Source organism: Hevea brasiliensis, chromosome 9, assembly GCF_030052815.1.
Source record: "Hevea brasiliensis isolate MT/VB/25A 57/8 chromosome 9, ASM3005281v1, whole genome shotgun sequence".
In the NCBI taxonomy this organism is placed as follows: Eukaryota; Viridiplantae; Streptophyta; class Magnoliopsida; order Malpighiales; family Euphorbiaceae; genus Hevea; species Hevea brasiliensis.
The window spans coordinates 58,849,888-58,921,976 of NC_079501.1; positions in this window are offsets into that span (position 1 = coordinate 58,849,888).

The window sequence follows — 72,089 nt, forward strand, 5'->3', positions numbered from 1 at the left end:
AGGTAGACAGATGGACAGAGCAGCAACGTAGGCTGCTTGTGCTACATTTTGAGATTTCGCCAGGTATATTAAGCATACCATATTTTTGTAGTTTTTATTGTAATGTATGTGCTCTGTATGTATATATTGTACTGGTCTTGAGCAGTTGTAAACTAAAATTGTAAATTATTTTGGCCTATAAAAATATTGTGACATATTTCTCTTATCTCAGCTTTTGGGAACACGAGAAAATTGATGTTGAATTGAGTTGACAAATGTTGAGAAATTTATTGTGTTAAACTATTATTAGAGTTTGGGATTGAAGAGATATATTGGAAGTGCTTTTTATAGGTTTTTGAAAAACTGTTTTATTCAAAATACAGATGGTACTCTGCCTAAATTTTTACAGAAATTATTAATACTCAAATTTGTTATTTGGTTTCACTTCAGTTAAAAATATTTTAACACCTGTCAAAAGTGCTCACCACTGTAAAAAGAAATAAAAAAAGGTTTAAAATCCCTTGTAGTGTATTTAATGGGTTATCAGTAGACGAAGTTTGGTAATTCATTAGGTATACTACGGGATCATGTTATACCATACAGAGGGGTAGGGTGTGACAACCAATGAACCTAGGGCTTAATTTTCCCTTTTTCCCGAATCTCAACACTTTCTTCCACTGTGATACTTTGAGAAATACCTTCTCGCCAACTTCATACTCAATGTCCTTTCTTTTCAAGTCGAGATAAGATTTACATGGATGCGAGGCAACTTTTAAATTGGCCTTTATCAGTTTCACCTTTTCCTCTGTCTGTTTTACTAGGTCTGGCCCCACTAGCTTATCTTCACCTAATTCAGTCCAACATACAGGTGTTCTGCATTTTCTCCCCTACAGTGCTTCATAGGGTGCCATTTGTATGCTAGCTTGATAGCTATTGTTGTATGCAAATTCTGCCAGTGGAAGGTACCTATCCCAACTTCCCTTAAGCTCAATAATACAACTCTTCAGCATATCCTCGAGGACCTATCACATATGTTCGGTTATTATTATCATTATCAGTTCAATTTATTGTCTACAATAACTCAATGAGTTTCAAAATTTACCTGGATTATTCTTTTTAACTATCCATTCATCTGAGGATGAAAAGCCATACTAAAATGGAGTTGTGTACCTAAGGATTCTTGCAATTTCTTCCAACATCTAGATGCAAACCTCGGGTCTCTATCAGATATAATGGAAAGTGGAATTCCATGTAGTCTAACTATCTCATTAATGTATAATTCTGCTAGCTTTTCCAGTAAGTAATCAGTTCTGACTAGCAGATAATGTGCTGATTTGGTCAACCTATCCACAATCACCCAGACTGCATCATGCTTCTTCTGAGTGAGAGGTAGACCACTGACAAAGTCCAAAGTGACTCGGTCCCATTTCCATTCAGGTATGTTTATTGGCTATAACAAACCTAATGGAACTTGATGTTCTGCTTTGACTTGCTGACATGTTAAGCATTTAGTTACATAGTCAGCTATGTCCTTCTTCATACTCGACCACCAGTATTGAAGTTTCTGCTCATGGTACATTTTTGTGCTTCCTGGGTGCATAGCATACACACTGTTATGTGCTTCTCTTAGAATACTGGTTTTCAACTCTTTATCATCTGGTACACACATTCTTTCTTTATAGTACAGGCACCCATTTTCTTTCACCTCATATTCAGTTTCCTTTCCCTCAGTGATTTTGCCCACAACAGCCATTAATTTGTCATCTGTCTTCTGCCCATCCTGTATCTGTTGTAACAGATTTGGCTTCACTTGCAACTCAGCCAAAATAACTCCGTCATGAGTTAAGGACAGTTGGGCATTCAGAGATCTTAATGCTATAATAGATTTTTTGCTTAAGGCATTAGCGACTACGTTTGCCTTCCCAGGGTGGTAGTCAATCATACAATCATAATCTTTCAGGAATTCAATCCATCGCCTCTGTATCAAATTAAGTTCCTTCTGGGTTGGTAGATATTTCAAACTCTTATGGTCTGTGTATATGTAGCATTTTTCTCCATACAAGTAATGCCTCCATATCTTCAATGCAAAGATAATTGCTGCTAACTCCAAATCATGAGTAGGGTAATTCTTTTCATGTGGCCTTAACTGCCTGGAAGCATATACGACCAGTTTCCCTTCTTGCATGAGTACACACCCTAACCCATTATATGAGGCATTACTGTAGACTATGAAGTCTTTTCTAGACATTGGCTGTGTTAACACTGGTACCTTTGTCAACATAGCCTTCATTCCAGTCAAATTTCATATTCTTGTGTAGTAATTTGGTCATTGGAGCAGCTATCAGGGAAAATCCCTTTACAAATCTTCTATAATATCCAGTTAACCCCAAGAAACTTCTGATCTTAGTTGTATTTCTGGGAGGCTTCCATTCCATCACTGCTTCAATCTTCTTAGGATCCACTCTAATCTCTTCAGCTGATACTACATATCCAAGGAATACAATCTCATTCAACCAGAACTCACACTTGGATAATTTAGCATACAATTTCTTCTCTTTTAGAGTCTGCAGAACAATTCTCAAATGCTCATCATGTTCTACTTTATCCTTGGAATACACCAGGATGTCATCAATGAAGACCACTAGGAACCGATCTAAGTATGGATGGAAGATATGGTTCCTAAGGTCCATGAATGCTGCTGGAGTGTTTTTTAACCCAAATGGCATCACCAGGAATTCATAATGCTCATACCGAGTTCTGAATGCAGTCTTAGGCACATCTGCATCCCTAACCCTTAGCTGATGATACTCTGATCTGAGATCAATCTTAGAAAACACATCGGTTCCCTTCAACTGATCAAACAGATCGTTAATTCTAGGTAACGGATACTTGTTCTTTACTGTTATTTTATTTAACTGCCGGTAGTCAACACATAACCTCAGTGTCCCATCTTTCTTCTTTACAAATAGTACCGAAGCTCCCCACAGTGACACACTAGGGCGTATGAACCCCTTGTCTAGCAATTCTTGCAGCTGGATTTTTAACTCTTTTAATTTAGCAGGTGCCATCCTATACGGAGCAATTGAAATCAGAGCTATACCCAGTATAATCTCAAGAGCAAATTTAACTTCCCTTTCTGGTGGCAAACTAGGCAATTCCTTAGGAAATACCTCAGTGAAATCCCTTACTGTGGGTATATCAGACAAGTAAAATTTACCCTGCCTAGTGTCAACCACGTGTGCCAGATAGGCTTCACACCCTTTTCTCATCCATCTCCTTGCAACAATAGCTGAGATGACATTGGACAAGAAATCCGTCCTTTCAACCACAACTATTATTTCTTTATTCTCAGCAGTTTTCAGAGAGATTCTCTTCAATTTACAATCTACCATTGCATGATGATGGGATAACCAGTCCATTCACAAAATCATGTCAAACCCATGGAAAGGCAGTTCTATTAAGTCTACCGAGAACTCTTTCCCTTTAATCTTCAATGGACAGCCCATATATACCTTGTTTACTACCACACTGTGGCCTAGCAGATTTGTGACCAGGATGTCTTGGTCACTTTCCTCTACTGGTATTCCCTTTTCTACGGGCAGCTTGATATAAATATATGAATGAGTAGATCCAGGATCCACTAATGCATGCACAAAAGTATTATAGAGGAGGAACGTACCCTTGATGACATCTGGAGCATCCTGTTCCTCCTGTGCCCTTATAGCATAGGCTCTGGCTAGTTTTCGACATTCTACTCTCTCCATAGACACTAATACAGGTTTCTGTGAAGTACCGGCTGCCTCAGCCTTACCCGGCTTTCTACCCCTTGGAGCTGGAGGGGCAGGCCTATCAGTTAATACCGGAGTAGATGTAGCAGTTCTGCGCAGACAATCTCAGATTAGGTGGTCTGTAGACCCACACCATAAACATTCACCTATCATCCTCCAACATTCCCCCTTATGCCATTTTTGCCAATGTGGGCAAGCAACAGATACTGTTGGGGCTGGTCCCCTGAACCCTGTCCCTAGAGAGCTAGCTAATGAAGGTGTGGATTGGCCTCTCCTTTGGTGCAAACTGAGAGTTGGGCCTCTGTGACTGACCCTGACTTGGTGCTCTACTGAAACTCTAAGTAAGCGAACCTCTGAATTTCTTACTAGGGGCAGAAGATGTACTGGTCTGACCCTGACCTCTTTTCTACTGTTTGTTTCTTCTATTATGCTCATTTATTCTAACTTTTTCAACCTTCAGTGTGGCTTTCACTAACTTGGCAAACTCTGTAATCCCCAAGGCTATAATCATTACTTTAATGTTATCATTGAGTCCTTCCTAAAATCTCTTATATCTCTCGGCCTCATTAGGGACTATTTCCCGCCCATAGCGGCCCAGTCTGACAAATTCTCTTTCATATTCAGCCACTGTTAGCTATATCTGGCGTAGGGTAATAAATTCCCTTCTCTTCTCTTCTAGGTATACACTGCCCACATACTTCTTTCTGAACTCAGTGAGAAAGAAATCCCAAGTTATTTGTTCTGGTGGCACCTCACTAGTCACTGTATCCCACCATTGGTATGCATTATCTTGTAGTAGTGATACATCAGCTTCCAAATTCTGCTCTGGATTACAATAAAGTTGTTTCAAGACTCTTCCAGTTCTGTCCAACCAGTTTTTAGCTGTGACAAAATCATCTTCCCTTTTGCCTAGAAAATCCACTGCTCTGAACTTCCTGAGTTTCTCCATATGAGATTTTTGATGTGGAGGTAGGGGTGGTGGTGGCATAACTCCTGCCATCTATCTAAAGAACTCAGCCATTTGCTGAAATGTGGCTGTTGCATCTGGTATTGGTGGAGCAGGTTCCCTCCTGTCTCCTGGTTCAGTCATAGAAGGAGCATGACTCTCCACCTCCTCATCGACCGCTCTCTGTGATGTGGAGTCCATATTCTGATCAAAATAACAAATCAAAAGATATGCATTAGAGTCATCTTAACATTTACAATGCAATGCATGATATGCAAACTATTTAGGTCCAGAAATGCCTAAATCGTGCTCTGATACCACTAAATGTAACACCCCTCACCCGTCTACAGTGTAGCCAAGCAAAGCGTGCTACACGGTGTGCCAGAGCACCTAGTCTGTGATTATCTCATTTTCTAAACTCAATTTGATTTAAGAAATCTTTATGTGATATTCATAACATACTGGTTCTATATTCAAATTTTAATAAAATCAGTATTTCAAAAATAGTAATAAAAATCCGGCAAGGTACCGTCTTTATTTCGGACAAACTGTCATTCTAAACCTGTTAAAAACAGTTCAATATGATAATCTCAATCTTCTAACTAATTTTTCAGTCTCAAAATTTCATAGTTTCAAAATACAACCATCATAATTTATATTCATCCAAACACTCTCCATAGGAGTTTAATATGTACAATTTATCACAAACCTTAAAGTTTTAGAATATACAAATTACATAACAAAATGTCAAAATACAACTGATAATCATTACACAAGATCCTAAGTCCTACCATGTATGAAGTGTAGTGTAGATGACTCTAGACTCCTGTGCAGATCTGATGTCTCACCCGATCGTAGGTCTGTTGGGCTCCCCAGTTGTGTTTCCAATACCTACGCCTAGCAAAAGCAATGCGCTAAGCAATTCTGCTTAGTGGTGCAAATATAAAGAAATATATACTAAAATAAAATAAATGAATTGTTTATGAATTTATGACATTGATATTCTTTGTAGTTGTTGATTCTACTTTTATTTGCTAACCTTTCATTTTTGCTAATTTTGGTGGTACTGTATGTCAATAAACTGAATTTAGCTATTTGAATTTACTAATGCTTAAATTAACTGCCCGTGTAGCCTATACATTGACCAGACTAGATAAATGGATATACTGGCACTGGGTACATAGTACCTCGGGCCGTCACACCATCGATCAAAAAGTATCTCTCAATGTGCAAACAGTGTGGCTAAAAAGCCATATAGTCAATCAGGCGATAAGCCAAGTATAATAATACAATCCGTATAGCCGTAGGCTATTAAAATCACAGTGCGGCATAAATAAACTGTGAAAACACAGTATGGCATAAAGCCATTTACAGAACAGCTGTCAGAATCCTATTGGCATGCCAACCTATCCAAATTAGTTAACTAGGCAAACTAGGGCACATTACAAATTAATTGTTTAATTCTTCATTTTTTTTTTTTGAGTTTACTAGTTATCATGTAATTCACAAGTCAATGTAAATGTTGAACTTTTTAGATAATATGGATAAGTTGATTCTAGCATCAACATGTCACAATTTGTAATTCAATATGCTGCCAATATAGTAAAATTTACCCTTTTCACAAGTTGGCATTCATTGCCAAATTACTTCAAGATTCATTGTATGTAAATGTCAAATTTTCAGTTTTAGTGTGCTAGATTGGTCTAGCTTAATGTCATATTTTTCTTGGTTTTTAGCTTCTGGTCAAAGAAGCAAAATTGTAGCTCTATGTCTTATTGAACTTTTGGTACAAATTTCAGGTCATTCTGAGTTGTATAGACCAAGATATGGTCAATTTACTAAAGGTGGACAGATTGCATCTTTAGTGCAAAATTTAATCATTTTTAGGTCAAATTCAGTTTTGGCAGTTTTGGTATCCGAAATTGGGCAAGCAATTTGACTTGGTTCTGGTCATTTCTGGGCTTTGGTGTCTTCACAAGAATTGTAGCTCTTTGTCTAAGCTTTCCATGGTAAAAATTTCAGGTCATTTGGACATATTTTGAGTGAGTTATGGTCATCTTAGTGACTACTGTTCATATAGTTAAAAATCTGGGCTTGCACTTACTAATTCTGGATTAGGTCATTTTTAAGGTTGGTTTCTAGGCAGAATTTGTAACACCCCTAAGTTCGGTAGTGCGTTCTACTATTTCGGTGACCAGTGCTGTCCGGACAGCTAGGATGCCTAGAACTACACTTCGTTATGAGTGAGGAGACATAAAATAATGAAATACAAGAAAAGAAAATACAAGAAAAACAAAGGAAAAATAATAGCAAAGAAATGTAAACAAGTTAAACGAGTCGAGAACCCTAGCGATGGGTGATCGCGCCGGGAAGTCACGACGTGGACCGTTGACTAGCCCTGGACTGCGGGGAACCCTGGAAAATATTTTTAGGACTTAAATAGACCCTTATGGAAGTATAAATATCATTAGAAATATCAAAGAAAAATTAAATAATTAGTACAAAGAAAAGTGAGAAATCGAAAAACAGACAAAACCCGGTGTTACCGAAAAATCGGGAATGCAACCCGAACAGGGGCATTGTGGTCATTTGACATCTCGAATTGTCTTTTGACCTAAATGTCCATTAAAAATAAGTAATATTACACTTAGAAAATAAAATGAAAAATTAATTTGGTGGTACCTAAAGTAAATAGCAACAATTAAGGGTTTAATGTGGAATAAGTGGGAGTTAAACTTATTATATGATTTATTTGAGTGAGTGGGCCACTAAAGGATTAATTAAAAGCTAAATGGGACAGGTGTACACCCATTATCCCATTTGCATTTCATCTTCCTCACTTAGATTCAACCATGCCGAATTGAGAAGGAAGAAAATCCTCCATTGCCGTTTCACTTAGAGCTTGATCCTTTCCTCCATTTCACCTCTAATCACTTAGATTGCTTCATAAAAAATTGTCCCCACATCACAAGGAAGAGCTTGATACCAAAATCAAGAAGTTTGGTGAAGGTTTAACAAGCCCCAACCATAGGTAAGTTTGTATTTTTGAACTTTGCTTTGTTAAAGTTTGTATACTTGTTATGGGTGTTTGAATTGTGAAGAAAATTTTCAAGTTTGAGGAGTTCTTGATATATCAATTTTGGGCAGCCATGGAGTTGTATATTTGATGATTTATTTTACATATGTTTGATGGGAATTCACGTTGAATAGGGTGAATTGATGTCCTAGTAGTTAATTCCACATGTAAATGGTGATTATGCACTTGGAATGGAAATTGATGAATTATGGACACTTTGGCATGGTGAAGCTTTTCGGCAGCCTTGAGGCTTCTTTGATAAATGTATGTGTTCATGAAGATATGGGCATAATTGTGACATTGAGGATTGATGAGTGTGTATGTAAATTGGTTGTGTAAAGTATGTGTAAGAATTAGAAATGTCCATGTGTATGTATTGTTTTATTTGGACTTTATGAATTGGAGTTTTATTTGGTGTATTGAGGATGTTTGTAATCTGCCCAAAGTGACTTTAAAGTGAAGTGGTATATGGTTTTGGTAATGTACCAAAACAGAATTGGGTTGAGGAGTGGATTTATGGTAAGGTAAATGTGTAATTGCTACATGTTTAAGCAAGGTAATTAAGGACAGTGTGCATTTTAGCTTATAACTTTAAATGTGTAACTCCAATTGGTATGAGACCAATTGGAGGTGAAACTAGGCACAAAATGTGCCAACTTTCTTTGAGAAAGCATACCAAAATTCTGCTTGCAAGGTATCTTGAAAAATGACCAATTCGGATTAAGTGCAATTGAGACCTGAAAACTGACCATTTGGGCAGCAGTTAGTGTTTAGCCCATAACTCACTCAAAACAGGTCCAATTGACCTGAAATTTTAACCATGAATAGTTAAGACCCATACCTACAAGTCTCATGAAGACACCAAAGCCCAGAAATGACCATAAGCAAGTCAAACAACTTGCACAAGTTCGGGTCCAAAAACTGGCCGAACCAAAGTTGACCAAATTTGACCTAAAATGACCTAATTTGATGCCATTTGACCAGCAATAGTAAAATGACCATAACTTGGTCTACATAACTCGGAATGACCTGAAATTTTGGCTCGCGTTCCATAAGACATAGATCTACAAGTTTGTAGTTTTGACCAAAACCCAAAAATCGAGGGAACTAGGTCGTCCGGCTAGGTCAAACTAGTATACCGGAATCCAGCAAGTTGCAATAAAATGCACCAAACAAGGAAATGAAATTGGTAACGTGTACCAACCCTAAAACACTATCGAATGTGACATATTAGTGACACTAAAACCTAATTTACCTAGAACGCATCGAGGGTCGGTATATTAGGTGATTAAGCAAATAATAGCTTTCAGTGAATTACTTATCGAATATTATCGTTAGAGACAATTTAATTTTGTACTGAAACACTTCAAATTGTGTTTCTCAGTTACCAAAGACTCAGGAAAAGGGAAGGAAACACTGAGTCCAGACCAGGACACAATTATCAAAGGTTTGTGCACAACAACTATTTCTTTTGAATTTTTCAATTGAAATGAATTATGACTATTTGTACATTATTATTTTAAATTGTGAAAATGTGTTTGAATGGATATTTATTGCTTGAAAAGCATTGTAAATGGTTTGAAACTGTGTAAAATTGTTTGAATGATATTGATGGATACTTATTGATTGAAAAACATTGGAAATGGTTTGAAACCACAGCTATCATGTATATTGATTGTATTCCTCGCTAGCTTGTCTAGTGGGATGAATTGAATTCCCTCTCTGGCTGAAGTGTTGAGGTGTGTGCCTGTTGAGGACGAATTGGATGAGTACTCATATTTTTGCTAGCTAGCTATGTTATTCCTCATTAGTCATTGACTTTTGGGACGAATTGAATACCTCATTAGCCATCGGCTTTTGGGACGAATTGAACTTTGGAACATGATTAAGCTGTGTGTGATTTATTGATATGTATTGTGAGATTGTGAAATGAATTTAAACTCTTATTGACATATACTGTCTTTTGAATTCAACCATGATCTGACTTATTGAAATTTATTATGATATTGAGAAATGGAGTTTAAATTCTTGTGGACAATTACTGTCTTGAAATTACTATGGTTTTAAGTATCCACTATTTATATGATTTATGAATTGTGATTTAAAGATGTATTTGGTTAATGTTGTGCACCACTGAGACATTGTCTCAGCGATAGCTTTTTATTGCTGTCGCAGGTAGACAGACAGACAGGGCAGCAGACTAGGCTGCTATTACCTCCAGCGAGAGATTACCGGGTATAATGAGTATACCAACATTTTGCATTTTGTACTGTAATGTATGACCACTGTATGTACATATTGTTTTTGGTTTTGAGCAGTTGTAAATTCAAATTGTACCTTGAAGTTGTAAAATAATTATGAGTTATTTTGGCTTGTAAAAGTTGTATTATACTTCTCTTATCTCAGACTTTGAAAAATCACTGTGGATTTGAGTTGAGAAAAATGTTATGTTGAGAAATATGTTGAAGTTGAGATTTGGAAAAATATTGAAGTGCTTTTTACAGGTTTTCTGAAGAACTGTTTTATCCAAAATACAGATGGCACTCTGCCAAAATTTTTACAGAAATTTCAAATAATTCAAATGTGTTAGTTCTATCACTTCAGTTCACAAAAGTTTTTAACGCCTGTAAATAGTGCTCACCACTGTAAAAGAAGTAAGAAAAGTTTTTAAAATCCTTTGTAGTGTATTTAATGGGTTATTAGTAGATGGAGTTGTAATTCATTAGATATACTACGGGATCATGTTATGCCTTACAGAGGGGTAGGGTGTGACAGAATTTTGGCAGCATTTCTACATGAAAGTTGGCCTATTTTGTGTCTTGTTTCACCTCCCATTGGCCTTATACCAATTGGGCTTAGCAATTGTCACTTATGGTTCAATTTACCTACTGCCTTCACAACACAAAATCTGCACACAAAGAACACTTCCAAATGACACTTCTCTTCCTCCCAAAACTACAAATATACATTCATAACACTTCTATACTATTCATCATATCTCAATCATGTCCATTTGGACAAAATATACAAGTGCTCCATGTACATTATACAACCCTAATTTGCAAAGTTAAATTCAACATAATATATACATGAAAACACTTGATTATAACATATACCTCCCAACCATTACTTCACATACACTGCCCTCAATTCATCTTGTAACACCCTCACTATAGTAATTCCGTACATTCTATTGTTCCGGTGACCGGTGTTGGTCCAGACAGCTAGAACGTCTGGAAAAATATTTAGACTAGAGTGAGGAGTCATAAATAACTCAAATAATAATAAGAAAAATTTAGGAAAAATTTTAGAAATAAAGTACAACCAAGTTAAATGAGCCAGTGCCCTAGCGATGGGTAACCCAGTGGGAAGTTGCGGTTTTCGCAACTAGAAGCCCTAAACCCAGGAGAAATTTCGTGAAATAATTTTTGAGACTCCAAAGAAGAGTCATTAAGGATTATATGGCAATAGAATGCTAAGAAAATGTATAGAAAAATTTTTCAATCGGTATAGACAATTTTAGTCTGTTAAGCCAAACGGAGGGCATTTTGGTCATTTCGTCTTCAGAGATGATTTTTGGCCAACTTGTCCGGTTAAGTAAATAATTATTATGATCTAAAATATTAATAAATATTGCTAAAAATTGAATTGGAAATGAGTAGAAAAGAAAAAGGAAAGAAAAATAAAAGAAATTAGGAATTATGACATCATATGATGTCATTAAACACTCTCCACCCAATCACAACTTGACAAGCATTTAAAGAGGATAAAAACTAAATAAATAGGGATAAAAATAAAAAGAAATCAGATTGTCTTCTTCAATTTCCCAGCAGCCTCCCTTTCCTCACCTCCATTGAAGAAGCTTTCATCTCTCTCTTTTCCAAACCTTGATTTTTCACCACTAAACCCTAAGTTCTTTTCATTAAAAATTGTCCCTACCTCTTGGGAAGGTGTTTGGCAGCCAAGAAAATCAAGAAAAGTGAAGTTTAAGCTTGGGAAAAATTCTGCTCAAAGAGGTTAGTGCTATATCTCTCCATTTTTCCCTCTAAATTTGAAGTTAGGTGTATGGAATTATTAAGAAATTCATGAAATTAAAAGCAAATCTCCATGTATGGACCAACTAAAATTTTTGTTAGCTTTATGGGGGGAAGTAGTTCTGATTATTTTGATGGATTAAAGTGGATTAGAGGTGGTGTTTGAAGTGTATATGTAGAGTGATAATGAACTAGTATGTTTAATTGATGTATGTGCAAGAATGGACACTTTGGAAATTAGGGTTCGTGAAAAATTAGAGTTTTGCTTATGTAATGATATGTTAACCTTGTAATGGTCAATTAGTAACCATTTGAATGTGCATGAGAAGGAATTGATGTGAGTAAGGATAATGGAGTTGAGCTTAGGTATGTTGCCCTTGGTGACCTGCAGGACTGGGTGTGAGTCTAGTAGGTTTGGGCAGCTATAACTGGAGTTGTATAGGTTCAATTGGTGCAAGGCCAATTGGACATAAAACTAGACACATAATGGCACAACTTTGGTGAAGAAACTCTGCCTAGAAAACCAAACCAAGTTGACCTAAAAATTACCCTAATCCCAGTGACCAATAGGCTGTCCTTAGAAAATGACCAAATGAATAATATTTGTTCAAATGGTCATAACTCAGTGTAGGCAAGTTCAATTGATCTGAAATTTTACCAGAAGAAATCTGAGACATAGAGCTACAACTTTCATGAAGAACACAAATCCAAATTCTGATCATAACATAGTCAAATTGCCAACCAAACTTAGGTCACCAAATCTGGCAGAACCAAATTGCCCAGAAATTCTGGGTATAGGTCAATCCAGCCAGTTATGGTAAAATGACCATAACTTGAACTACAAAACTCCAAATGAAGTGATTCAAAAAAAGAAATGTAAATAGACATAATAAGGAACAACTTTCATGAAGATAATGTTGTCAAATTCCTACTGTACAAATGACCAATGGAACAGTAATCTTAGTACTTGAAATCTGAAAATTGTAAAGTAACCAATACTAAGCTTTGAAATGGTATTGGCAACCAATACCAACAACTTTAGAATGCAAAATGTGGTATCTTGGTGAACTTAGGTTCAATAAATTTATTATGTATTAAACAGTCAATAATTTGAGTGAATAGTAATGTGAATAGTAATATAAAGACACAAAGTGTAAGAACTATATTGTTAAAGGGAAATTAAGGCCATAAATTTGAAATCCATGAATTGTTCATGGCTTGCTTGAGACATGAAAAGTAGGCCACCTAATTGATGTGAATAGGTAGTTAGGGCTTATATGCCCATCACAAATAGAATTCATAAAATGAATAAATGACAAAGGAAAAATGTTTGAATACAATGGTATATGTGAACCATTGTTTTGAGTTATGATCAATATGATAACATAATGAATGAATAAATGAACCATATTAATGTATGAAAGAGACATTAGTTCTCATTATTATAGAAAGGAAAAGTACTTTGAGTACAATGGTATAAAAGGATAATTGATGTGAATTGTGATCATATAAATGATCAAATGAATGTATAAATTATAATTGAAATTTATCATGAAATAATGAAGTCATAAAACACAATATATTAATATTTAATGATATTATGTGCCCTTGTATTGCCTAGACATGTGTGTCAGATTGGATAGTTTGGCATACCAATAGGGTATTGTTTTAGCAGTACTGCGAAAGGCTTTATGCCTGTATTCATGGCTTTATGCCCACATGTATGGCTTTATGCCTGACTCATGGCTTAATGCCTCGATTATGTGTTATCATGGCTTTTTAGCCATATTGACTGCATACGTGGTTAACGTTCTGCGTCCCATGGTATGACGGCTCGAGGCACTGCGGTGTCCAGTGCCAACGACCCGTTATCCAGTTTAGTCAGCCTGTCGTAGGTTACTTGGACAGTCTAATTTATTAAAATAAGTTATGAATATTAGCAATTAAAAATGCTAGAAAGTAAATAAGTGAGAAAAATCCGAAAGGTATTAAACTAGTATTAAGAATTTAATTATTATGAAATGATCCATAATACATAGAAAATACTAAGAGAGTAAATAAAAAACTAGCAAAATAAGTATAACGTAAGTAATTATTAGAAATGCATCCTCCATAATAATATAAACATAAAATAAATATTTAGATTTATTTGTACATTATATAAATGATTATTATAAACTTATGAAAGAAGTGATTCTAGAGAGCAACATAAATGACGAAAAATATATTGTATAGAAAATTTCATATGAACCCAGTAAAATTCTTGAGTATAGAAAATATGCTCTAATTATTTTTATTTATTATATTATTTTCTTATTATATTATTGCACCACTAAGCAGCAATACTTAGCGCGATAAATTTGTTTCTTCGCGCAGGTACTGAAGTTAAAGCCCAGCGAATACCAAACAGAGATTTTGGAGTTCGGATCTGTAGAGTGTTCAAGGTTGTCACCTCCTCAGCATTGCATGTAGATAGGGCCCATATAGATCATATTATGTATTTTGTACATTATAATTAGTTATTATTTGTAATGTAAACTATGAATTGTATGTTGAAATATAGATTATGAAACTATAATTAATTTGTAAATCATGTAAATTAATGAAACTTGAGAATTTATATATATAAATTGTGCATGAATGGAAATGCATGGAAATGAATATGAAATTGAGATATATGAATGAGATGTGAATTATGAGATGGTTATGAAAATAATTGATGAGATTTTTATTGTAAAATATGATTGAAAATTTTAAACAGGTGAATAGTAAATCACATCAATATTTAATAAAATAGGAGAAATTCCACTGGTTTCTCCATAGAAAAATAATTGATATTAAATTAAACGAATTCAAAATTACTAAAATAATAAAGTAAGATAAGATAGGGTGCTCTGGCACCGAATGTAGCACGCTTTGCTCGGCTACACTACAGTTGGGTGAGGGGTGTTACACATCTTCACCATAATTCATCAAGAAAATTCATGAAACCAAACACTAATTCATGAATTTAAAGGCTACCAAAAGTGGCAGTTTACTAAGGTATACAAATTGCTTTCCAAACCCTTATTTCAAGTACACAATGTACATATACATGGAAACTAAATTGCTATAACTTTAAAATGACTAAATCAACATTATTTTCCATCCATTAGAGGTAAGAAAAACTCAAGCAACATAGGTTCTCATGGCTGCCAAAATTGAACAATACCATAACTCAACAAATTCTTCCATTCTCTTCACCATTCAACTCTCCTCAACCTAAACATGAAGTTTACTAAAGCAAGGGAGGGGATTTGGACACTTACTTCTTTTGGAGCTTGTAAAAACTCACTAAATCCCTTTCTTTTTGCTGCCAATGGCTTCCTCAAGTTGAATGCATAAGCTTTATTGAAGACACTAGTGAGAAAGGATGGCTAGAACATGATTGCATGGTGGTCCTTCCATGGTTGGCTATGGAGTTCTTCCATGGTGAGCTTTGGCTGGTTTTGTGGAAGGTTGAAGATGATTTAAATTCTGCCCAATTTAACTTTAATATGTCCCATATTTTAAGGTTAGTGGAGCACTAAAAAATAATTTAATGTTTAATGATGTAAAGTTTCACAGTTTACATTTTATGCCTCATTTCTCTTACTAGTAATATAATATACCTCATTTTAATTTTTCATGACATTTTCAAAGTGTAATATCATTTATTTTTAATGGACATTGAGGTCAAAAGGCAACTCTAAGTGTCAAATGACCAAAATGCCCCTCTTCAGGTTGTATTCCTGATTTTTGGTAACACTGATTTTTGTCTGTTTCTCAATTTTTTATTTTTCTTTGTACTAATTTATTAATTTTTCTTTGATATTTCTAGTGTCAATTACATTTCAACAAAGCTTTAATTATGTCCCTAAATATAATTTCGAAGGTTCCCCACAGTCCTGGGGTCGGCAATTGCCTTCGCTATAACTTCCCGGTGCAGTCACCCATCGCTATGGCGCCGGCTCATTTAACTTAGTTTCATTTCCTCTATTTTATTTTTCTTTAATTTTTCTTGTATTTTCTTTTTATTTATTTCATCATTATATGTTTGTTCACTATCACCGAAGTGTAGTTCCAGACATTCTGACTTGTCCGGATAGATATTAGGTCATCGGAGCAACAGAACGTACAAAATACGTACAGTGGGGATGTTACAGTGAATCCAAAACCAAATTCAAAATCATATTGTTCAAATATTTCATGCAAAGCACTAAGCATTTTTCATTCCAAATTTTCATTTGTAAAATAGGTAACACAACATTTCTCAAAGCCATAATAAGCACAAATTGTTCACCATACATATTCAAATAAAATTTTCAAGTAGCAAATAAGAAGTCAAAAATTATTATGCACAAACCTTTTATATTAGCCTTGACTTAGTCCACACTTCTCTCTTCCTTAGAGGGCTACTTTTCAACTGAAACACATAATTTAAAGTGTTTCAATACTCATTCCCCATTATTTCTTACAATAATTCTAATAATTAAATTTTACATTTAAAATTTACTTATAAGGTCTTCTAAGTTGAGTTCTTTGTATTTAAGATTATGAGATTACTATTCATTTGACCAATTAGGTAAAATGTTGACTTTCTCATACTTAATAGGTATACTAGTTCTACACCTACATACCACATTTTGGGTTACAATTGTGTTGGCATTGATTGCCAATTGAAATTCAAAATCTCCTAAGAGAAATTGTAAATTTTCAGTTTTTGCCTCTAAGGTTTACTATTCCATTGGACCAATCTACAGTGAAAATTTGGCCAACTTTCCTTCATCAAAGTCATTCCTTAATGTGTCTAGTTTAATTCCATTTTTGAATCACTCCATTTGGAGTTTTGTAGCTCAAGTTATGGCACTTTTACCATAACTGGCAGGATTGGTCAAATTTCAGAATTTTGGGCAACTTTTTGGTTCTAGAAGTTTTGATAACCTAAATTTGGTTGGCAATTTGACTATGTTTATAATACCCCTATTTGTATAGCCTGGTATATTTCACTATTTCGGTGATCGGTGTCAATCCGGATAATTAAGAGGATTAGAACCACGTCTAAGACAATTAGATAAGCCCTAAACACAAATAATTAGTGATTGTCAATTATTTAAGTATAAATAAGAAAAACAGAACACAAGAAGTTAAATGAGCCGAGAGTCACAGCGATGGGTGACCTTCTCGGGAAGGACTGCAAGGTCGATTTAAACTCAAATTTACAACAGTAAAATGTGACGCCGCAGTCCTTAGAACTATTGCAAACACAGTGGAAAAGAGAAAATCACAGAAAAGAATGGTTAAGCGGGTCAAATAATTAGGTCAGGACTCCGGAAGAAAATATTGAATTACTTACAAACCGGATCGAACCGGTGAGGGGCAATTTGGTTAATTCACCCCTAAAGCTAACTCCTGACCTAATTGTCCAATAAAATCGGAGAAAAGAAAAATTTGGGATCAAGAATTAAATTAAAGAACTAAAGAAAAATAAATAAAAAGAAAAGAGAAAAAGAAAAAGTTGATAAAGTTTATTACATCATGCATGAAATCATGCATGATGCAATAAACTTAATAATTAAAAATTTAAAATTATAGGATAATTGTGAATTTTTTTAAGATTAAAAATACATAAAAAGAAAAGAAAAGAAAAGAAAATGTATGTTGCACAGCAGATGGCGACAATGTTTTAACAAATGGCTGGGGTTATGCCTGCTCAAGCTCCACCCCAAACTTCTGTGGTGTAACCTCAAGCTCCAGTCAGACAGTATGATAAGCTGTTGAAGTATGGGGCTATGAAATTTAAGGGTACAGTAAACCCACTAGAGGCAGAGCAATGGTTGGAAAGAATGGACAGAGTATTTAAGAAATTGCACTGCCAAGATGAACTGAAATATCTTTGCTACAAGGGGATGCTTATGATTGGTGGAAGACCATCCCCCACAGCTTGGCTGAACCACCAGTACTGACCTGTGATGACTTCATTAGAGAGTTTAGACAGAAATATGTCCCAGATGCATATGTGGATCAGAAACTATAAGAATTTTTGAGTTTGAAGCAAGGCAACAGAACAGTGGCAGAATATGATAGGGAGTTCTCCCGCTTAAGCCATTATGCTAGGAGTCTCCTTTCTACCAGCAAGGAAAGGTGCAAGAGATATGAGACTGGTTTGAAGCCCAGTTTGAGGATGTAAGTAGTGGGATTCAGACACAACAACTTCTCTGAGCTCATCTCTCAGGCACTAGAATTAGAAAGAATTGAATTAGAAGCGGCACCAGTAAAAGAGAAATAAGAGAAGACGGAGAAAACAGAGAAAGATAAAGGTGAAAAATCAATTGAACAAAGAAATTTGGGGGACCTAGCAGAGGTCGAGGTGGAAGGTTTGGAAGGGCAGATTTTCTAGACAAAGACCCGCTAGATCTGGTCAACAGTCGACCAAGGGTTCATATCCTGCCCGTCCCTGTGAGACTTGTGGGAAGGTTCATGGGGGAGAATGCTATTGGGCAACGAGAGCTTGCTTTAACTATGGAGGCAAGGGCTATCTTGCTATGGACTGCACCAGTACCCCTAGATTTGGTCCAGCTCCTACAACTGCAGAAGGGTCTGTTCAGAGTCCTGCTATCAGAGGTTCACAACCGGTTGGCAAAGGAAGAGGCAATGCTTCGGGCAGTCAGGGTACTATTGGTCAGTCAGCACAAGGAAGTGCTTCAGCCAAGGTTTATACAATGAGACAGCGAGAAGAGGCTGAGACTTCTGATGTTGTAGCCGGTACATTCTCTATTTCTGATCAAGAAGTATTTGTGTTGTTTGATCTGGGTTCAACCCACTCATATGTTAGTGCTAGCATAGTCAGTTCACTTGCTGTTCCGTGTGTCAAAATGGGTTTTGAAGTGCTGGTAACTAGTCTATTAGGACAAGAGGTTTGGGTCAACAGAATCTATAGAGACTGTCCTTTGGTAATCCAAGGACATGTTTTTCCGTCAGATTTGATTGAAATGCCCTTTAGAGATTATGATATTGTCTTGGGCATGGATTAGTTAGCTAGGCATCATGCCATGATTGACTGTAGATTGAAGACAGTCACTTTTGGTCTCCCTTTGTACGGTGATGTGGTAATACATGGGGAGAGGCAGTTACTGCCATCAAATATCATTTCGGCTGCACTAGCTAGAAGAATGATCAGAAAGGGGTGTGAAGCATACTTGGCACATGTGATAGACACCCAAGTGGGGAGTCCAACACTGAAGGACATCCTTACAGTATGTGATTTTCGGATGTGTTTCCTGATGAATTGCCAAGATTACCTCTAGAAAGAGAAGTGCAATTTGAGATTGATGTTATGCCTGGTGTGGACCCAATTTCCATAACACCATATAGAATGGCACCACCAGAATTGAAAGAGTTGAAAGTGCAGTTGTAAGAGCTGCTTGACAAGGGCTTTATCCACCCTAGTGTGTCACTTTGGGGAGCGCCAGTGTTGTTTATCAAGAAGAAAGATGGCACTCTCCGCTTATGTATCGATTATCGGCAGTTGAATAAGGTGACAATAAAGAACAGATACCCATTGCCCCACATTGATGACTTGTTTGATCAGTTGAGGGGTGTAGCTATGTTCTCTAAAATTGACCTGAGATCAGGTTATTATCAGCTGAAAGTACAAGAGCAGAGTATTCTTAAAACTGCCTTTAGAACCTACTGTAACACCCCTCACCCGACTACAGTGTAGCCGAGCAAAGTGTGCTACATTCGGTGCCGGAGCACCCTATCTTATCTTACTTTATTCCTTTCATATTTTGATCTCGTTATATTTTAATATTAATTATTTTTCGACGGAGAAACCAGCGGAGTTTCTCCTATTTTATTACCAGTTGACGTATTTTACTATTTACCTGTTTGAAATTCAATTCAACAATATTTCTAAAATAAAATCTTATCCATGCTAATCATAATTATCTCATTAATCATTCTCATAATTTTCTCATATTTCAAATCTCATCCATACATTTCAATTTCATAATCATTTCCATACATTTCCATTCATACTCAATTCATATGAGAACATTCTTAATTTACATAAGCAAAATTTTCAAATTTCCTTAATTTACATAATATACAAATTAATTATAATTTGCTAATTTATATTACAATATAAGAAATAAATAACATACACAAAATACATGATATGCTTAATGTGAGCCCTATCTACATGCATTGCTGAGGAAGTGACAACCTTGAATACTTCAGATACTTCTGCAGATCAAAACTCCCAAAATTCCCAGTCAAACGTCCAGTGGGTTCTAGCTTCGGTACCTGCGCGAGGAAACAATTCCATCGCGCTAAGCATTGCTGCTTAGTGGTGCAATAATATAACAAGGAAATAATATACAAATAAAGATAGAAATAAAACATCATTCAAATAATTAAGATCTATTTATACTTCACATGCGATTTCTAAAATTTAATATGTTTTATCCTAATTTAGTCTTCTTTGGAAATGTTTATTTTGCCAATGTACAGTAATACTGTACAAAGAAAAATGATCTGAAAATAATAAATTTATGCTTACATTATTATATAAGTCACATTTGCAATATTTATTTATGTTATAATTTTTTTTTGCTAATCTTATAGCGTTTTCTCTATACTTGCTAGGTTGTCTCAGATTATCTCATAATAAGTAAATCTTAATATCTGTCCAGTTCATTTCGATTCTTTTTAATAAATAACTATTCTAATTTATTTTAGGTCATCTTACTCATTTATTTAATTTCTAATATTTTTAATTACTAATATTCTTAACTTATCTCAATAAATTACACTGCCCAAGTAACCTACGACAGGCTGACTAAACTGGATAACGGGTCGTTGGCACTGGACACCGCGGTGCCTCGGGCCGTCATACCATGGGACGCAGAACGTCAACCACGTATGCAGTCAGTATGGCTAAAAAGCCATGATAACACATAATCGGGCATAAAAGCCATGAATGTTGGCATAAAGCCATGAATACGGGCATAAAGCCATGAATACAGGCATAAAGCCTTTCGCAGTACTGTTAAAACAATACCCTATTGGCATGCCAAACTATCCAATCTGACACACATGTCTAGGCAACACAAGGGCACATAATATCATTAAACATTAATATATTGTGTTTTAAGACTTCATTATTTCATAACAAATTTCAATTATAATTCATACATTCATTTGATCATTTATATGATCACAATTCACATCAATTATCCTTCCATACCATTGTACTCAAAATACTTCTCCTTTCTACAATAATGAGAACTAATGTCTCATTCATACATTTAATATGGTTCATCTATTCATTTATTATGTTATTCATATTGATCACAATTCTAAACAATGGTTCACATGTACCATTGTATTCAAAACATTTTTCCTTTCTCATTTATACATTCAAGAATCTACTCATGTAATTACAATTTTTATATTTCAAGTTGAGTTATTAATATTTTATGAATTCCATTTGTGATGGGCATATAAGCCCTAACTATTTATTCACATCAATTAGGTGACTTATTTTTCATGTTTCAAGTAATCCATAAATATTTCATGGATTTCAAAATTTATGACCTTAATTTCTTTTTAACAATTTTGACTAGGATGCATAGTCCACATTTGTCATACAATTCTAAGCATTTAAGCTTAGAGTTGGTTCTAGTTCTTCATCTTAATTTACTAATCATTTTGATTACTATTCACCTTACTAGTCAACCAAAATATTGACTTTTTCTTACTTAATGGATATATTAATTCTAATTACACCAAGATCCCACATTTTGAGTTTTACATTTGCTAGTATTAATTGCCAATTGCAATTTAAAGTCCCCTAGATGCATTTCTAATTTTAAATTTTGAATTTCAAGTTTTGGTGTCACTATTCACCTCATTGGTCAACAAAAATGTTGACTTTTGGATAGAAAATATGTACATTGGTTTTGGCACTCCCAACATACCACATTTGGCATTCAAAACTTGTTGGCATTAAGCATTTATACCATTTCAAAGTTTAAACCAAGGGAAGCAGAATTTTCAGTTTTTGTAGCTCAAATTTACTGTTCTATTGGGCACTGTTGCAGTGGGAATTTGAAAAAATTGTAAACATGAAAGTTGTTCCTTATTTTGTCTAGTTAAATTTCCTTTTTTGAATCACTCCATTTGGAGTTTTGTAGCTCCAGATATGGTCCAAAAACCACAGCTGGCCGGATTGGAAAAACTGCAGAATTACTAAATCTACAGTAACATGAACAGTGAATGTGACTGCCATTTGGGTTAGGTTCTGGTCATAATTTGGGGTAGGTTTCTTCATGAAAGTTGTTTGTCTATGTCTTATCTTGTTGCTGTAAACATTTCAGGTCAATTGACCATTTCTACAGTGAGTTTTCATTTGGTAATTCTGCAGAATTGGCTTGCAGGGTACCCGGATTGGGGCCAACTTTTGGTCCACTTGCTTAGGTCTTTTGGGCATGGTTTCTTCAGAAAAAATGTGCCATTATAAGTCTAGTTTCATGTCCAATTAGCCAAACACCAATTGGACCAACACAGCCAAAGAAATGGCTGTCCAAGTGGGCTGGAATCTCAGCCACTCTGCTGCTGTCCTTAGGCAGCCTACACATTCACTTTGCCATGCTATATTTCAGTCCAAATTGTGGTCAAATTACCTAAAATGGTCACTAATTGACCATTAAAATGTTCTCTAACAATTTCCTAAGCCAAGTCAATTTTTCACTTCTCAAAACCCTAGTTTTCCCTTATGATTCACACATACACCTAATTAAGCACTTCCATTCATTATATATGTGTATATACACCTTAAACATAATCTCTAATTCATTCTAAGTCCATTAAAACCATAAAAAACACTCCATCATTGTTCCTTCCTTAAGGCTGCCGAAATTCAAGGTAAGCATAAACACAAATTTGGTTCATTTAATTCACAAATTCATGTTGATTTCAAGTCCCTAACATGGAAAATAAGGGTTTTAAGTAAATAGGTGCACTAACCTCTTGTAGGGTAGATTTTTCCAAGCTCAAACTTCACTTTCTTTCCTTTTCTAGGCTGCCAAACACTTTCCCAAGATGAGTGGACAAGTTTTAATGAAGAGAATTTAAGGTTTAGTGGTGAGAATTCAAGGTTTGGAAGAGAGAAAATGAAATGAATTTTAATGGAGGAAGAAAAGGTTCACGTATGGAAATTGGGAAGAAGAAGAAAGCTGCATTTTTCTCTCATTTTCTGCCCATTTTATTGATTTTAAATTGGTTACAGCCATGTGTCACCATATAATTGGGTGAAGGTACACTAATGACATCATGTGATGTCATAAATTCCCATTTAATTCATTTTTTTTCTCTTCTTTTCTACTCATTTTCAATTCAATTTTTAGTAATATTTATTCATATTTTATGTCATAATAATTATTTACTCAACTGGACAAGTCGGCCAAAAATCGTCTCTGAAGGCGAAATGACCAAAATGCCCTCCGTTCGGCTTAACGGGTCAAAATTGTCTGTACCGATTGGAAAATTTTTTAAATATTTTCTTAGCATTCTAATGCCATAGGAACCTCAATGACCCTTCTCTGGAGTCCCAAAAATTATTTTATGAATTTTTCCCCGGGTCTAGGGCTCCTAGTTGCGAGAACCGCAACTTCCCTCTGGGTTACCCATCGCTTGGGCACCGGCTCACTTGACTTAGTTGTATTTTATTTCTAAAATTTTTACTAAATTTTTCTTATTAATATTTGAGTTAATTATGGTTCCTGACTTTAGTTTAAATATTTTTTCGAATGTTCTAGCTGTTCGGATCGACACCGGTCACCGGAACAGTAGAATGTACGGAGTTGTTATCGGGAGGGTGTTACAACTCTTCCCCTCTAATTTAAATTTCGTCCTCGAAATTTACTAGGTTTTTTGGATTCTGAGATAATTCTTTTACCTTTCTACTGCTCCCTCTGTCTACTTCTTTTATATATATGGTACTATTTAGTTTTTTTTTTTTTTTAAATCTATCATTATACACTTAGGCATATCAGAAGGGAAGGATACTTTACCTTAAATTCACATTTGGGGCTTCTTGCTCCTCTCTGGCTTGGTGACCTTTGGAAGTGGTGTTACTGTTATACTTGGTCCTTCCACGACGTCTGTTTGGATCCGTGGTAAATTCCTCTTAGGACAATCTTTCAGACGATGTTCTATGGCCCCACATCTATAACAGGCTCCAGTCAATCCCCTACATTCACCTTTATGCCACTTGTTACAATGGCCACATTTTCTTGCTAGTCCTGTCGCACTCACTAGTAGTGTTTCTGGTTGATCTCTTCTGGGTATAGGCCTGGGCCTAGATCTCCTACTTTGATCATATGTCTGACTTAACTGTTCTCTCGGCCTCTTATTACTCGACTGTCCAAATTTCCTCTTTTGCTGATCACCACTCCTCTTTTGTTCCTCTTCATGAAAACAGCTAATATATTTCTTTCTAAACTCTATCAGAAAGAATTCCCAAGTTACATCAGCTGGTGGCACTACCTTGGTTACAACATCCCACCATCGATATGCAGCTTCTTGTAACAATGAAACTGCACACTTCAAACTTTGTTCTGGTGTGCAATGGAGCTGCTGCAGGACTCTTTCAGTCCTTTCTAACCAATACTCAGCCGCTGAAGAATCGTCTTCCTTTCTACCATTGAAATCTACAGCTCCATACTTCCTAATTTTTCCTAGAGGTGATTTTTGCTGAGACAGTGGTGGAATAACCCCAGTCATCTGTTGAAAGAATCCAGTCATCTGCTCAAACAAGGCCTGTTAGGGTTGTACAGGCACCTCTTGCACTAGTGGCGCAGGATCTCCCTGATTTCCAATATCACTTCCAGTCGGAATACGGCTTACTACTTCTTCTTCTACTGCCCTCTGCGATTCTGAGTCCATACCTTAACCTAAAATAACCAAGAAAATAGATCTGCATTAGTGTCACCTCAACTCATGTGAAGGCAATGCATGTCATGCACACAATCTTATTCTATCTATCTATGCCTAGGAACGCCTAAACCGCGCTCTGATACCAATAAATGTAACACCCCTCACCCGACTACAGTGTAGCCGAGCAAAGTGTGCTACATTCGGTGCCGGAGCACCCTATCTTATCTTACTTTATTCCTTTCATATTTTGATCTCGTTATATTTTAATATTAATTATTTTTCGACGGAGAAACTAGCGGAGTTTCTCCTATTTTATTACCAGTTGACGTATTTTACTATTTACCTGTTTGAAATTCAATTCAATAATATTTCTAAAATAAAATCTTATCCATGCTAATCATAATTATCTCATTAATCATTCTCATAATTTTCTCATATTTCAAATCTCATCCATACATTTCAATTTCATAATCATTTCCATTCATACTCAATTCATATGAGAACATTCTTAATTTTCATAAGCAAAATTTTCAAATTTCCTTAATTTACATAATATACAAATTAATTATAATTTGCTAATTTATATTACAATATAAGAAATAAATAACATACACAAAATACATGATATGCTTAATGTGAGCCATATCTACATGCATTGCTGAGGAGGTGACAACCTTGAATACTTCAGATACTTCTGCAGATCAAAACTCCCAAAATTCCCAGTCAAACGTCCAGTGGGTTCTAGCTTCGGTACCTGCGCGAGGAAACAATTCCATCGCGCTAAGCATTGCTGCTTAGTGGTGCAATAATATAACAAGGAAATAATATACAAATAAAGATAGAAATAAACATCATTCAAATAATTAAGATCTATTTATACTTCACATGCGGTTTCTAAAATTTAATATGTTTTATCCTAATTTAGTCTTCTTTGGAAATGTTTATTTTGCCAATGTACAGTAATACTGTACAAAGAAAAATGATCTGAAAATAATAAATTTATGCTTATATTATTATATAAGTCACATTTGCAATATTTATTTATGTTATAATTTTTTCTTTTTTGCTAATCTTATAGCGTTTTCTCTATACTTGCTAGGTTGTCTCAGATTATCTCATAATAAGTAAATCTTAATATCTGTCCAGTTCATTTCGATTCTTTTTAATAAATAACTATTCTAATTTATTTTAGGTCATCTTACTCATTTATTTAATTTCTAATATTTTTAATTACTAATATTCTTAACTTATCTCAATAAATTACACTGCCCAAGTAACCTACGACAGGCTGACTAAACTGGATAACGGGTTATTGGCACTGGACACCGCGGTGCCTCGGGCCGTCATACCATGGGATGCAGAACGTCAACCACATATGCAGTCAGTATGGCTAAAAAGCCATGATAACACATAATCGGGCATAAAAGCCATGAATGTTGGCATAAAGCCATGAATACGGGCATAAAGCCATGAATACAGGCATAAAGCCTTTCGCAGTACTGCTAAAACAATACCCTATTGGCATGCCAAACTATCCAATCTGACACACATGTCTAGGCAACACAAGGGCACATAATATCATTAAACATTAATATATTGTGTTTTAAGACTTCATTATTTCATAATAAATTTCAATTATAATTCATACATTCATTTGATCATTTATATGATCACAATTCACATCAATTATCCTTCCATACTATTGTACTCAAAATACTTCTCCTTTCTACAATAATGAGAACTAATGTCTCATTCATACATTTAATATGGTTCATCTATTAATTTATTATGTTATTCATATTGATCACAATTCTAAACAATGGTTCACATGTACCATTGTATTCAAAACATTTTTCCTTTCTCATTTATACATTCAAGAATCTACTCATGTAATTACAATTTTTATATTTCAAGTTGAGTTATTAATATTTTATGAATTCCATTTGTGATGGGCATATAAGCCCTAACTATTTATTCACATCAATTAGGTGACTTATTTTTCATGTTTCAAGTAATCCATAAATATTTCATGGATTTCAAAATTTATGACCTTAATTTCTTTTTAAAAATTTTGACTAGGATGCATAGTCCACATTTGTCATACAATTCTAAGCATTTAAGCTTAGAGTTGGTTCTAGTTCTTCATCTTAATTTACTAATCATTTTGATTACTATTCACCTTACTAGTCAACCAAAATGTTGACTTTTTCTTACTTAATGGATATATTAATTCTAATTACACCAAGATCCCACATTTTGAGTTTTACATTTGCTAGTATTAATTGCCAATTGCAATTTAAAGTCCCCTAGATGCATTTCTAATTTTAAATTTTGAATTTCAAGTTTTGGTGTCACTATTCACCTCATTGGTCAACAAAAATGTTGACTTTTGGATAGAAAATATGTACATTGGTTTTGGCATTCCCAACATACCACATTTGGCATTCAAAACTTGTTGGCATTAAGCATTTATACCATTTCAAAGTTTAAACCAAGGGAAGCAGAATTTTCAGTTTTTGTAGCTCAAATTTACTGTTCCATTGGGCACTGTTGCAGTGGGAATTTGAAGAAATGATAAACATGAAAGTTGTTCCTTATTTTGTCTAGTTGAATTTCCTTTTTTGAATCGCTCCATTTGGAGTTTTTTAGCTCCAGATATGGTCCAAAAACCACAGCTGGCCGGATTGGAAAAACTGCAGAATTACCAAATCTACAGTAACATGAACAGTGATTGTGACTGCCATTTGGGTTAGGTTCTGGTCATAATTTGGGGTAGGTTTCTTCATGAAAGTTGTTTGTCTATGTCTTATCTTATTGCTGTAAACATTTCAGGTCAATTGACCATTTCTACAGTGAGTTATGGCCAAATGAACAGTTACTGTTCATTTGGTCATTCTGCAGAATTGGCTTGCAGGGTACCCGGATTGGGGCCAACTTTTGGTCCACTTGATTAGGTCTTTTGGGCATGGTTTCTTCAGAAAAAATGTGCCATTATAAGTCTAGTTTCATGTCCAATTGGCCAAACACCAATTGAACCAACACAGCCAAAGATATGGCTGTCCAAGTGGGCTGGAATCTCAGCCACTCTGCTGCTGTCCTTAGGCAGCCTACACATTCACTTTGCCATGCTATATTTCAGTCCAAATTGTGGTCAACTTACCTAAAATGGTCACTAATTGACCATTAAAATGTTCTCTAACAATTTCCTAAGCCAAGTCAATTTTTCACTTCTCAAAACCCTAGTTTTCCCTTATGATTCACACATACACCTAATTAAGCACTTCCATTCATTATATATGTGTATATACACCTTAAACATAATCTCTAATTCATTCTAAGTCCATTAAAACCATAAAAAACACTCCATCATTGTTCCTTCCTTAGGGCTGCCGAAATTCAAGGTAAGCATACACACAAATTTGGTTCATTTAATTCACAAATTCATGTTGATTTCAAGTCCCTAACATGGAAAATAAGGGTTTTAAGTAAATAGGTGCACTAACCTCTTGTAGGGCAGATTTTTCCAAGCTCAAACTTCACTTTCTTTCCTTTTCTAGGCTGCCAAACACTTTCCCAAGATGAGTGGACAAGTTTTAATGAAGAGAATTTAAGGTTTAGTGGTGAGAATTCAAGGTTTGGAAGAGAGAAAATGAAATGAATTTTAATGGAGGAAGAAAAGGTTCACGTATGGAAATTGGGAAGAAGAAGAAAGCTGCATTTTTCTCTCATTTTCTGCCCATTTTATTGATTTTAAATGGGTTATAGCCATGTGTCACCATATAATTGGGTGAAGGTACACTAATGACATCATGTGATGTCATAAATTCCCATTTAATTCATTTTTTTCTCTTCTTTTCTACTCATTTTCAATTCAATTTTTAGTAATATTTATTCACATTTTATGTCATAATAATTATTTACTCATCTGGACAAGTCGGCCAAAAATCGTCTCTGAAGGCGAAATGACCAAAATGCCCTCCGTTCGGCTTAACGGGTCAAAATTGTCTGTAACGATTGAAAAATTTTTCTAAATATTTTCTTGGCATTCTAATGCCATAGGAACCTCAATGACCCTTCTCTGGAGTCCCAAAAATTATTTTATGAATTTTTCCTTGGGTCTAGGACTCCTAGTTGCGAGAACCGCAACTTCCCTCTGGGTTACCCATCGCTTGGGCACCGGCTCACTTTACTTAGTTGTATTTTATTTCTAAAATTTTTACTAAATTTTTCTTATTAATATTTGAGTTAATTATGGTTCCTGACTTTAGTTTAAATATTTTTCCGAATGTTCTAGCTGTCCGGATCGACACCGGTCACTGGAACAGTAGAATGTACAGAGTTGTTATCGGGAGGGTGTCAAAAGCAACGCGCTAAGCAATAATGCTTAGTGGTGCCAATAATATAATAAAAAGAAATAACAGAAAATAAATATGTAGTAAATGTATTAATGTCTCATTGTAAATAAATTTTCTTTGAGTATTTGTAGTCGTACTTATTTTGTACTGGTTATATTCGTTATTTCATTACATTTATCCACTTTCATTTTTTTGTTGCCCAAGTAACCTATACTGGACGATCGGATCGATAAACGGGTAAACCGCACCGGGTATCAAGTACCTCGCCATCACACCATCGGTCACATATGTATCTCCGGCAGTAATGTAGCGGCTAACAAGCTGTAATAACATTAGGCACAAGGCCAAATCTCAACACAATGTCAGAATGGCTAAAAGCCATGAAATCACAGAATGGCATAATGCCATGTGCAGTACTGCTAACTGAACCCTATTGGCATACCAAACTATTCAAACCAATCTTGTTAGGTATACTAGAGCATTTGATACTTTTGAATTTTACAATTTTTGAATTTCAAGTTTTGGTGTTACTATTCCCTTCATTAGTCAACAAAAATGTTGACTTTTGCATAGAAAATAGGTACATTGGTTTTAACACTCCCAACATACCACATTTTGCATTTAAAATTTGTTGGTATTGGTTAACAATACCATTTCTACGCTTAAAATTAATGGAGCAGAATTTTCAGTTTTCATACCCAATCTTTACTGTTCCATTAGTTGCTGTTGCAGTCGGAATTTGAAAATGATAAACATGAAAGTTGTTCCTTATTTTGTCTAGTTGAATTTATTTTTTTAAATTACTCCATTTGGAGTTTTTTAGCTCAAGTTATGGTCCAAAAACCACAACTGGCCGGATTGGAATTTTTCTGGACTGACCATATCTACAGTGCAGTGAACAGTGATTGCAACTGCCTTGTTGGATAGGTTCTGGTCATAATTTGGGGTGGGTTTCTTCATAAAAGTTGTTGGTCTATATCTTAGCTTGTTTCTGATAAAATTTCAGGTCAATTGGGCCATTCTACACTGAGTTATGGCCAAATGAACAATCACTGTTCATTTGGTCATTCTGCAGAAACTGGTTGCAGGACACCCGGATTGGGGCAAGTTTTTGGTACACTTGGTTTGATCTTATGGGCATGGTTTCTTCACCAAAGTTGTGCCATTATGTGTCTAGTTTCATGTCCAATTGTCTAAGCACCAATTGAACCTACACAGCCCAAGTTATGGCTGTCCAAACAGGCTGGACTCACATCCAAACCTGCTGGTTTCACTAGGCAGCATACCAAATCAGTTTTCTAATGCTACAATTCACTCCAAGTTGTGGTCAATTTACCTCAAATGGTCACTAATTGAGCATTAGAATGTTCATATACCATTTCATGAGCAAACACTAATTTTGTTCAAGTCTCCAAGTTCTCAAAGTTCAATTTATACATTAAACTTGCAATTTCAACTTAAATCATGTCCTTAAACATGAATTGAGTGAGAGAGAGAATAAATTGGGCACTAACCTTGTTGTGTGCCAATCCAAGCTTGAAAAACTTCTTTATTTTCACTTCTTTTTGCTGCCCAAGTATTGCACAAATTGTGATGACCAATTTTTGTGAAGGGAAGATGGGGTTTTATGGTGGGATGAAGGGAGAAATCAAGCTTACAAGGAAGCTTTTATTGGAGGTTGAAAGAGGTGAGGGAGAGGGCTGCCGAAATTTGGAGAAGAAGAGCAGAAAGTTTGTTAAATTTTTAACTCATTTCTTTCCTTTTTAATTGGTTTAAGAGTGCTTGTTAACATGTGATTGGTGGAGGCCTTTTTGATGACATCATTATGATGTCATAATTCAAGTTTTCATTCAATTTCTTTTCTTTTCTCTCATACCCATTTTTAATTCAATTTTTAACATTATTTATTCATATTTTAGATCATAATAATTATTTACTTAACTGGACAAGTTGGCCAAAAATCATCTCTGAAGACGAAATGACCAAAATGCCCTCCGTTTGGCTTAACGGGTCAAAATTGTCTGTACCGATTGAAAAATTTTTCTAAATATTTTCTTGGGATTCTAATGCCATAGGAACCTCAATGACCCTTCTCTGGAGTCCCAATAATTATTTTATAATTTTTCTCCCGCGTCTAGGGCTCCTAGTTGCGAGAACTGCAACTTCTCACTAGGTTACCCATCGCTAGGGCACCGGCTCATTTAACTTGGTTGTATTTTATTTCTAAAATTTTTTCTAAATTTTTCTTATTAATATTTGAGCTAATTATAGTTTCTCACTTTAGTTTAAATATTTTTTTGGACGTTCTAACTGTCCGGACCGACACTGGTCACCGGAACAGTAGAATGTACAGAGTTGCTATAGGGAGGGTGTTACAACTCTTCCCCTCTAATTTAAATTTCATCCTCGAAATTTACCTGATGCAAACAGTTGAGGGAACTGTTGCCTCATCGTCTCTTCACTTTCCCAAGTTGCCTCTTCAATGTTGTGGTGCCTCCAAAGCACTTTCACCAGTGGAATCTGCTTATTCCTCAACTATTTCACTTCCCGAGCCAGGATCCGTATGGGTTCTTCTTCATATGTCAAATCTGGTTGTACTTCAATTTCTTCCATAGAGATGACATGTGAAGGATCTAAGTGATATCTTCTTAGCATAGATACGTGGAACACATTGTGGATCTTGTCCAGCTCTAGTGGTAAAGCTAGCCTATAGGCCACTGGACCCACACGTTCAATGATTTCATATGGGCTAATGAACCTAGGGCTTAACTTACCTTTTCTTCCAAACCTCAGTACCTTCTTCCACGGTGACACCTTGAGGAACACTTTATCGCCAACCGCATATTCTATTTCTTTTCTCTTCAAGTCAGCATAGGATTTCTGTCTATCTGAGGCAACCTTCAGATTGGCTTTGATTAGTTTTACTTTCTCCTCAGTCTGTTTCACCAGGTCTGGCCCTACCAGTTTGTCTTCGCCCAATTCAGTCCAGCACACTGGAGTTTTACATTTTCTCCCATACAGTGCTTCATACGGGGCCATTTGGATGCTAGCTTGGTAGCTATTGTTGTATGCAAATTCTGCAAGTGGGGGGTATCTATCCCAACTTCCCTCAAACTCAATGACACAACTCCTCAGCATATCCTCAAGGACCTGACATATATTTCATGTTATTATTATCATTTTAGTTCAATATTTGTATTAATTCAATTGGTTCAATTGTTTACCTGGATTACTCTTTCTGATTGCCCATCCGTCTGAGGATGGAAAGCTGTGCTGAAGTGGAGTTGTGTACCCAAGGACTCATGCAACTTCTTCCAAAATCTCGATGTAAACCTTGGGTCTCGATCAGATATGATGGAAAGTGGAATTCCATGCAGTCTAACTATCTCACTGATATACAATTCTGCTATCTTCTCTAGTGAGTAGTCAGTCCTAACTGGCAGAAAGTGTGCTGACTTTGTCAATCTATCCACTATCACCCATACTGCATCATGTTTCTTCTGGGTGAGAGGTAGACCACTTACAAAATCCATGGTGACCCGATCCCATTTCCATTCAGGTATGCGTATAGGCTGTAGCAAACCTGATGGAACTTGATGTTCTGCCTTGACTTGCTGACATGTCAAGCATTTAGTCACATAGTCAGCTATGTCCTTCTTCATACCAGGCCACCAATACTGAAGTTTCAGATCATGATACATTTTTGTACTTCCTGGTTGCATAGCAGAAACACTGGTATGTGCCTCTTTCATAATATTGGCTTTTAATTCCCCATTATCTAGTACACATACTCTTCCTTTGTAGTATAGACACCCATCTGCTTTTACTTCATAGTCAGTTGCCTTCCCCTCTAGGATTTTGCTCATAATAGCCATTAACTTTTCATCTGCCTTTTGCCCATCTAAAATCTGCTGTAGCAGGTTTGGCCTCACTTGCAACTCAGCCAAAATAGCTCCATCTCGAACTAAAGATAGACGGGCATTTAATGATCTCAAAGCTGTGATGGACTTTCTGCTCAAAGCATCAGCAACTACATTTGCCTTCCCAGGATGGTAGTCAATTACACAATCATAGTCCTTCAGGAACTCAATCCATCATCTCTGTTTAAGGTTGAGCTCCTTCTGGGTTGGCAAGTATTTCAGGCTTTTGTGGTCTGTGTAAATGTAGCACTCTTCACCATACAAGTAATGCCTCCATATCTTCAGTGCGAAGATAATTGCTACAAGCTCTAGATCACGGGTAGGGTAATTCTGTTCATGTGGCCTTAGCTGTCTGGAAGCATAAGCGACCACCTTTCCCTCTTGCATCAATACACACCCTAACCCATTATGAGAGGCATCACTGTAGACCACAAAGTCCTTTCCTGACACTGGCTGTGTTAATACTGGTGCCTCTGTCAACATAGCCTTCAACTTCTCAAAACTAGTTTGACACTTGTCATTCCAATCAAATCTGACATTCTTGTGTAACAACTTGGTCATTGGAGCAGCTATTAAGGAAAATCCCTTCACAAATCTCCTGTAATACCTAGCTAGCCCCAAGAAGCTTCTGACCTCAGTTGTATTTCTAGGAGGCTTCCATTCCATCACTGCTTCTATTTTCTTGGGATCCACTCTAATCCCATCAGCTGACACTATGTGTCCAAGGAATGCAATCTCATTCAACCAGAAGTCATACTTGGACAACTTAGCATATAGCTTCTTTTCTCTCAAGGTTTGCAGAACAATCCTCAAATGCCCATCATGTTCTTCCCTGGTCTTGGAATACACTAAAATATCATCAATAAAGACCACTAGGAACCGATCTAAGTATGGATGGAAGATACGGTTCATAAAGTCCATGAATGCTGCTGGTGCATTCGTTAGGCCAAAGGGCATCACCAGAAACTCATAATGCCCATACCGGGTCCTGAATGCAGTCTTTGGCACATCTACATCCTTCACCCTCAACTGATGATACCCTGATTTGAGATCAATCTTAGAAAATACTCCTGCATCCTTCAACTGATCAAACAAATCATCAATTCTAGGCAACGGATATTTGTTCTTCACTGTCACTTTATTCAACTACCGGTAATCAATGCATAACCTCAAAGTCCCATCTTTCTTCTTTACAAACAGCACTGGAGCTCCCCATGGTGACACACTAGGGCATATGAACCCCTTATCTAGCAACTCCTGTAACTGGATTTTCAGTTCCTTCAATTCTGTGGGTGCCATCCTATAAGGAGCAATAGATATTGGTGCTGTACCTAGCAGTGTCTCAATAGCAAATTCAACTTCCCTTTTTGGTGGCAAACCAGACAACTCTTCAAGAAATACCTCTGGGAAGTCTCTTACTGTGGGTATATCACTCAGGTTTGGCTTAACTTGCCTAGTATCAACCACATGTGCTAGGTAAGCTTCATAGCCTTTTCTCATCATTCTTCTTGCAACTGTGGCTGAGATAACATTGGACAGGAAATCTGTCCTTTCACCCACAACAGTGATCTCATTACCCTCAGGAGTTTTCAAAGAAATCTTCTTCAGTTTACAATCAACTATTGCCTGATGACGTGACAACCAGTCCATTCCCAAAATCACGTCAAACTCGTGGAAGGGCAACTCAATTAGATCTGCCGAGAATTCATACCCCTGAATCCTTAACGGGCAACCCTTGTACACTTTGTTCACCACTACACTGTGGCCCAACGGATTAGTGACCAGAATGTCTTGGTCACTCTCCCCTACTAGTATCCCCCTTTCTACGGGTAGGTTGATGCAGATGTATGAATGAGTGGATCCTGGATCCACCAATGCATGCACAGATGTATTTTAGAGGGAGAACGTACCCCTGATGATGTCCGGGGCATCTTGCTCCTCCTGAGCTCTCATGGCATAGGCTCTGGCAGGTGGTCTACTCTCAGGCCTCTCTGCTGGCTCAGATGCAGGCCTCTGTGATGGTCCCACTACCTCAGATTTGCTAGATTTCCTACCCCTTTGTGGTGCAGGAGCAGGTCTGTCTGCTTGTGTTGGAGCAGCTGTAGTAGTTCTGCGTGGACAGTTCCTTAGCTGATGCTCTGTCGACCCACACCTTAGCGAGCACCGCCACTCTCCAACACTCCCCTTATGCCACTTCGTGCAATGTGGACATGCGAGTTGCTGGGCTGGTCCCTGAACCCCATCGCTGGAGAGCTGCCCACTGATGGTGTGGACTGATCTCTCCTAGGGGTAACCGTGGCTGGGCCCCGAGACCGACCACGACCTTGTGATTGACCTGAACTCTGCGCAGGTGGACCCTTGAACTTCTTCCCAGATGCAGGAGATGAACTAGACTGACCTGGGCCCCTCTTCTGCTGTCTCTCTCTTCTGGTCTGCTCACTTATTCTTACTTTTTCAACTTTTATTGCAGCTTCCACTAACTTGGTGAAGTCGGTGATTCCCAAGGCAGTGATCATGATCTTTATGTTGTCATTTAATCCCTCTTCAAATCTCTTACACCTTTCGGCCTCATTAGGGACTATCTCCCTTCCGTAGCGGCTCAATCTGACGAATTCCTTTTCATACTCGGCCACTGTTAGCTGTCTCTGTCTCAAGTTAATGAACTCTCTTCTTCTCTCTTCCAGGTATACACTACCCACGTATTTCTTCTTGAATTCAGAGAGGAAGAAGTCCCAAGTTATTACTTCTGGCTGTACTTCACTGGACACCATATCCTACCATTCATATGCATCATCTTACAACAGAGATACAGCAGCTTCTAGATTTTGCTCTGGAGTGCAGTGGAGTTATTTTAAAACTCTACCTGTTCTGTTCAACCAATTTTCGACTGCAACAGAATCATCTTCTCTCTTACCAAAGAAGTCCACTGCTCCAAATTTTCTTAGTCTTTCCAGGCGTGATTTCTGCGGTAAGGTGGTGGTGGTGGTGGTGGTGCTGGCATTACCCCAGCCATTTGTTTGAAGAATTCGGCCATTTACTGAAACATGGCCTGTGGAGGCTGAGCAGGCTCTGCTTGAGTGGGCGAGTTCTCCCCTACCCCAGTCTCGCTGTCGCAGTGGAGCATGACTCTCCACTTCCTCCTCAACTGCCCTCTGAGATGTAGGGTCCATATCCTATTCAAAATAACAAAGACAAACAGATCTACATTAGTGTCACCTCAACTCTTACAAATGCAATGCATGGTATGGACTCAATCTAGGCCCAGAAACGCCTAAGCCGTGCTCTGATACCACTAAATGTGACACCCCTTACCCGTCTACAGTATATCCGAGTAAGCTATGTCACACGCTGTATCGGAACACTCCATTTTATCTTAATTATTTTTATTCTTCCTTAATTAATTTTTATCATAGTTTTGAATATAACTTGTGAAATATAATTCATTTAAGTCATTTATTGAAATTATAATTTATTTGAGGTTCCAAAAATTTTATAGAAAATCCGAGTACCAAATAAAAATGGAGAAAATTCTTCTAACTGTGAAAAACACTTCCAATAATCATATTCAATCATTCTCAAACTCCAATATCAAAATCTCAATATAATTTTCATTTTCAACAACATCTCCATTTCTCAATCATTCATTTCTCATGGTACTCATATATAAGCAATAAGTAAATACTCAAATTTTTCTATTCATAATCACAATTTTCATTATTTACATGAACATCAAAATACATTACATAAGTTTCATTTACACAAAAGAAAATAAAAGTTAGTTACAAAATACCAAAATGAAACCTAGTGTCCTACCAATGCACTGAAGATGGTGAGGTGACACGAACACTATACAGAGCTGCAGGAGGTCTCACCCAGTCTGTGGTCTACCGGGCTCTCGTTCAGGATCTCCAGAACCTACGCATGGCAAAAGCAACGTGCTAAGCAATAATGCTTAGTGGTGCCAATAATATAATAAAAAGAAATAACAGAAAATAAATATGTAGTGAATGTATTAATGTCTCATTGTAAATAAATTATCTTTGAGTATTTGTAGTCGTACTTATTTTGTACTGGTTATATTCGTTATTTCATTACATTTATCCACTTTCATTTTTTTGTTGCCCAAGTAACCAATCCTGGACGACTGGACTGGATAAACGGGTAAACTGGCACTGGGTATCAAGTACCTCGGGCCGCCACACCATCGGTCACATATGTATCTCCCAGTGTGCAACAGAATAGCTAACAAGCTGTAATAACATCAGGCACAAGGCCAAATCTCAACACAATGTCAGAATAGCTAAAAGCCATGAAATCACAAAATGGCATAACGCCATGTGCAGTACTGCTAACTGAACCCTATTGGCATGCCAAACTATCCAAACCAATCTTATTAGGTATACTAGGGCATTTGATACTTTTGAATTTTACAATTTTTGAATTTTAAGTTTTGGTGTTACTATTCCCTTCATTAGTCAACAAAAATGTTGACTTTTGCATAGAAAATAGGTACATTGGTTTTAACACTCCCAACATACCACATTTTGCATTCAAAATTTGTTGGTATTGGTTAACAATACCATTTCTAAGCTTAAAATTAATGGAGCAGAATTTTCAGTTTTCATACCCAATCTTTACTGTTCCATTAGTTGCTGTTGCAGTCAGAATTTGGGAAAATGATAAACATGAAAGTTGTTCCTTATTTTGTCTAGTTTAATTTATTTTTTTGAATCACTCCATTTGGAGTTTTGTAGCTCAAGTTATGGTCCAAAACCACAACTGGCCGGATTGGAATTTTTCTGGACTGATCATATCTACAGTGTAGTGAATAGTGACTACAACTGCCTTGTTGGATAGGTTCTGGTCATAATTTGGGGTGGGTTTCTTTATGAAAGTTGTTGGTCTATATCTTAGCTTGTTGCTGGTAAAATTTCAGGTCAATTGGGCTATTCTAAACTGAGTTATGGCCAAATGAACAATTACTATTCATTTGGTCATTCTGCAGAAACTGGTTGCAGGACACCCGGATTGGGGCAAGTTTTTGGTACACTTGGTTTGGTCTTATGGGTATGGTTTCTTCACCAAAGTTGTGCCATTATGTGTCTAGTTTCATTTCTAATTAACCAAACACCAATTGAACCTACACAGCCCATGTTATGGCTGTCCAAATAGGCTAGACTCACATCCAAACCTGCTGGTTTCACTAGGTAGCATACCGAATCAGTTTTCTAATGCTACAATTCACTCCAAGTTGTGGTCAATTTATCTCAAATGGTCACTAATTGACCATTAGAATGTTCATATACCATTTCATGAGAAAACCCTAATTTTGTTCAAGTCTCCAAGTTCTCAAAGTTCAATTTATACATTAAACTTGCAATTTCAACTTAAATCATGTCCTTAAACATGAATTGAGTGAGAGAGAGAATAAATTGGGCACTAACCTTGTTGTGTGCCAATCCAAGCTTGAAAAAATTCTTTATTTTCACTTCTTTTTGCTGCCCAAGTATTGCACAAATTGTGATGACCAATTTTTGTGAAGGGAAGATGGGGTTTTATGGTGGGATGAAGGGAGAAATCAAGCTTACAAGGAAGCTTTCATGGAGGTTGAAAGAGGTGAGGGAGAGGGCTGCCGAAATTTGGAGAAGAGGAGCAGAAAGTTTGTTAAATTTTTAACTCATTTCTTTCCTTTTTAATTGGTTTAAGGGTGCTTGTTAACATGTGATTGGTGGAGGCCTTTTTGATGACATCATTATGATGTCATAATTCAAATTTTCATTCAATTTCTTTTCTTTTCTCTCCTACCCATTTTTAATTCAATTTTTAACAATATTTATTCATATTTTAGATCATAATAATTATTTACTTAACTAGACAAGTTGGCCAAAAATCATCTCTGAAGACGAAATGACCAAATTGCCCTCCGTTTGGCTTAACGGGTCAAAATTGTCTGTACTGATTGAAAAATTTTTCTAAATATTTTCTTGGCATTCTAATGACATAGGAACCTCAATGACCCTTCTCTGGAGTCCTAATAATTATTTTATAATTTTTCTCCTGAGTCTAGGGCTCCTAGTTGCGAGAACCGCAACTTCTCACTAAGTTACTCATCGCTAGGGCACCGGCTCATTTAACTTGGTTGTATTTTATTTCTAAAATTTTTTCTAAATTTTTCTTATTAATATTTGAGTTAATTATAGTTCCTCACTTTAGTTTAAATATTTCCGAACGTTCTAGCTGTCCGGACCGACATTGGTCACCAGAACAATAGAATGTATGGAGTTGCTACAGGGAGGGTGTTACATTGCCTCCCCTAAGTCTTTCATGGAGAATGTATTTGACAACCATACCTTTATAGTCATCAACATACCTGTGTCATTACCCATCAACAGTATGTCATCCACATATAAGACAAGGAAAGTGATAGCACTGTCACTAACCTTCTTATATACACATGGCTCATCCTCATTTTTGATAAAACCAAAGGATTTAATGGCTTCATCAAAACGGATGTTCCAACTCCTCGAAGCTTGTTTCAACCCATAAATGGATCGCTTTAGCTTGCATACCTTGGAACCATCTTGGGATTCAAAACCCCTAGGTTGTTCCATGAAAATGTTTTCTTCAATGTATCCATTGAGAAAAGCTGTTTTGACATCCATTTGCCAAATCTCATAATCATAGTATGTAGCTATTACTAATAAAATCCTAATTGATTTAAGCATGGCAACAGGCGAGAAAGTCTCCTCATAGTCGATTCCTTGCCTTTGGCGAAACCCTTTCGCTACTAGCCTTGCCTTATAGGTCTCTACCTTTCCATCAGAACCAATTTTCTTCTTGAAAACCCATTTGTTCCCTATAGGTACAATACCTTCAGGTGGGTCAACAAGATCCCAAACTTGATTCTTATACATGGAATCAATCTCGGATTTCATAGCATCAATCCATTTTGAAGAGTCTATATATGATATAGCTTCTTCATAAGTAAGTGGATCATCTCCATGATCTACTTCTTCATGAGTAGACAACTCTTGTTCTTCTTCATGAAGAAAACCATATCTCACTGGTGGGTGAGATACCTTGGTTGTTCTACGAGGAACAGTTGTAGATGTTTCATCAACGGGTATAGTTTGACTAGATGGATCTATATCCATCTGATCTGTTGGTTGGTCAGAATTCTCCAATTCTAACTCTATTTGCCTTCCTTTGCCTCCTTCTTGAGCAAACTGTTGTTCAAGAAATGTGGCATCTCTACTTATCACAACCTTTTGTGAAATAGGCAAATAAAAATAATATCCAAAACTATCTTTTGGATATCCAACAAATCGACCTTTTTCTGATCTGGTCTCCAATTTATCATTGTTCAGCTTTTTGATATAAGTTGGACAACCCTAAATCTTAACATGCTTAAGACTTTGTTTTCTTCCATGCCATATCTCATAAGGTGTGGAAGAAACTGATTTTGATGGAATCCTATTCAGAATATACAGAGCTGATTCTAATGCAAATCCCCAAAAGAAGATTGGCATATCAGTATAGCTCATCATACTATGTACCATATCCAATAGGGTACGATTTCTCCTTTCAGATACACCATTCAGTTGTGGCGTTCCTGGAGAGTCGGTGAGAAACAATGCCATGCTCTCTCAAGTATTCATCAAATTCAGTACTCAAATATTCACCTCCACGATCTGATCGAAGAGCTTTAATACTCTTTCCTGTTTGATTTTCTACTTCAGATTTAAATTCTTTGAACTTTTCAAAAGATTCATGTTTGTATTTCATCAAATACAAATACCCAAACCTTGATTTATCATCAGTAAAGGTAATAGAATAATGAAAACCCCCTCTAGCCATTTCTTTAAATGGACCACATACATCACTATGTATTAGCTCCAAAATATTTTTAGCTCTTAGCCCTTGTCCAACAAAGGGTGATCTAGTCATTTTGCCCTGAAGGCAAGATTCACAAGTTGGAGTAGGCTTAGAGCCAAATGAGGATAGAATCCCCATTTTCTCCAGTTTTGCAATCTTATCTTCTGCAACATGACATAACCTTAAGTGCCAAATATATTTTGAACTTGAGTTGGTTTTTACCATGGCATTGCATTCTTTTAGATCACTTTCATTCAATTTGTGTTTGTCATTATTATCCAAATAATAAAGACCATCATTCATACAACCCGAACCAACATATTTATTTCCAAAATAAATATTGCAAACATCATTTGTGAATTGAAATTCATAGCCATTTCTAATCAAACTAGATATAGAAATGATGTTCTTAAAAGCATTAGGTACATATAAAATATTATCCAAACACAAAACATGTCCAAACATGTAAAAAAATTTAGATCCTATGGCTAAAGCTTCAACAGTTGAGCCATTGCCAATCCGGACTCTAATATTTTGAGAACGCAAGCTGCTAATATTTGCTAGTTCCTGCATATCATTAGAAATGTGAGAACTGGCACCAGTATCTAAAACCCAAGCTGTAGATGAACTATGAGTATCATCAGAATCTAAATAACAAGATATGGACATACCTTCCGAAGGTGTATCCTTCTTATCCTTCAGAGAAGCAAGATACTATGGGCAGTTCCTTTTCCAGTGCCCATCCTTTTGGCAGTGGAAACACTTTCCTTTGCTTCCATCAGCTTTAGTCTTCCTTTTCTGTTTAGCTATTTTCTTGGAAGGACCAGGAATCTGACGTTTCTTTTTCTTATTGCCCTTCTTCTTGTTGGACTTTCCAGCAGAAGAAGATGCAACCAAAGCTACCTCTTTTCCTTTATTGCCCGGCATATTCTTTTGGGCAATAACCAGCATGTTGAGTAAACCAGCTAAGGTGCATTCCTGTTTAGTCATATGGAAATTTGTCACAAAATTCCCAAAAGACTCAGGAAGGGACTGAAGGATCAAATCTGTCTGTAGTTGGAAATCCATATTGAAGTCAAGATGTTTCAACTGCTCAATCAGCCGAATCATCTTGTGGACATGATTCCCAACATTCTGTCCCTCAGACATCCTCATATGGAATAGCTGTCTAGATATCTCATACCTAGCATTCCTACTGTGCTCACCATATAACTCTTGTAGGTGAAGGAAGATCTCACTCGCACTCTGCATGTTTTCATGCTGCTTCTGTAACTCATTACTCATGGAAGCAAGCATGTAACACTTAGCTCTCATATCATGCTCCTTCCACTTGTCCAAAGTTTCATGTTCCTCTTGTGTGGCCTCTGGAGGTAAGGGACCAGGAACATTTAAATTTAGAACATATCCTATATGTTCGAGGTTCAGGATAAGTTTCAAATTTCTTAGCCGATCAGACAGATTAGGTCCTGTCAATCTATTGTGATCAAGTATGCTTGCAAGGATATTGGATGGTGGTGGTTGTTTTGTGCTCATTTTTATCAGAAAATTAATTGTAGAAAATAACCAGATTAATTAGTAAATGTATCATGTAATTAACCAAAATGATTATGGTCTTTTAATCAAATTGGTCCTCCCACTAACTTAGCGAATATTACACTTCCAAAGTAGAAAACGGAAATCCTAGTTGGATGGATTTCTAGTGGGTGATTGAATTCTTATAATTCTATTGATCATCCTCAGATACATCCATTATTGGAATTACAATAAACTATAAGTGAGCAACTCCTTGCCCATCACATCTCATGTGAGGTTCAATCCTTTCCCTTGCCCCTAATGCTCAAAATCTCAGGTACATCCATTATTGACTTATCTTGCATTAGTTAAGTTGATCCCATTGAGCCAGTAATTATGCAAATAATTTTAATGTCCTCAGGTACATCTAATATTGGCCACCAAACTATTTACATATTTACAACATCTCATGCTTAACAATTATTCTTAAGAAAATCTCTTAAATCGAATTAGGTCAGGACTCTGGAAGAAATATTGAATTACTTGTAAATCGAATCGAACCGATGAGGGGCAATTTGGTCAATTCACCCTCAGAGCTGACTCCTGACCTAATTGTCCAATAAAATTGAAGAAAAGAAAAATTTGGGATCAAGAATTAAATTAAAGAACTAAAGAAAAATAAATAAAAAGAAAAGAGAAAAAGAAAAAGAAAAAGTTGATAAAGTTTATTACATCATGCATGACATCATGCATGATGCAATAAACTTAATAATTAAAAATTTAAAATTATAGGATAATTGTGAATTTATTTAAGATTAAAAATACATAAAAAGAAAAGAAAAGAAAAACAAATTTATGTTATCTTCTTCCTTCACCCAAGCTGGCTCTCTCTCTCTCTCTATGTTCCCTCACTTCACCTCCATTAAAGCTCATTTTGAGCTTGAAGAAACCCTAAATTCAGCTATGGAAATTGTAAACTCCTTAGTTAAAATTTGTGTTTAAGCTTTGAAAAGAAGATTGAAGAAGCAAAGAAAAGGAAAAAAAGAAGAGAATTGAAGAATTGGACATCAAAGATTGAGGTTAGTCATCTAAACTTGGAATTTATAGTCTAGTGATTATGTTTAGTCTAATTAATTTAGATTTTAACTTAAAATGAAAAGAAAACAATTGTTGAGGGACTATATATGAATTCGGCCAGCAGTAGGTTAGGGTTGAAATGAGTGATTGAAGGAACGGAAGCGTGAAAAACACAAGTTTATACCATTGAATTCAAAAATTTTCACCTAGGGTCACATGCATCATGCAAGATTTATTTTTATCTATTTGATTTCAATGATAAACAACATATTAAAACTCTTTCAATATGTTTTTGGATCTGTATTTGCCATTTAAGATTTTTAAAATTAATCAGATTAATTTTAGAACCCTAGATTAAATCAAGAACGATTACAATAACCTCTTGATGCACTGCAGCGTGTCTGCGCCTTTGAGATTCGTCTTCTGGACACCAGATGTTGTCCCTCTAGCTTGTCCACACCAAGAACACCTATGGCAGCCCTTGAACAGCTTCTAAAGACTTTTCTATTGATTAGAAATTCAAGTTCTGCCTTTTAAGAGATTAGAGATGTAAACAGGACACTAGAAACAATTTCTAGTGTTCTTAATTCAAGGGATTGATGGCTAATCACTTTGAATTGATGAGAGATGAAGAAGAATAGATAAAAAGCCTCAAAGTGGCGTGACAAAGGAGAGGAGTGGCTGTTGGTTATTTTTTCTTTTCATAACCACACTTAAATAGCTAGGTTAACACATTAAACCCTTGCCACATGTCACCCTTTGATTAGCTCTAGGTTTAAGTGACCCAATCACATTGTGCCAAGTGTCAAACCTATATTTAATCTTGATTTTAATCATCTTACATTATTAAAAAAAAAAACATTTAGCAAGCTTATGTGTAATCCCATGTGTCACCATCTCATGGTGCCACGTGTCACACTGTGAAATGACCAAAATGCCCCTGTGTCTTAATTTTGAGTTCTTAACCCAAAATAATTGTTTTTCTTCTTCTAATTAATTTATATCAAATATAAATAAATTAATTAATTAATCTCTATTAATTAATTTCTCATTAATTAAATTCATATTTAAACACTTTAAATATAAATTTAATTTATACTACACATCCAATAATCTAGATTTGGTTTCAAGTCATGCTAGGGACTTTGCAATTTAATTGTAAACCAAACCTATTTAATTAATCAATTAAACTCTTTAATTAATTAATTAAATCATATTTAAATAGGTTATAACTTGTGTATGTATGTGACTTACTAGGCTCATCACTAATTGGCAATGAGACATGATATCAACTCTTAATATCATCAGAACTCTTTCTTACCATAAATGATTTCTCTAAATCATTTTATGAACCTCATAGACCATGGTTAACACCTAGCATAGCATGCCATGGCCACCCAATTAGTAATAAGGTTTACCTTAAATGAACCTATAATCATATGTTACCATGCACTAGAATCTCTCTGTTACAAAATCCCAACTCAAGCTGGAGTCATGGTTTATGTCAAACTCCATTTGCTATGAATATTATGTTCTCTTTTAATTCCAGTTCTTGATTAAAAGATTTTCTCATCAGAAACTCTTTTCTGAATAAATCTAACTGTCTTGGCCAGGAACTTGAAACATCAAGAACAATTAAATGAACATAGGATTTTATCTCTATTTACTTAGAGGAACAGATTCCATCTTGATCAACACCTACCTCTATATATAACTAGTAGGAGCCAACACATGCCCATATACCCATACATAGTACAAGTATGAAAGCAGTATCAAACTCAAACTACCTATATACAAGATAACTGTGCTATCTCAGGTCTAAAGATTATATGCACTGATATGATTTATGACAAAACATTGACAAGAGTAAACTCCATGTGCTTGTAATAAGTGTCACTGGTTCGGCCTACTTATCATTTATAAGTGCCTATCATATTTGTTATATGGCATGAGACTCACCATTCCATCTTATTTATATCTCATATAAATAACTTGGGAACAAATATGAATACAATCTTTCTGGATAAGTAATGTCCTTATTATGAAGTATCCTCGATTGTGAACCTATTTATGATACTTTGTACTAGAAATATTGTCACTCATATTCTTAACAACTTAAGAATAATATTTCTAACAAAATATCAATGGACCGTTTCTATTACACATAAATATATTATGTAAACGGAAAAGTAGAAATGCCTTTTATTAATAAAATATGTATAAGATACATACTAAATGATATGCTCTAGGGCATACTACTAATAGATTTTGATGCAAATTATGAAGTAGTTAAGTGTGAATGAGTGTATAAGTATTAAATATGCATTTAGATTTCATTAAATGAGATAAACATGAAAATTAGGGTTTTGGCACCTAGGGTTTGGGAGAGAAAAATGTGAGAATTAGCCAAATGATGTGTTTGACCTTGTTTGAGTTGAAAAATGGTCATGTATGACCAATTGTGGTGTGTAGGAAGTGTTAGAACTAGGTTTAAATTCAGATTGCTTATGGTCATTCTACAGGCAGCATGACTAAGGTCCCTTTCAGGGATCAAAAATGAAAAATTTACCAACCCAATTGGTGTGAGGCCAATTGGGAATGAAACTAGACACAAAATGGCACATTTTTTATTTAGGAATCATGCCCAGAAAGTGACCATAGCATAGTGAACAAATTAGCTAAATCCGGATTAAGCAAACTGACCTGTACAAAAAATGACCAAATGAACAGTATTTGTTCATTTAGCCATAACTTTGGCTAGGTAGGTCCAAATGACCTGAAATTTTACCAGTAGAAAGCTAAGACATAGTAATACAACTTTCATGAAGAACACAAGTCCAAATTATGCCCTTAACCAAGTTATTTAGCCACCAAAAGTTAGTGACCTAAAACTGCCAGAACTAAGTTGGTGCCCAGAAAATCTAGGTTAGACCAATCCTGCCAGCCATGTTCAAATAGCTATAACTTGAGCTCAAAAACTCCAAATGGAGTGATTCAAAAAGGAAAATAAAGTTAAGACAATAAGGAACAGCTTCTATGAAGAAAACTTAGCCAAATTCTAACAACAACATGACCAATGGAACAGTACAAAACAGGACACCAAAACTAAAAATTTGAAATTTGTGCCTAAAAGACTTAAGTTTTGAGAAATGAACTAAAACCAACAAATTAGGTAATCAAAATGTGGTATGTGGGTGAAATTAAAATTCCCATACCTATTAAGTATTAGAAAGTCAATAAATTGACTTGAATAGTGCCGTGAATAGTAACCCCAAAATATAAATTTTAAAGAACATCAAGTTTAGCATATTAAAGCTAGGTATAAGCAGATTTGAATTCATTTTTGGATTTATGATAAATTATAATACTGAAACACTGTGAAACTATATTTTTTAGTTGAAAAGAATACCGAAAAAGAACCCGAGGCATCGAGTCAAGGCCAAGAGGCGACTCGCATTAGGTTTGTGCAGAACATAGAATTTCTGTAAATTTTCTTCTACACATTGTTTTGAATGAATTGAGATATTAAATTGTGACTCAATTGTATTGAAATGTTTATTATGCTTTTGACTCAAATTATTGAAAGTTTACTTGTATTTATTTGAAATGGTAATAAATGTTTGATAAATTGTTAAGATAGTTTTGAAACCACAATGTCATGACCATATATTTGAATACCTCACTAGCATGATGAGTGAGGGAAATCAGTTTCGAATTTTGATTCCTTTTCTGGCTGAAGTGTTGAGGTGTGTGCCAGTAGAAGAAGAAATTGAATGGATATCCATATATTTGAGCTAGCTAGCCTTGTGATGTGATTTCTCATAAGCCTTTGGCTATTGAGATAAATATGTTTCGAATGGCATGATATAACTGTGTGTTTTTATTAAATTTGTTTTGAGACTTTTGAAATGAAATTGTTTGGATTAAATGCATATAAATCATGTTTTGTATTTATTTCTCATATTCAGTTCAATTTTTCAATAAGTATGATTTAAATTCCACATAAAGGTTATTTTAGTATGTTGTGCACCATTGAGTCATAGTACTCAGCGATGGTTGTTATTGCTATCACAGATATAGAGACTAGAGGAGCAGCAGAGTGAGCTGCTACGGATTGTGGAGCTACCTTCCTAGAAGTTCTATCGGGTATATTTTATACCCTGATTGTAATAATCATTTTGATGTATGTAAATGTATATATATGTAGAACTGGTCATGAGCAGTTGTATAAAGTTTGTAATAATATTAGTTGGATTTTTCTAATGTAAATTTTGGACGAATGTAATTTGTTTTAACTTTAATGAAATATGAATGAAAGTATTTTGTTTTAATTTGAATGAAATTGCTTAGTATTATTTTGGATGATATTGAATTGGAAATTATTGATTTGAATTTTTGGAATTTGAGAAATGATGTTGAAATTAGTTGTGATGGGTGTTGATTTGATGAAGTTGATGAGATAAATCATTGGAAGTGCTTTTTACAGGTATTTGAAGAACTGTTTTATCAAAATACAGATGACACTCTGTCGAAATTTTTCTAAAATTTGGGGACAAATAAAAATGGACAAAAATTTTAACTAGTTTTCATACTCTAATTAAATATTTTTAATACCTATTAGAAAATGCTCACCACTTCTAAAAAGTAAGAAAATGAATTTAAAATCCCTTGTAGGGTACTTAATGAGTTATCGGTAGGTGAAGTTCGGTAGTTCATTAGGTATTCTATAGGATCACGTTATACCTTACAGAGAGGTAAGGTGTGAAAATGTTATTGTCAGAATTTGGATTTGTGTTCTTCATAAAAGTTGTTCTACTATGTCTAAGATATCCAATGGTTCAAAAATCAGGTCATTTGGACCTCCCTACACAAAGTTATAACCATTTGAACATATATTGTTTATTTGGTCGATTTTGCCCAGTAACAGGGTACTAAATCCGGGTTCAAGCAGATTTTAGGTTCACTTGGGGTCAGTTTTAGGGCAAGGTTTCTCCATAAAAATTGTTGCATTAGGACCCCATTTTCATCCCCAATTAGCCTCACACCAATGGGAGCAATAGAAGTCAACTTATAGCCTCTCAAATGGATAAAGGTCAAACTGTCCAGAACTTGGCCATTCCACATTCCCAACTAGTTCAATTCCATTCATTCACATGCACTTGTAAGCACACCAATTGACCAATTTAAGGATCAACAATGTCAATTGGTCATCAATTTACCAAAATCCCCAATTTTCCCCAAATTCCTAATCACCAAGAACCCTAATTGTCTAATTATCACAATTCATGAAATTAAAGTGTACCATTTACATCTACACACTCATTCAAGCATGAATACACATTTAACTCCACTAAAACACAATAAACTCTAACATCTTCAACTTGGCTGAAATTCCCTAGGTTCTCATACATGCCATTTTTGTTTCAATTTCAACAAATCTCACTCAAATTAAATGTCCTATTATGAATTTAAAGAGAGAAATGGAAGGATTTTCACTAACCTTAATGATGCTCTTCTTAATCTTCACTTTCCTTAAATTTTCTCCCAATTTCTTTCTTCAATTCTCTTCTTCTAGGGTAAATTAAGAGTTTTCTATGATTTTTGGTTAGGGTTTATGGTAAGAATTCAAGTTTTTAGAAGCTTAAATTGGTTGTTAATGGAGGAATTAAGAAAATGAGAAAGAGAGAAGAGAGAGGACCATTTGGCCAAAGGAAGAAGATAAAGGGGAAATTATTTTCTTTTTAATTGTCTTTTATGGTGTTAATTATCCATAAATTTCATAATTTAAAAATTATAATTATTATTGTGTCATGCTTACTTAAGCATTATGTCATAAATCCCTTAATTTCTTATTCCTTTTTCCTTTTATTTCCACACCTCTTCATGTTTTTAATTATTTTTTGAAGGCTAGGAAGCATGGAATTTAGGGCATTAGAACCTTGAATTTCAAAAATTATTCTAGGGTTACATTTATCATGCATGATGAGTTATGTGCCTAATCAATTTCTAATGCCCAATTGCACACCAAAACACATTTTAGCATGCATTAAACTTTCATTTGCCATCAAGAATTGAAGCTTAGGAATTTAATTTATTAAACCCTAACTAAAAGAGGGGTTTTGATCCCTAACCTTCAAGATGAACAATTGATCAATGTCCCTTCCTTTGGATGCTCTTAGGACCCCAATTATAGTCCCTCTAGCTTGTCCACCACAAGCACACGAAGTTGCAACTATGGCAACCCCAAACTTTACCTCTCAAGCTTTGCCAACCACTTGAAGATGGGGTTTAGTGCTTTAGTGAAGGTTAATGGGTATTTAGGACACTAGAAATCTTTTCTAGCAATTTTAACTCAAAGAAAACAAGTAGTTTCTCTTTGAATCAAGTGAAAAAAGAAGAGAGGAAAAGGACACTCCAAGTTACCATCCAAAATGGAGAAGAAGAAGAAGATCCATTCTCTTTCTTCCTTTTCCTTTATATACAAAAGTCAAACTTCACTTACTTCTTAACACATATCACCAGAAGATCCCATCTTGCTTTTGGTTGACTTAATCTTATGGAGCCAAGTGTCAGGCTCTATTTAAATCATAAAAAGTGGTCTTCCATCATGGGAAGACAAGCGGCAAGCTTGTATGGTGCCATGTGTCACCATCTCATGGTGCCACATGTCACCATGTGAAAAGACCAATTTACCCTTATTTTTAATTTGAGTTCTCAACCCAAAATTATAATTTCTCCTCTTCAAATTAATTTATATCAAATATAAATTAATTGATTAGTTAATCTTCATTAATTAATTTCTCATAATTAAATTCATATTTAATCAATTTAAATATAAATTTAATTTATGCTATACATCCAATAACCTAGATTTGGTTTTAAGTCATGCTAGGGACCTTGCAATCTTATTGCAAACCAAACCTATTTAATTGATTAATTAAACTCTTTAATTAATCAATTAAATCATATTTTACTTGGTGATTAACTTGTGTAGATGTGTGACTTACTAGGCTCATTACTTATTGGCAATGAGAAATGATATTATCTCTTAATATCATTAGAATGCTTTCTTACCGTAAACGATTTCTCTAAATCATTTCAGGCATCTCATAGACCATGGTTAACACCTAGCATAACATGCCATGACCACCCAATCAGTAATAAGGAATTCCTTAAATGAACCTTTAATCATATGTTTCCATGCATTAGAATCTCTCAGTTACAAAATCTCAATTCCAGCTGGAGTCATGGTTAATGTCAAACTATATTCGTTATGAATATTATATTCTCTTTTAATTCCAATTCTTGATTAATTAGATTTTCTTATCAGAAACTCTTTTCTGACTAAATCTATCTGTCTTGGCCAGGAACTTAAATCATCAAGAATAATTAAATGAACATAGGATTTTATCCCTATTTACTTAGGATAACGGATTCCATCTTGATCAACACCTATCTCCATACATAACTATTAGGAGCCAACACTTGCCCATATACCCACACACAGTATGAGTATGAAAGCAGTATCAAACTCAAACTACCTATATACAAGATAACTATGTTATCTCAGGTCTAAAGATTATATGCACTGATATGATTTATGACAATGCATTGATAAGAGTAAATTCCATGTGCTTGTCATAAGCATCATTGGTTCGGCCTACTTATCATGTATAAGTGCCTATCATGTTTGTTATGTGGCATAAAACTCACCACTCCATCTTATTTATATCTCATATTAATACTTTGGGAACAAACATGATTACAATCTTTCTGGATAAGTCATGTCCTTTGTGAAGTATCCTTGATTGTGAACTAATTTATGATACTTTGTACTAGAAATACTATCACTCATATTCTTAATAACTTAAGAATAGAATTTCTGACAAAATATCAATGGACCTTTTCAATCACACATAAATGGATTATATAAATGGAAAAGTGAAATTACCTTTTATTAATAAAATATGTACAAGATACATACAAAATGATATGCTCTAGGGCATACTACTAACATTTTTCATAATTTTAATTTCCTACATTTTAATGGACATTTAGGCCAAAAGTCACCTCTAAGGTTGAATTGACCATATTACCCTTTATCGGTCTGGTCATTTTTTTTTTCCAATAGCACTAGATTGCTTCCTGAACTTTGATTCAATTATTTGAGCTTGTTCTCTATCCTTTTCTGTGGTTTTCACAATACCATTAACTTCACAATTATCCCTAGGCCTGGGGTGTCACAAGGTCCCACACGAATTTGGGGCAGCGACTGAGCTTGCAGTCACTTCCCGGTTCGGTCACCCATCGTTGTGGTCTCGGCTCATTTAACCCATTATGCTTTGTTTTCTTCATTTCCATTTTACCTTCATGTAGTTGTTGTTAATTTTCATTTATGGCTTTTCTAGGTGACTTAAATATGGTTTTACACATCCAAACTGTCCGGGCAGACACTAGTCACCATAACAGTGGAATGTACAGAACTACTGAACATAGGGGTGTCACAATGCAAATTGACATTAAAAATTAAAAGTAGATCCACAGGAATTGAAATAAGAATAAGAAATTTGTATATTAATTGAAAGCTGAAAAACTTAATTGCTAAATTAGAAAATATTTTTAGAAGAATGTAAATTGATTTCTTGAATTGAAAATAAAATGCTGGAATTGAATATGATGCTAGACTGAGAAGTAAAAAAATTACTAAAATATAAAGAAAAATAGTTAAACCATAGAAAAATTAAACTAAGACATTATGTCTGTCAGGTGTTGCAGTTGGTGTTGGTTGGTGCCTTTGAATGAAGCCTTGCACCTCTATTTATGGATAAAGTTTGCTTGTGGCTAAGTTGCTGCAACAGATTTAATTGGTAGCCAATTCTTATATACTATGATTACTTAGTGGCCAATTATTTTGCATCAGGAAATATCAATTGCATCAATTTTTGACCTTCTGCATCAGCCTTATGCACCTAGATTCACCTGCTGCACAAACTCTTCCAAAGAAAAATCATGTGGCTTTAATGTTTGATACTTGCCCACTAATTTTGCATCACTATCTCCATTACTTGCAACCACCCAACCACTTGCAATGTCTTATCCACAAATGTAGGCATTACTTCAACTATCTGATATTTTGAATAACCATCCATGATCTTCTGTAGCTTGCTTTTAGGATAACCATAAGATAATTTTCCTTATCTCTCATAGATTTTTTTGGAGATACCAAATAATATTCCTTATCTGTAATTACTTTAATTAAATAACCACCCACTGATATAGGTAATTATTTGACTGGTTCTAGCTCCACATTAATTAATCTACTCTGACTGTTGATCTTTTTCCAGCTTGAGCTATGGGCTAGGCCATATTAATTGGATAATTTAATTTAATATCTTGAACCCATTAATTTATTGGGACCCAAAATATTAAAATTAAATTGTGGTGTAAACAGATCCTCCTATGTGTATAGCTTGAGAATTTAAGCTGAACACATGTAGAGATAAGTTACATGTCACCTTGGTGGCCACATAACTACTTGACTTGAAATGTACTTGAAATTTTATTGATTCCCATTTCGCACTTGTTGACTTGCAATTAAATAGGAGACTAATTTAATTTTACTAAATAAAAATTAGCTAACAATGTACTAGCTAAAATTTATTCAATGAAATCAAAATTTGAATTGTTCCTAAGACTAAGGCTTACAATTTTCTCTAGCTTTCTTTTTATTATATTTTTTCTTAACACACCGCTCATTTTTTTTTAGCTCACAAGCCATAGTTCAATTCTTCTCTCAATCCACACATGACCCTAAAAATTAAAAATAATTTTGATTTATTTTAATTTTCAGAGACCCAATCAATTAAGTTTTTTCACGTAATAAACCTTATTTGACCCAAACTTAATTTCACTTACCTAGTCAAAATGCCCAATTCTTACTCACCCAAAATTAACTTTCTCTCTCTTAAACTATCGAATTAGTTCACTCTCTCTCCCAAAACACACCAAAACACACACACATGCACATCCTTTTTCTTTTGGTCAATCAAACACCCTCATTCTCTCAATCTCACATTTTTCTCTCAACCCATCAACCATTCTCACAATTTTCTTTCAACCCATTCAACCAACCTTTCATCCCAATTAAAAACTTACAAGACCCATATGAAGGAGTGGAAGCATGAAAATTATTAGATTAGAACATTGAATTCAAAAATTTTCATCTAGGGTTTCATGCATCATGCAAGATTCATTATGTACCTAATTCATTTCAATGTTCAATTGCATATTAAAACACTTTTAATATGTATTAGGATCTACATTTACCATTTAAGATTTTAGAATTAACAAATTAATTCATTAGAACTTAGATTGATACAAGAATATGTGCACTAACCTTTTGATGCACTGTAGATGTGATTGGTACCTTTGTGAAGCACCTAGGACCCCAAATGTTGTCCCTCTAGTTTTTCCACACCAAGATCACTAATGGCAGCCTCTTGAATAGCTTCTCAAGCCTTGCCAACCAATTAGAAAATAGGGATTTGCCTTTAGAGAGGTTGTAGATGTATACAGGACACTAGAAATAATTTCTAGCAATTTTAATTCAAGAGAATATGGGCAATTCTCTTTGAATTGATGAGAGATGAAGAAGAAGAGAGGAAAAAGCCTTCATGGGTGGTGACACCTTTGAGAGAAAAATTAGATTTTTTTTTCATTCTTTCATAACATCACATTATATAATTAGGTCATCATTTAAAACCCTTGCCACATGTCATCTTTTGATTGCACCTTAATTTTAATTGACCTAATCACATTAAGCCAAATGTCAAAGCTAGGTTTAATCTTGACTTTGATCATCTTACATGATTGGAAGACAAATGGCAAGCTTATATGGTGCCATGTGTCACCATCTCATGGTACCACATGTCACCTTGTGAAATGACCAAATTACTCTTGTGTTGTAATTTTGAGTTCTTAACCCAAAATAATTATTTCTCCTCTTCTAATCAATTTATATCAAATATAAATTAATTAATTAATCTCCATTAATTAATTTATCATAATTAAATTCATATTTAAATACTTTAAATATAAATTTAACTTATACTATACATCCAATAACCTAGATTTGATTTCAAGTCATGCTAGGGACTTTGCAATCTAATTGCAAACCAAACCTATTTAATTAATCAATTAAACTCTTTAACTAATTAATTAAATCACATTTAACTTGATGATTACTTGTGTATATGTGTGACTCACTAGGCTCATTACTAATTGGCAATGAGATATGATATCAACTCTTAATATCATCAGAACTTTTTCTTACCATAAATGATTTCTCTAAGTCATTTTAGGCATCTTATAGACTATGGTTAACACCTAGCATAGCATGCCATAGCCACCCAATCAGTAATAAGGAATACCTTAAATGAACCTCTAATCACATGTTATCATGTACTACAATCTCTATGTTATAAAATCCCAATTCCAGCTGGAGTCATGGTTTATGTCAAACCCCATTTGCTTTGAATATTATGTTCTCTTTTAATTCCAATTCTTGATTAAAAAGATTTTCTCATTAGAAACTCTTTTCTGATTAAATCTGTCTGTCCTGGCCAGGAATTAAAACATCAAGAATAATTAAATGAACATAGGATTTTATCCCTATTTACTTAGGGTAACAGATTCCATCTTGATCAATACCTACCTTCATATATAACTAGTAGGAGCCAACACATGCCCTTATATCCATACACAGTACCAGTATGAAAGTATATCCTTAAGTACTTGAGAAGAACTAAGGATTTATTCTTGATTTATGGAGGTGGTGACTTGTAATTGGATGATTATACTGATTCTGATTTCCAATCAGATATCGATGATAGAAAGTCTACCTCTAGGTTTGTGTTCATTTGTAATGGAGGTGCAGTCAGTTGGAAGAGTTCCAAACAGAGTACGATTGTAGATTCCACTATAAAGGCTGAGTATATTGCTGCATTAGATGTTGCAAAAGAGGTTGTTTGGATATAAGGAACCCCAGTCTCACCAGAAATCCAAACACATAGAAAGGCGCTACCACATTATCAGAGAGATAGTTGGGCGAGGCGATATAGCCATGCAGAAAATAGCTTTAGCTGAAAATCTAGCTGATCCATTCACTAAGCCTATGTCACAAGTTCAGTTAGACTGACATCTTGAGGGTCCTCCCACTAACTTAGCGAATCCTACACTTCCAAAGTAGGAAACAGAAATCCTAGTTGGATGGATTTCTAGTGGGCGATTGAATTCTTATAGTCTTATTGATCATCTTCAGGCACATCCATTATTAGAATTAGAATAAACAATAAGTGAGTAACTCCTTACCCATCACATTTCATGTAAAGTTCAATCCTTTACCTAGCCCCTAATGCTCAAAATCTCAGGCACATCCATTATTGACTTATTCATTTAAGTTGATCCCATTGAGCCAGTAAATATGCAAATAATTTTAATATCCTCAGGTACATCCATTATTGGCTACCAAACCATTTACATATTTACAACATCTCATGCTTAACAATTATTTTTGAGAAAATCTCTTAAATTAATTGGATCATATGCAAGTATTTTAAATTTCTAAAAATAATTACCTCAATGGAGGGCCCATGATGTAATTACCTTTAATTATACCATTTCCAACTTAATCATTTGTTTGGAAGATTTTATGGTCGGCCTAATTGCTATTATGGTCTCACTTTGCACATTATCCAATTAGCATGCATATATCATATACTTGCATACATTCCCATATATCTCATGCATTCATGGATAAACATATAAATATGGTATGATCATGGACTTTCTAAGGATTCAATTCTGAGCCACCAAGAATTGAATCAGGGCATTCCTAGGTGCATTTCATTTATTCATATTACAAGAGTTGCTGAAGGAGTACATAATCAATATTTGATCTTGAATTCCTCCCACTGGTCCCATAAATCCTCTTGACCTTCTTGATCTTCTTGCAATCCAATTACATAGTAATCCTTGGCATACCAAAGCGAATTTACAAGAATCAAATAAATGAAATTATAACCCAAAAATATTACAACCTTTATAATACATGCCACTAAAATAAATTAATTGATTTACAACCCAAAGAAACATAAAAGAAATAAATCCAATCACATTGGTTTTTTATTGTCCATGATTATCCATCATGCATATCACCATTTAACAATTAAATAAAAAATACATACTAAAATTAAATTGAATATCTCATATTCAACTTAAAAATCTAGATTTGAATATGATTCAAACAAAGTATGTATCTTGTACATGTTTTATTAATAAAAGGTATTTTCACTTTTCCGTTTACATAATATATTTATGTGTAATAGAAAAGGTCCATTGATATTTTGTTAGAAATTCTATTATTAAGTTGTTAAGAATATGAGTGATAGTATTTCTAGCACAAAGTATCATAAATTGGATTACAATTGAGGATACTTCACACAGGACATGACTTATCTAGAAAGATTGTATTCATGTTTGTTCCCAATGTATTTATATGAGATATAAATAAGATGGAATGGTGAATCTCATGCCATAAAACAAACATGATAGGCACTTATGCATAATAAGTAGGCTAAACCAGTGATATTTTTGACAAGCACAAGGAGTTTACTCTTGTTAATGCATTGTCATAAATCATATCAGTGCATATAATCTTTAGACCTGAGATAGCACATTTATCTTATATATAGGTGGTTTGAGTTTGATACTACTTTCATACTTGTACTGTGTATGGGTATATGGGCATGTGTTGGCTCCTACTAGTTATATATGGTGGCAGGTGTTGATCAAGATGGAATCTATTACCCTAAGTAAATAGGGATAAAATCCTATATTCATTTAATTGTTCTTGATGTTTCAAGTTCCTGACTAGGACAGATAGATTTAATCAGAAAAAAGTTTTTGATGAGAAAATCTTTTTAATCAACAAATAGAATTAAAAGAGAACATAATATTCATAGCAAATGGAGTTTGACATAAATCATGACTCCAGCTTAAATTGGGATTTTGTAACAGAGAGATTCTAGTGCATGGTAACATATGATTATAGGTTCATTTAAGGTATTCCTTATTACTAATTAGGTGGCCATGTCATGCTATGCTAGGAGTTAACCATGGTTAATGAGATGCCTAAGATGATTTAGAGAAATCATTTATGGTAAGAAAAAAGTTCTGATGATATTAAGAGTTGATATCATATCTCATTGCTAATTAGTGATGAGTCTAGTGAGTCACATACATACACAAGTAATCACCAAGTTAAATGTGATTTAATTAATTAGTTAAAGAGTTTAATTGATTAATTAAATAGGTTTGGTTTGTAATTAGATTGCAAAGTCCCTAGCATGGCTTGAAACCAAATCTAGGTTATTGGATATATAGAATAAGTTAAATTTATATTTAAAGTGTTTAATATGAATTTAATTATGAGAAATTAATTAATAGAGATTAATTAATTAATTTATATTTGATATAAATTGATTAGAAGAAGAGAAATAATTATTTTTGGTTGAGAACTCAAAATTAAGACACAAGGGTATTATGGTCATTTCACAGGGTGACATGTGGCACCATGAGATAGTGACACATGGCACTACACATAAGCTTGCCATTTGTCTTTTAATCATGTAAGATGATCAAAGTCAAGATTAAATCTATGTTTGACACTTGGCACAATGTGATTGAGTCAATTAAACTAAGAGCCAATCAGGAGATGACAAGTGGCAAGGTTTTTAAGTGATGACCTAGCTATATAAGGGAAAGGACGAAAAGAAAAATAACAAGCTACTCATTCTTCTTTGGTGCTGCCACCCTTGGCAACCTCTCCTTCTCTTCTTATTCATCTCTCAATAATTCAAAGAGATTAGCCAACAATCTCTTGAATGAAAAATACTAGAAATCGTTTCTAGTGTCCTGTTTACATCTGTAATCTCTCAAAAGGCAAAACTTGATTTTCTAACTCATAGAAAAAGCTTTAAAAGCTGTTCAAGGGCTGCCATTGGTGATCTTGGTGTGGACAAGCTAGAGGGACAATATCTGGTGTCTTAGGTGCATCCTAAAGGTGCCAAACACACTGCAGTGCATCAAAAAGGTTAGAGCACTTATTCTTGATCTAATCTAGGGTTCTAATGAGTTAATCTGTTAATTCTAAAATCTTAAATGTAAAATGTGGATCCAAAAATATATTAAAAGAGTTTTAATATGCTGTGTATCATTGAAATCAAATAGATAAAAATAAATCTTGCATGATGCATGAGACCTAGGTGAAAATTTTTTTGAATTCAATGATCTAAACTTGTGATTTTTATGCTTACTCTCCTTCAATTGGTATCAGAGCCACTATATTTTCCATTTAGATTGTTTGATATATGATTTAATTGTGTGATTTGATCATGAGATGATTATTCATTGCTAGTTGCAAAAGCAAAGGTGGCGGCATGAGGATGAACACCATGGTGCGCATGGTTTTGGCATCATTGTGGTGCACAAGGTTTGATGGATTTTAAATGTGCAATTGTTGTATGATCTAAGGTCCATTTTATGTTGAATTAAATTTTTTAATTAGAGTTTTAATTACACAATTAAATTTTGATTTAAATCTGAATTTTTAAAATTTGTTTGAATGTGATTCAAATCTGAATTTTTTAAATTTGTTTGAATGTGTTTCAAATCTGAATTTTTAAATTTTTTTGAATGTGATTCAAATCTGAATTTTTAAATTTGTTTCAATCATATTCAAATCTAGATTTTTAAGTTGAATATGAGATATTCAATATAATTTAAGTTTTTAAATTTGTTTGAATGTGATTCAAATTTGAATTTTTAAATTTGTTGAATGTGATTCAATCTGAATTTTTAAGTTTGTTTGAATGTGATTCAAATCTGAATTTTTAAATTTGTTTGAATCATATTCAAATCTGGATTTTTAAGTTGAATATGAGATATTCAATTTAATTTAAGTATGTATGTTTTATTTAATTGTTAAATAGTGATATGCATGATGGATGATCATGGACTATAAAAGACCAATGTGATTGGATTTATTTCTTTTATGTTTCTTTGGGTTGTAAATTAATTAATTTATTTTAATTTATTTTGGGTATGTATTATAAAGGTTGTAATAATTTTGGGTTGCAATTTCATTTATTTAATTCTTGTAAATTTGCCTTGGTATGCCAAGGATTACTATGTAATTAGATTGCAAGAAGATCAAGAAGGTTAAGAGCACTGGTGGGACCAGTGGGAGGAATTTAAGATCAAGTGTTGATTACGTACTCCTTCAGCAACTATTGTAATATGAATAAATGAAATGCACCTAGGAATGCCCTGATTCAATTCTTGGTGGCTCAGAATTAAATCCCTTAGAAAGTCCATGATCATACCATATTTATTTATTATCCATGAATGCATGAGATGTATGGGAATGTATGCAAGTATATGATATATGCATGCTAATTAGATAATGTGCAAAGTGAGACCATAATAGTAATTAGGACTACCACAAAATCTTACAATCAAATGATTAAGTTGGATATGCTATAATTAAAGTAATTATAACATCGGCCCTCCATTGGGCTAATTATTTTAAGAAATTTTAAATAGTTGCATATAATGCAATTAATTTAAGAGATTTTCTTAAGAATAATTATTAAGCATGAGATGTTGTAAATATGTAAATAGTTTGGTGGCCAATAATGGATGTGCCTGAGGACATTAAAATTATTTGTATATTTACTGGCTCAATGGGATCAACTTAACTAATGCAACATAAGTCAATAATGGATGTGCCTAAGATTTTGAGCATTAGGGGCTAGGTAAAGGATTGAACCTCACATGAGATATGATAGGCAAGGAGTTGCTCACTTATAGTTTATTGTAATTCCAATAATGGATGTGCCTAAGGATGATCAATAGGATTATAAGAATTAAATCACCCACTAGAAATCCATCTAACTAGGATTTTCGTTTTCTACTTTGGAAGTGTAGGATTCGCTTAGTTAGTGGGAGGACCAATTTGATTAAAAGACCATAATCATTTTGGTTAATTACATGATAAATTTACAAATTAATATGATTATTTTCTACAGTTAATTTTCTGATAATAATGACCACAGAACAACCACCACCATTTAATATTCTTGCAAGCATACTTGATCGCAATAGGTTGACAGGACCTAATCTCTCTGATTGGCTAAGAAATTTGAAACTTGTCCTGAACCTTGAGCATATAGGATATGTTTGAGACTCAAATGTTCCTGGTCCCTTACCTCCAGAGGCCACACAAGAGGAACATGAAACTTTGGACAAGTGGAAGGAGCATGATATGAGAGCCAAGTATTACATGCTTGCTTCTATGAGTAATGAGTTATAGAAGCAGCATGAGAACATGCAGAGTGTCAGTGAGATCCTTCTTCACCTACAAGGGTTGTATGGTGAGCACAGTAGAAATGCTAGGTATGAGTGTAACACCCCTATTTGCATAGCCTGGTATATTTCACTGTTCCGGTGATCGGTGTCGGTCCGGATAAGTAAGAGAAGTAGAACCACATCTAAGACACCTAGTTAAGCCCTGAACACAAATAATTAGTAATTGCTAAATAGTTAAGTATAAAGAAGAAAAACAGAACACAAAATGTTAAATGAGCCGGGAGTCACAGCGATGGGTGACCTTATCGGGAATGACTGCGAGGTCAATCTAAACTCAAATTTCAAACCGTAAAATGTGATGCCGCGGTCCTTAGGACTATTGCGAACATAGTGGAAAAGAGAAAATCACGAAAAAGAGTTGTTAAGCAGGTCAAATAATTAGGTCAGGGATTCAGAAGAAATATCGAATAACTTGTAAACTGGATTGAACCAACGAGGGGCAATTTGGTCAATTCACTCCTAGAGCTGACACCTAACCTAACTGTCCAATAAAATCAGAGAAATGAAAATTTTGGGATCAAGAATTAATTTAAAGAACTAATGGAAAAATAAATGAAAAAGAAAAAGAAAGAAAAGAAAAAGTTTATTTGCATCATGCATGACATAAGCATTGTGCAATAAACCTAATATTTAAAAATTGAAATTTGGGATAAATCCTAACAATTAAAAGAAAAAAATAAAAAGAAAAAAAAATTCATTCTTCTTCTTCTTAAAAAGAAAAAGTCCATCTCTCCTTTCTCTCTTTTTTCTCCTTAGTTTCCTCCATAGCCATGAAATTCAAGCTTTTAAAGCTTCAATCAACCCCATAAATCTTCCAAAAATTTCACTAAATTATGATTAAGCTTTGTTTGGGCAACTAGAAGAGGAGATTGAAGAAGCAAGAAAGAAGAAAAAAAGGAAGAAAATTAGTGATTGGAAAATCAAACAAAGGTTAGTATGTAAATTTGAATTCTTTTGTTAAATTTCTATGTTCTTAGTTTAATTAACTTAGAAAGTAACTTAAAATCATAACAAAATAATTATTGAGGGACCAAATAGAAAATTCTTCCAGCTAGGGTTAACGTTTGATATGAATGAGTTTGATGGTTTTGAATGGTTATTTGAGGTGAATTAGGTGTGTAGAACATAAATACACACTTTAAATTACATTAGGTTGAACTTTGGGTGTAGCTAGGGTTTTGAACATGTGAAAAATTGAAGGAAAATTTGAGAATTAGCTAAATGATGTTATTGACCTTATTTGAGTTGAGAAATGGTCAATTGTGACCATTTGTGATGTGTATGAATTGTTTAAAATAAGTTTAAATTCAAATTAGTGAGAGTTAATCTGTAGGCAGCTTGACCTAAGTCCCTTTTAGGGACCAAAACTAAAAATTTACCAACCCAATTAGTGTGAGCTGATTGGGAATGAAACTAGACACAAAATGCCACATTTTTCATTTAGGAATCATGCCCAGAAAGTGACCATAACTTAGTGAACAATTAGGTTAAATCCGGAATTGGCAAACTGACCTGTACAAAAATAACCAAATAAACAGTAGTTACGTAAATGACCATAACTTGGTCTGGGAAGGTCCAAATGGCCTGAATTTTTACCAGTAGAAAGTTGAGACATAGTCCTGCAACTTTCATGAAGAAAATAAACTCAAATTTGACCATAACCTATTTGAAAATCCACCTGCAGTTAACCACAGAAATTGCCAAAATCCAGAATTTGGCCAGAATTTTGGGTAACACCTAATCCGGCCAGGCATGTTCAAATGGCTATAACTTGGGCTAAAAAACTCCAAATGGAGTGATTCAAAAATGAAAATAAATTTAAAACAATAAGTAATAACTTCTATGAAGAAAACTTAGCCAAATTATCACAGCAACATGACCAATGCAACAGTGCAATACTAAACACAAAAACTGAAAATTTGAAATTTGTGCCTAAGAGACTTGAAGTTTGAGGAAACAACCAAAACCAACAAATTAGGTAACCAAAATGTGGTATGTGGGTGAAATTAGAATTCTCATACCTATTAAGCATTAGAAAGTCAACAAATTGACTTGAATAGTGTCGTGAATAGTAACCCCAAAATACAAATTTTAATGAACATTAGGTTTAGCATATTAAAGTTAGATATAAATAGATTTGAAATTATTTTTGGACTTATGATAAATTATAATACTGAAACACTGAGAAATTGTGTTTTTCAGTCGAAAGAATACCAGGAAGGATTCCAAAGCATCGAGTCAAGGCCAAGAAGTGACTCGTATAAGGTTTATGCACAACATAGAAATTTTTGTAAATTTTCTTCTACAAATTGTTTTGAATGAATTGTGATATTAAATTGTGACTTAATTGTATTGAAATGTTTATTATGGTTTTGACTTAAATTGTTGAAAGTTTACTTGTATGTGTTTGAAATGGCAATAAATATTTAGTAAATTGCTAAGACAGTTTTGAAACCATAATATCATGACCATATATTTGAATGTCTCACTAGCATGACTAGTGAGAGAAATTAGTTTTAAATTTTGATTCCTTCTCTGGCTGAAGTGTTGAGGTGTGTGCTAGTAGAAGAAGAAATTTGAATGGGTACCCACATATTTGAGCTAGCTAGCCTTGTGATTTCTCATAAGCCTCCAGCTAATGAGATGAATATGTTTCGAATGGCATGATATAACTGTGTGTTTTTATGAAATTGATTTGAGAATTCCTAAATGAAATTGTTGGACTAAAAGTTTATAAATCATGTTTTGCATATGTCTTTCATTTTCAGCAATGTGCTTGAATAAGTATGATTGGAATTATGCATAAATGTTACTATAGTATGTTGTGCACCACTGAGTCATAGTACTCAGCGATGGCTATTATTGCTGTCGCAGATATAGAGACTAGAGGAGCAGCAGAGTGAGCTACTGAGGATATTAGAGCTACACCCCTGAAGTTCTATCGGGTATATTTTATACCCTGATTGTAATATTTATTTTGATGTATGTAAATGTATGAACATGTATAAAATGGTTATGAGCAGTTGTATAAGGTTTGTAATAATATTATTTTGGATTTGCTAATGTAAAGTGGTTGATAAATGTAATTTGTTTTTACTTTATTGAAAAATGAATGGAAATATTGATTACTATTTTGATGATAATTGAGTTGTGAATTATTGATTTGAATTTTAGAGTATGAGAAATGATGTTGAGTTGTGTTGAAGTATTAGTGAGTTTGATAAAAAAGAATTATTGGAAGTGTTTTTACAGGTTTTTGAAGAACTGTTTTCTTAAAATACAAATGATACTCTGCCGAAATATTTCCAAAAAATTACGTAAAAATAAAATGGACAAAAATTTGAACTAGTTTTTAAACTTTTATTAAATTTAAGAAAATGCTAACCACTTTTAAAAAGTAAAAAAAAAAAAAAAAGGTTTTAAAATCCCTTGTAGGGTACTTAATGAGTTATCAGTAGGTGAAGTTCGATAGTTCATTAGGTATTCAATGGGATCATGTTATGCCTTACAGAGGGGTAAGGTGTGATAATGAGATATCTAGACAACTATTCCGCATGAGGGTGTCTGAGGGACAAAATGTTGGGGATCATATCCACAAGATGATTCGGCTAATTGAACAACTAGAATATCTTGACTTTAACATGGATTTCCAACTGTAAAAGGATTTGATCCTTCGGTCCCTTCCTAAGTCATTTGGGAATTTTGTGACAAATTTCCATATGACTAAATAGAAATGCACCTTGGCTGGTTTACTCAACATGCTGGTTATTACCCAAAAGAATATGCCAGGTAATAAAGGAAAAGAGGTAGTTTTGATTGCATCTTCTTCTGCTGGAAAGTCCAACAAGAAGAAGGGCAATAAGAAAAAGAAATCTCAAATTCCTGGTCCTTTCAAGAAGATAGCTAAACTGAAAGGGAAGACTAAAGCTGATGGAGGCAAAGGAAAGTATTTCTACTGCCATAATAATAGGCACAGGAATAGGAACTGCCTAGAGTATAGCCAATAATAGAAGCTTGCAGTAACGAGATGTTAGATTCCAGATTGGCAAAAGCTCAACTGTTGAAGCTTTAGCCATAGGATCTAAATCTTTATACATGTGTGGACATGTTTTGTATTTAAATAAGGTTATGCATATACCTGATGCCCTTTTAAGAATATCATTTCTATATCTAGTTTGACTAGAGATGGTTATGAACTTCTATTCACAAATGATGTTTGCAATATTTATTTTTGAAATAAACATGTTGGTTCGGGTTATATGTATGATGGACTTTATTGTCTAGATAATAATGTTAGATACAAATCTAATGCAAGCAATCTAAAAGAATGCATTGCCATGATGAGAATCAACTCAAGCTCAAAATATGTTTGGCACTTAAGATTAGGTCATGTTGCAGAAGATAGGATTGCAAAGCTAGAGAAAATGGGGATTTTATCCTCATTGGGCTCTGAGCCTACTCCAACTTGTGAATTCTACCTTTAAGGCAAAATGACTAGATCACCCTTTGTTGGACAAGGACTAAGAGCTGAAAATATTTTAGAACTAATACACAGTGATGTATGTGGTCCATTTAAAGAAATGGCTAGAGGCGGTTTTCATTATTTTATTACCTTTACTGATGATAAATCAAGGTTTGGGTATTTGTATTTGATGAAATACAAACATGAATCCTTTGAAAAGTTTAAAGAATTTAAATCTAAAGTAGAAAATCAAACAAGAAAAAGTATTAAAGCTCTTCGATTAGATCGTGGAGGTAAATACTTGAGTATTGAATTTGATGAATACTTGAAAGAGCATAGCATTGTTTCCCAGCTGACTCCTCCAGGAACACCACAGCTGAATGGTGTATCTAAAAGGAGAAATCGTGCCCTATTGGATATGGTACCTAGTATGATGAGCTATACTAATGTGCCAATCTTCTTTTGGGGATTTGCATTAGAATCAGCTTTGCATATTCTGAATAGGATTCCATCAAAATCAGTATCTTCCACACCTTATGAGATATGGCATGGAAGAAAACCAAGTCTTAAGCATGTTAAGATTTGGGGTTGTCCAACTTATATAAAAAAGGTGAACACTGATTAATTGGAAACTAGATTAGAAAAGGGTCGATTTGTTGGATATCCAAAAGATAGTTTTGGGTATTATTTTTATTTGCTTACATCACAAAAGGTTGAGGTAAGTAGAGATGCCTAATTTCTTGAACAACAGTTTGTTCAAGAAGGAGGCAAAGGAAGGCAAATAGATTTAGAATTGGAGAATTCTGACTAACCAACAAATCAGATGGATATAGATCCATCTAGTCAACCTACACCTATTGATGAAACATCTATAGTTATTCCTTGTAGATCAGCCAGGGTATCTCACCCACCAGTGAGATATGGTTTCCTTTATGAAGAAGAACAAGAGTTGTCTACTCATGAAAAAGTAGATCATGGAGATGATTCACTTACCTATGAAAAAGCTATATCAGATATAGATTCTTCAAAATGGATTGATGCTATGAAAACCGAGATTGATTCCATGTATAAGACTCAAGTTTGGGATCTTGTTGACCCACCTGAAGGTATTGTACTTATAGGAAAAAAATGGGTTTTCAAGCAGAAAATTGGTTCTAATGGAAAGGTAGAGACCTATAAAGCAAGATTAGTGGCGAAAGGGTTTCGCCAAAGGCAAGGAATCGACTATGAAGAGACTTTCTCGCCTGTTGCCATGCTTAAATCAATTAGGATTCTATTAGCAATAGCTGCATACTATGATTATGCTATTTAGCAGATGGATGTCAAAACAGCTTTTCTCAATGGATACATTGAAGAAAACATTTTCATGGAACAACCAAGGGGTTTTGAATCCCAAGATGGTTCCAAAGTGCGCAAGCTAAATCGATCCATTTATCAGTTAAACTAAGCTTCGAGGAGTTGGAACATCCATTTTGATGAAGCCATTAAGTCATTTGGTTTTATAAAAAATGAAGATGAGCCATGTGTATATAAGAAGGTTAGTGATAGTGCTATCACTTTCCTTGTCTTATATGTGGATGATATTCTGTTGATGGCTAATGACACAGGTATGTTGACAACTGTAAAGGTATGGTTATCAAATACTTTCTCCATGAAAGAGTTAAGGAAGGCAACCTATATTCTTGGGATTCACATCTGTAGAGGTAGGAGAAAAGAATAATTGGTTTATCCCAAAGTCTATATTTGGAAAAGATGTTAAAGAGGTTTAACATGCTTGATTCCAAGAGAGGATTGTTACCGGTGAGACATAGTATCCACCTTTCTAGAGAGATGTCTCCAAAGACACCTAAAGAAAAAGATAAAATGGTCAGGATTCCATGTGCTTTGGCTATTAGAAGTTTGATGCATGCAATGTTGTGTACTAGGCCGAATATCGTATATGCTGTTAGTTTGACTAGCGGGTATAAATCCAATCCAGGTTTGGAACACTGTACAGCTATCAAGAATATCCTTAAGTACTTGAGAAGAATTAAGGATTTATTCTTGATATATGGAGGTGGTGACTTGCAATTGAATGATTATACTGATTCTAATTTCCAATCAGATATCAATGATAGAAAGTCAAACTTTGGGTATGTTTTCATTTGTAATGGAGGTGCAGTCAGTTGAAAGAGTTTCAAATAGAGTACGACTGCAGATTCCACTAGAGAGGCAAAGTATATTGCTGCATTAGATGTTACAAAAGAAACTGGTTGGATGTAAGGAACCTCGGTCTCACCAAAAATCTAAACACATAGAAAGGCACTACCAAATTATCAGAGAGATAGTTGGGCAAGGTGATATAGACATGCAGAAAATAGCATCAGCTAAAAAACCAGCTGATCCATTCATTAAGCCTTTGTCACAAGCATAGTTAGATCGACATCTTCAGAAGATGGGTCTAAGGTATTGTAATGAATGACTTTAGTGTTAGTGGGAGATTGTTAGTAGTATGCCCTAGAGCATATCATTTAGTATGTATCTTGTACATGTTTTATTAATAAAAGGCATTTTTACTTTTCCATTTACATAATATATTTATGTGTAATAGAAAAGGTCCATTGATATTTTGCTAGAAATTCTATTCTTAAGTTGTTAAGAATATGAGTGATAGTATTTCTAGCCCAAAGTATCATAAATTGGTTCACAATCGATGATACTTCATAATAAGGATATGACTTATCCAGAAAGATTGTAATCATGTTTGTTCCAAGTTATTTGTATGAGATATAAATAAGATGGAATGGTGAGTCTCATGCCATAAACAAATATGATAGGCACTTATACATGATAAGTAGGTCGAACCAGTGACATTTATGACAAGCACGTGGAGTTTACTCTTGTCAATGTATTGTCATAAATCATATTAGTGCATATAATCTTTAGACCTGAGATAGTACAGTTATCTTGTATATAGGTGGTTTGAGTTTGATACTGCTTTCATACTTGTACTGTGTATAGGTATATGGGCATGTGTTGGCTCCTACTAGTTATATATGGAGGTAGGTATTGATCAAGATGGAATCTGTTACCCTATGTAAATAGGGATAAAATCCTATGTTCATTTAATTGTTCTTGATGTTTCAAGTTCCTGGTTAGGACAGATAGATTTATTCAGAAAAGAGTTTCTTATGAGAAAATCTTTTTAATCAAGAATTGGAATTAAAAGAGAACATAATATTCATAGCAAATGGGGTTTGACATAAACTATGACTCCAGCTTGAATTGGGATTTTGTAACAGAGAGATTCCAGTGCATGGTAACATATGATTAAAGATTCATTTAAGGTATTCCTTATTACTAATTGGGTGGCCATGGCATGCTATGCTAGGTGTTAACCATGGTCTATGAGGTGCATAAAATGATGTAGAAAAATCATTTATGGTAAGAAAGAGTTCTGATGATATTAAGAGTTAATATCATATCTCATTGCCAATTAGTGATGAGCCTAGTAAGTCACATACATACACAAGTAATCACCAAGTTAAATGTGATTTAATTAATTAGTTAAAGAGTTTAATTGATTAATTCAATAGGTTTGGTTTGCAATTAGATTGCAAAGTCCCTAGCATGGCTTAAAACTAAATCTAAGTTATTAAATGTATAGTATAAGTTAAATTTATATTTAAAGTGTTTAAATATGAATTTAATTAATGAGAAATTAATTAATAGAGATTAATTAATTAATTTATATTTGATATAAATTGATTAGAAGAAGAGAAATAATTATTTTGGGTTGACAACTCAAAATTAAGACACAGGGGTATTTTGGTCATTTCACAGCGTGACATGTGACACCATGAGATGGTGACACATGGCACTACACATAAGCTTGCTATATGTCTTTTAATCATGTAAGATGATCAAAGTCAAGATTAAATATAGGTTTGACACTTGGAACAATGTGATTGGGTCAATTAAACCTAGAGCCAATCAGAAGGTGAGGCAAGGGTTTTAAGTGGTGACCTAGCTATATAAGGGAAAGGATGAAAAGAAAAATAACAAGCTGCTCATTCTTCTTTGGTACCGCCACCCTTGGCTACCTCTCCTTCTCTTCTTCTTCATCTCTCAACAATTCAAAGAGATTAGCCAACAATCTCTTGAAATAAAAATAATAGAAATCGTTTCTAGTGTCTTATTTACATCTGTAATCTCTCAAAAGGCAAAAGTTGATTTTCTAATTCATAGAAAAAGCTTTAGAAGCTGTTGAAGGGCTGCTATTGGTGATCTTGTTGTGGACAAGCTAGAGGGACAACATCTGGCATCCTAAGCACATCCCAAAGGTGCCAAACACACTACAGTGCATCAAAAAGGTTAGTGCACTTGTTCATTATCTAATCTAGGGTTCTAATGAATTAATCTGTTAATTCTAAAATCTTAATTAAAAAATGTAGGTCGAAAAATATATTAAAAGAGTTTTAATATGTTGTTTATCATTGAAATCAAATAGATAAAAATAAATCTTGCATAATGCATGAGACCCTAGGTGAAAATTTTTTTGAATTCAATATCTAAACTTATGTTTTTCATACTTCCGCTCCTTCAATAAATTGATTAGAAGAAGAGAATTATTTTGGGTGAAGAACTCAAAATTAAGACACAAGGGTAATTTGGTCATTTCACAGAATGACATGTGGCACCATGAGATGGTGACACATGGCACTACACATAAGCTTACCATTTGTCTTTTAATCATCTTATGGTGACACATGGCACTACACATAAGCTTGCCATTTGTCTTTTAATCATGTAAGATGATCAAAGTCAAGATTAAATCTATGTTTGACACTTGGCACAATGTGATTGGGTCAATTAAACTAAGAGCCAATCAGAAAATGACATGTGGCAATGGTTTTAAGTGATGACCTAGCTATATAAGGGAAAGGATGAAAGAACAAAAGAATAATCTGATTTCTTTCATTGTGTGCCACTGCCCATTGAGTACCTCCCCTCTCTTCTTCTTCATCTCTCATCAATTCAAAGAGAAAACATGTAACACCCTTACTGTAGCAATTTCGTACATTCTACTGTTCAGGTGACCGGTGTCTGTCCGGATAGCTAGAACATCTAGAAAAATATTTAGACTAAAGTGAGGAGCCATAATTAACTCAAATAATAATAAAAATATTAAGGAAAAATTTTAGAAATAAAATACAATCAAGTTAAATGAGCAGGTGCCTTCGCGATGAGTAACCTAGTGGGAAGTTGCGGTCCTCGCGGCTAGGAGCCCTAAACCCAGAAGAAAATTCATGAAATAATTTTTATGACTCCAGAGAAGAGTCATTGAGGTTTTTATGGAATTAGAATGCCAAGAAAAGGCTTAGAAAAATTTTTCAATTAGTACAGACAATTTTGGCTCAATAAGCCAAACGGAGGGCATTTTGGTCATTTCGTTTTCAGAGAAGATTTTTGGCCAACTTATCCAGTTAACTAAATAATTATTATGGCATAAAATATGAATTAATATATGTGAGAAAATAATTAAAAATGAGTAAAAGAAATGAGAAAATAAAATAAAATGTAAATTGAATTATTACATAAGCAATTATGTCATAATGCATAAAAGAAATTTCCAACAAATTATAAATTCTAACCAATGGGAAATTGACAAACCAATTAAAAAAAGATAAACACAAATAAATTAAGGTAGAAATGAAAATAAATTCTGCTGTTCTCTTCCCATTTTAGCCGGCTCCTTCCTCTCACTCCTCTCACTATTGTTGATCAAGACTTCTCACTAGAAATTCTTGATAATCCACAATAAAATTTTAAGCTTGCTTCACAAAACCTCTTCCTCACCCATTAAACTCTCATAAGCCAGGAAAAAAAAGAAGGAAAAAGGAAGGTTTGCAAACTTGGGAGTTAGCTCTAATAAGGTTAGTGTCCAACTCCTTTTCTCTTTCTTTCAAATTCCTTGTTAGAATGATAAACTAAACTAGGATATGTGAAATTCCATAAAAAATAAACATGTTGAAGTGTCACCCCATTTTCGACAACCATGGACTTATGAGGGTTTTGATGATTTCTTTAGATTAAATGAGTTTATAAGCTGCCCTTTGATATGAACTTAACACTTAGAACATTGAATTGTAAGTTAATGGAAGAATAGAGAAATTGAGAACTTAGGGTTTTGAGCAATTTGAGGTTTTGCTCCTATAATGGTGTAGGAACATTTTAATGGTCAATTAGTGACCATTTGGTAAATTTTAAACTTAATATGAAGTGAATTGAGTTATTGAATGTTGAAAGGGTAGGCTGCCTTGTGAGCTATAGTCTGGACTCCTTAAGTCTAGTGTGTTTGGAGAGCCTTAACTGAACTTGTGTAGCTCCAATTGGTGCAAGGATAATTAGAGGTGAAGCTAGATACATAATGCCACAACTTTGGTGAAGGAACCCTGCTCAGAAAACCAATCTAAGTGTCCCTAAAAATTGACCTAATCCGAGTGACTAATATGCTATCCCTGGAAAATGAGTAAATAAATAGTGTTCATTCATTTGGTCATAACTCTGTGTAGAAAGGTTCAATTGACCTGAATTTTATATCGATAGAAAGCTAAGACATAGCCCTACAACTTTCAT